This window comes from Struthio camelus, chromosome 1 (assembly GCF_040807025.1).
Source record: "Struthio camelus isolate bStrCam1 chromosome 1, bStrCam1.hap1, whole genome shotgun sequence".
NCBI classification, from domain to species: Eukaryota; Metazoa; Chordata; class Aves; order Struthioniformes; family Struthionidae; genus Struthio; species Struthio camelus.
The window spans coordinates 115,822,421-115,894,509 of NC_090942.1; the positions used below are offsets into that span (position 1 = coordinate 115,822,421).

A 72,089-nucleotide genomic window follows, 5' to 3' on the forward strand; every position below is an offset into this window, starting at 1 on the left:
CAGCAGGGATTTCTTCTTTCTAATTATATAACACCAAAGGGTAAACCTCCTGGTGGTTAATTTATGTGCAAAAACTGCTTTAGTTTAGGTGTTAAATGATGTTTTAGCACTTAAGGCTGAATTAGTACAAATTAATCGTGTTTGCATAACTGTTGACAATTGTTATGACCTCTGGCTTAGTCTTTAGCGATGAGTGTGTTTAGTCTTTAGCAGTACATTTTAGTTATCCATAATTAACATTGAGAATGAATTATAAGCCAGTGGGAAAATTAGCCAGTAGAGCAGAGATGACTGCACTTGTCTATCCCAGTGGGTGGAAGAATGAAGGATAAGGTTGACTTTAGGTGGTGAAGTGGTTCCATTTTCAAAAAAAAAAAAATTAGTTTTCAAAAAATGGAAGCAGACAAGTTGAATTCAAAACTGTTATCCAGAGTAATCAGTGAAATCCTTTGTGAACTGCGTAACAAAAGTGATGATCCATATAAGAGTAGTCTATGTTAGTTTATACTGAAATAGGGCTCAGTTTTGTTGGATCCAGTTGAGTGTGAGGGAATTACCTTTTTTATGTTGATGAGAGAGACCTAGCTCATAGTTATAGGAAAAAAGCCAATGAACAGGATGAAATTTGTTGTGACAGTGGTTAATCTTGGAATCCTTTTCTACACCTGTGAAGTTGATATGAAAATTCAGTAAATTTGAAGTAAATATTCCTTGGGGAAACTGAGTGTGACTATTTTCTTCTGAAAGATAGTGATTAGAGCTTACAAATTTTCTTTTTTTTGTCCTTAAGAAGATGATTTTGCTATTTGAGTAAAGCTCTTCTTTTCAGAAACAGTTTATTGTAGAAATAGTCCCCATACCTCACATTCAAATATGATTTAGACCTTAGGAATACATAATATACTATATATGAAATACAGAAGCATTGAGGGAAAGCATGATGACCATGACTCTAACATTCTTCCATCTACACCCCAAACCTAAGGCTTCGTCTCATGTGTAGGATAGGAAAACCTCAGCCTTGGCAGATGTAATCAGTCATCTCCTTTATTGAAAGGAAGAAAACTATGTGGACACTATCTCCTCTGATGACCCTAAAAAATAGTTTTCATTCTACATATAGTGGAACAATGATAAAACTTTGAATTTTTACTAGCAGCCTGACCAGGTTTCCGAGTCCATTCACATGTTTTCCTCTAGAAATCTATGTAATCATTTCTCTGTCTATTGTCCACTAATAGAAACATCAGTATATGGTGAGTACCAGTTATTAACAAAATTGGGCTCTTTCTCTTTTGTGATAAATATTGCAAATTGAAAGTCTTCCTAGGAGGGTTCTTATTCCTCTAGATTTTTGCCACTGCAATATTTAGAGATGCAAATAATAAATATCTAATCAATACTATCAAGTATCTGTAGATCATTAAATGTATGAAAAAATAATGACCTTAGCATCACAAGCCCCAAGCGTTTGGAATGAGAGTTTTTCTTAAAGCCTCCCTGCGATTTTTAACAATTTATTGTAAAGTCACTTGACTTTTTGTTGCTTCGGGGAAGGTGTTATGAATGGCAATTTATTAGTGTTAATAATACTTTCGTGATTACATGAAAGGTTCCTTGTTGCCACCAATTAATTAATCCATCAGAAAATGTCCTTCCTTTTGGAATAGATTAACATTTTTTCAGTAACATTTTCTGGCATCTCTAGTCTTCACGTGAAGCAAACTTTGTGATGTGTATGTCCTGGAAAACATGTTTTGCTTCATTTTCTTGTGAATGTGGCGTTCCAATTAATCTCAGCACAGTCAGGTTTTTGGCAAGTTATTTGCTTGACCTGTCTTCTGAGTATCTGCTCTAGCATGTATCTGCTGCTGATGACTTGCACTTTAAGCTATTTATTTGTTCTCTGCTTTTGCAGTGGAATCTTAGTCCATGCTTGGGTTTCCTCTGCCAGTTGGTATTATTGTACTTAGTTGTCAGATCAATTACTGGGTTAGGTTGTTGTCTGGCTGCATTTTGTGTTGTGCACCTTCAAAAATCAAAGATTTGCAAGCCTAAGTAGTGGGTTGATGGAGGTTTTTTTTTTTCCTACGTGCCTAGAAACATGTTGAAGAACATGTGCAGTGAGGGAAACAAAAGCTTTGGTGCTAATCTGGTCCTCTTCATATCTTGAAGATGTCAGATTAAAATGCTGTCTGCTCTGTGCATACATGGTTACTAGCATTCCTGATCTTTCTGGGTACTCCTTGGGATGACTTCCAGAACTTTGTGTGTTGCCAGTTAATCTTCACAATACACTTTTCATAGGCTGTTCTGCTTTCTTTTAATCTTCCTCCTGTTGTTCTCCCTGTGTCTTGTTTCTCTTCTCACCTACCTCATTGCTTGGTTGTCATGTACTGCTCCATAGCTTTTGTGTTAACTGTATTTGCTTTATGCTACAACTGTTCCACTATAGATGATTCCTATTCCTGTGGACAGGCTTTTCTGCTGACATCTGGAATTGGCCGGTTGCATCTCAGTCCCTATATGTTTTTTTCTTCTAAATCAATTAAAAAAGGATTGTATTTATCAAGAATAGGTGAAGCCTATTTAGAAATGGGCATTTTTAGAAGGTTACATCTGTTTTCTGTAGAATGAATAATAACAAGTTTATGTTTCTGCAGAAACATAGTCATGGCCATCATTAGGTATGCATGCAATTGCATATCATTGTTCTGTATTAGCTAGTATTGAGATACATATTTTGTTTGTTAAATTATCTAGTTAAAGGCTAATTACAGTAAGCATGAAGACCTGGTAAGGATCAGAGAAACAATGACAGGCTAAGATACACAAGTACTCTCATAGTGAAAACCAAAAGGAGCATGCTGAATTTGCTATTCCTGAAGACCATGAAAGATGAACAATTGGAACTTTGTGCCTGGTGTGAAACGCACCAAGATGAGTCAAGGGGGAAACTTCCTGAAATGCTATGGGAAAAAAAAAAAAGGGGTTATTGCTTGCAAGGATGTAGGACTTGCAAGGATGTGAAACTGACTATGAAATGTTTAAGAGAAGGATGAAAACACCAGACCTAAGCAGTGGGATGGATCAAGGTGGGCCAAGGAGAGCCAAGTATCAAAAATCAAAAATAGAGGGAAAGGGGAGTAAAAGGGGCTGGTTGTGTGTAAACAGGTTGCTGGTCAGTACGCTTGTCTGAGTGAGCCCTGTGCTTGATTACCCAGTCTATGCTCTTATTAAATCCTGTTTCTTACCTTCTTCCATGCGGGTGGTGCACTGGCTGTTTGGTGCATATGTGGATGCCTGCAAACTTCACATCAAACCAACTGTCAGGTAAGATGAGAGGTCTGAGTGCCAGCAACTCACATAGGCACAAACCTCTGGGACTCAAGGTGGGAGGAGGCTGGGGTCTAGGAGCCAGCTACTGAATAGATTGAGTGTCTAAACTGAGCTGCTGGAGAAAGAGACAATATATATGCGTGTGTGTATTCCCTAGCAGACTGAATCGTGATCAGTGAGAGAGGAGAAGGATCAGGCCTTTGTACTATTTGTGCTTCTGTGAGTGCCCTGTGCATGTTGATGCTGGTAAAGGCACTATTCTGTCTGTGTTGCTCTATGCGACTGGCCGTGTGCGTATGTGTGTGTATGTACAATATATACAGTATGTATGTGTGCTGGGAATACTCACACAGCTTTGCTTCTGGCTGTTCCTGGGGACATGAAACCGCTGCAGCCTCTTATCAATCCTGGCTCATGGGTCCTGAAGCCCACAGGATTCAGCAACCTCTAACATTGCGCATTTTCGAAAGAAAGCTAAGTAAAGTGAATACATTTTAAACATATTATTCTATGTTCATTACAACTGGTAACTCCATTTTAATTTTAAATGTCTGGTACAGTATATGCATGTACTAGTCATAGACTTTGTTAAACTGAAGTGTGACTTAGGGTAAACAGCAAAGTTTGATATAGAGCAACAAGTACTAATGATTTTTAACTTATCTTACTGTGTTAATGGGCTCTGATTACCTTCCTATGCTGATTGCTAAAAGACTTTCTGAATAGAAAAGTCATGTGGACTTAATTCAGGAAAACGCTAATGCAAAAATTGAGCTTTGCTCACTGGAAAGTATAAAATGAGGATTCCTAGAGAGATAACAAATTACCTGAGAATAATTTGGCTAATCAGTGAGCCATTGAAAATGGTGCTCTGTACTTTAGTATTCTTATAGCTTTCATGCATGTTTATATATTTTAATTGGAAAAAATACAGATTTTTGCTTCCTGGTGTTTTTACTTGCTGCTTAGCAGTGGGGTATGAATAGTTTGCAATATATGGTCTAATAATCTAAATAATAACGTAGCTATTAATCCGGTATTCTTGGGGAAATGAACGACACAACTTGAGTGTGTTGAGTGTGTTCCTGCCTTTCCTCCTCGCTGAGTTATTATCTACATATAAAAATTATGCTGAATTACTGCTTGCGAAGGAGGAATTGACCACATAGGGTATGATGCTATTATTTGATAATAGTGGGCTCTCTAATCTGCCAAGCAAAGACATAACAAGATCCAACAGCTGGAAGTTTGAGTCAGTAAAGCTGAAACTGGAAGGAAGGTGAAAACTGCTCACACTGAGGGCAAGCAAGCATTGGGACAGATTGGTAAGGGACATGGCAAATTTTTCATTTTCTTGTTTCGTGACTTTCTTCCTAAGGAATATAATCCGATTTGTCAGATACTCAAATTATATGAAGCAGTTTTACACAATCTGCGTAGGGCTTAAGGTCAGGCTAGCTTAACAGACGAAAATGCCAGTTGTGAGCGTTGTCTGTCTATTTTTGTCTAAAACGCCTAGATAACTGCAAAGATGCACAGAAAGGTATCTTAAAAAATTCAATTGGCTTGTGAGTTACAGTGTAATAGTATTTATCAAAATAACTTCTCATAGCCCATAGGGGGATGGAGAGAGGCATATTTTAGTGCCATAGTTTAAGTATGTCACTAGTATATTTGTCCCTAGCTACTGTCTCTTCCTGCTGGAGTCGTGACTTCCATGCTGTGGGCAAGCCGGTGAAAGGCCTGCTGCTGCTGTTGATCTATTTCTGGTCCTGCTTATTCTGGGGAAAAGATTACTCCCCTGCATCGGTCAAGGGATCATGGATGTTGCTCAGTCAAGCTGAGATAAGACAATATATTGATCTTTGTTGAACTGCAGCTGCAGTAATGTGTTGCAATCTACTTGCATCGCCGCATCTGGTCAGCTTCTGAGTGATAAGTGACAAAGGAAGAACTGGGTTCAATGTGTTTTGCTGCGAGTCTTTGCTCTAGATCAGTGGCCATGTGTAAAATCATGCATCCCTAACAGGTATAATTCCTTTCAGGAAATCAGAAAGTTTCTTTTATGTTTGCATCTTTAGGATATCTTGGCCAAATTAAAACTTCATTCAGTTTGAGTGTGATTTAGAGGGTGTCTAGATTTTGATAGAAAATATACAGGCCCTAATTGCTCTTCGAGTAGATTCTAACTGATATAGGTTGCTTGAGGAGGATGATGTGGTGGATTCTTTGCCAGCCTGACATCACAAGGAGCAACCTTTAATGTGGAAGAAGAGATTTTTTTTTTGTCATCTACACATCTGTTTCGTGATCACATTGCTATAAAAAGAAAACATATAGAATGTTTGTGATACAGAAGGAGCCTCTGAAACAAATAAGAGCCAGTCGGGGATGCTGTTTATATGGTGTACGCATAAAGCCAACCTTCATTGGTACGGTACCGTTTTAGCTTCTGATCAAGATATAAAAGCAAAGCAAAAAACTAGATCTTGAATAATAAGCTTGCAGACCTGAAATATTGACCCATAGGTACTTCGTCTAAGATTAGAAGTTTATATCATGTTTGGATCTGAGGAGTGCCAGCATACTAGTTTGTTATTTTTATAAATAGTAAGAATATAACTTAAGCAATAATTTGCTTGTTTCTAAAAATGAAAAAACAAAAACGGATCTTATGGTGATTAAGTTCTTCTTCTGCAGTTTTTGGCAATGTCTAATATAAAATGAGCACAGAGTAATTGTACTTTTTTTGTGATAAACTGAAGCGCAAAGAATAGGAAACAAAAGCAAATGTAGTGCTTGTCAGAAATGGATGACAGAGGAACAGTAATAGGAGGAGGGATTTCAGTTAAAGTGCATTTGAAAGCACATGGCTAATAGATGGGGAAAGATGCATCAGTTACATTAATGCCGATCAATAATTGGTCTTTACAAAGAGGGATAAGAGACAAGTGTGTACCATTAATGAGGAAGAGTTAAATATAGTCGAGAAGTCAAGAGCATGTATCATCAAATGTGAATAGTCAGACTGAGTGGTGAGACAAATCATTGAGTTCCAATCAACATGAAGTTTTTTGATGTTGCTAATGGTGACTTCTTAGCTTCCTCAGGAAAAAGGAATAACCCTACTGAAAAAAATGTGCCTCTATTTAAAGTAGAAAATGAATAGCTCTTTAAAATTCAAAACAAATTCTTGTCTCTGAACCGAAAAATTTATTTGTTATCGGGTGCTTAAAGGTGTAAAAGTGATGAATACAGAATATACTCGGAAAAGAATTCTGGACAGCTATATAACTAATGAAACAAAGTGCAACTGGTTTTAAAAAAAAGTGAGGGAAAGGGACAAACCTGCAGAGTTAACTGTTCAAAGGCTAATAGATGAGGTACTGAAGATGAGATGAGGTAGTCAGGTAATGAAAATGCTAACATCTTTATTTCACTAAGATTTTCCTGTTGTTGCACAAAAGGAGGAATGAAATAGTGCAGAACCAAAAAAAGTCATACCTGCATCCTCCGTGAATGATGAGGAAGTGAAAACGTGAGCTAGAACTCAACACCTAGAATAGTGAGGAGTTTTTAAGTTTGCATCTCTGTAAAGAACAAAAGAGAATGAACCAGAAGGAAAGCCAATTTTTGAATACATGAGCAAATTAAGCAAAAGAAAGTTAGTAACAAAAAAACAAAAGAAAAGAATGTTGTTACTCTGCAGTGAAGAGTAGAAGTCCATATCATTTCCATAAGTGGCAATCTAAAATATTTTACTCTAAAAAATTAGTTACGTATAAAATTTGACAACGGGCCTAATAGTGTGTGAATTGGAAGGTCAAGCTCTTGAGCAAAAAAGAGTCTAATTTCTGTGAAGTCTGTACTGGAACATGTCGGATGTAAACACCTGCTTCTGCTTCAGACAGACCTAGGCCTCTGACCTCTCTGTCCTGGTCCTCAGAGTATTAGCTCCTTGGTGAGGCAACGCTCTACTATGAAAAATATGGAAAGCCTTGCTTTCTACCTGCTTCCCTTCTGAAAAGAAAACTTCTTAGAGGTTTGAAAAAGTGCCTGATTTGCTGTCAGTGGACAACCCCCCTATCACCCAGGTCTCCTGCACGGCTCCGTTCTGTGATGGGGCGTGGGGGGAAAGGGGCATCACAGTTCCCTCCCGCTCCTGAGGATGGAAACGAAGTGGGCTACAGCTTCACCCACGTAAGGTTTTACACGGAGGGTAAGACATAGGACCAGTCAGTAACTGAACAAGGTAAGTTCACAGGACTACCTAGATAAATCAGCTAGTTAAATGCATCCAGAATGACGCATCAAGAGCCTTTTCCTCTCTCCTCATGCTTTTTGCAAAGGAAGTGCTTAGAGGGAGAGAGAAATCAGGATTTCATGCAAAGTTCACTGTAAATGATGAATCATCAACAAGCTTTAGATTCAACATTTAGATTGCTTTTTTTCCTTTTTTCGGTCTTTCGTTCTTCCAAATGTCTTTGCTCTGGTAGCTTATTTGAAATTTTATAAATTAGTCTTCCAGAGAATGTGCTTCTGGATATCTAGTGTTAGTGTTACCATTCCTGAATGCTGATGTGATTTTTGTTCCATCTGTGCAGCAATAACCATTTTACAGAGGAGAAGGGAGGTCAGCAGCCGCTGTTGCATCTTGAACCGTGGGTTGTTTTCTCTTTGAGTGCAGGTGAGTGCTTACTGATTTATACTGTATTTGACTTTCTGTCCTTCCCTTTTCTCCTTTTTTATTATTTGAAGTTTATTATGTGAAGAAATCACTAACTCTGTCATCTTTACATGTTTGCATTTGACTTGCAAAATGTTCAGTGTCAAGGAATGGCTGGTGCTGGAGGAGGACAAGGGGCTGGAACCCCTGCTTGCCCCTATCCACTGGGCACAAGCTCCTGTGTGTTCTTGCTTTTCCTTCTTCAGGACTAGAGTACTTTCCCTACCCACAAATATGAAAGTCAAAGTGCATTTTATTGTGCTATCTTTGTTCTGTAACCTCAAATCTTCAGAATATGTAGTAAGTATTTCAGTAGTCAAAGGTTGCTATGGATCATTTTTATTTTTAAGGTTAAATATTTATGAAAATTTCTAAATTCATAGCCTCTGGAACCTGAAATTCTTTTTCTCTCTTCCTCTCCCTCCTTGTTCCACTGATGCTACTAGGAGCCATCATTAAAATTTATCAGCTGAGTATATCACAAGCATCACTTGAGAGTAATTCCTACTGTGCCTCATCAATGGACATAATTCTGACTAGATCAATAATTGGTGTTAATTATAATAGTAGCTTTTATGATGTGGGCACCCTTCCGCTAGATGTTGGACTGAAAACAGGAACTTTTTTTGTGTAGCTCTCAGAACAAATGTGAGCTCATGATGATTTACGTTAACTTCTGAGCTGAGCTGGATTTGAGCCAGTAACCGGCAGATGATAGTCCAAATCCCATATCTTTCTTTTTTTTTCTTTTTTTCTTTTTTTTTTTTTGTTCTAGTGGGGAGATCTGTTTAAACAAGACTTTAATGAAATTCTTCACATGAGTCTACAGTCCCATGCTTGATCGCTATTTTATTTTTCAGAGACTGTATCTGAATAGATGATAGAGTAAAAAATGTAGAACATCAAGCAAAAAGCAGTACTCAGAGGGAAGAATTAAAAATAAATTTTCATTTACATTACAGACATAACTACATAAAATTCTTTTGTCGTTTTTAGGATGAACTTGAGATTAAAGTGCAAGAAATCTAATACACTTTTTAGAAGCGATATCGTCTTCGGTTGGGAGAGGTAAATGAGAGTGGGAGGAGGAAGGCATTGTTAACTACAAGTGATTCTGTGGCCTGACCAAAAGGTTGTTTTCCCTTCACTAATAACTGCGTTTCATTTTAGTGAAAAAGTCTGTTCTGCTCTTTGGATTCTATTGGAAAGTAACTGCTGATGAATAGCAGTAGAAACCTGTAGTTCTTCTGCAGTAAACCAAATGCTGTCTGTAGAATTTCAGCAAAACAAAGATTGTTTTATTGTGATACTATGCAAGAGGAATGCATAAACTCTTTTCTAAGATTGCAAGAAGTAAACAGTAGAAAATTGAGATGGTAGTATGTGATAGTGAGATGCAAATTTAAAATTTTAATAATACCAATCATAAAATTATACAGGTTCTTGAAAAAGAGGAAAAATCCTGAAACCTTTAGGTAGCTGCAGAATATATCAGGATATAATAATCACAGTCATATTTTGCTGGAATTCACATTTTATGGTGGGTTAACCAGGACTATTTTTATGGGTAAACACCAGATAAATGGACACATTTCATCTCTTTGAACTGCGTCTGAGTAAAGCCACGGTAATATTTTCTGTGATTATCAACATGAATATTATCAGGAAAAATTAGGAAGACAGAAATGAAAGACAAATAACCCTCTAACCTTCTATACTGATCTAATCCTAGAAATATGCCCCAATTTTGCACATCACCTGCAGGCAGCATGTAGCTAAACATGCTACCAAGTCACTGAAGGCAACAAAAGTACTGTTTAAAAAAATAAAAAAAGTATTTATGTGTATCAGATCAGAGAAATTTTGCACAGCTGGCTAGGTCCAGAAAGCTGACATTTGCCACGAAAGTAGCCTTGCATGAAGAGAAGCACTTCTGAATTATGAGCTTGGAAAAAAGCTTCTAATGAGAGCAGGAGGTCATGTTGCACATTTGCGTGCAGCTGGGATTTCTGTGCAATTACAAGGGTAAGGAAGATGAACAGCAGACGCGCTGTGCTGCTTTGGCGTTCCAGGACGTACATGGAGTGAAAGCCATCCTGATATTTCTGCACGTTATGTGTTTAAAATATTTTGACTGATGCTGAAGAATGCTGCTATGCTAGAGGAGCTCCCTGCTGTGGATATTACAGCAGGCCGAGTATTCCAGAAGGCGCTTTTCCTTACAGTATAGTAGAAGAAAAGAAAGCACATGGTAGTCGTGTGTGTGTGTGTGTGTGTATGTATGTATGTATGTATGTATCTATCTATCTATCTATCTATCTATATATATATATATTTTATTTAGAAGGCAACTTGTGGAAGAAACTGTTCCTGGGGCAGAGGAGATAGGAGTAAGGAAAGAAAAGGACGTCTGGAAGCTAGCATGAGGCTCAAACTATCCAATGTTCTTGATGAATTATATAATCACTACTCTGTTTTTCCTTTGGCTGTATCTGGTAATATGTTCATACCTACATACAGGTCAGTGTGTTTGGGCCAGACAGTGAACTATTAACATGGGCACTTAAAGGGATGACTATCACAAGGATTACTGTTTTTTCTTTTCCTAAATCGTACCTAAAATTCAGGGCTAATTTGAAGTTTTGACAGAGCAAGTGGTATCTCTTTTTTTTCTTTTTTCCCCCTTTTCTTTTTAAACCACTTTGCTCACACATGATTGTATTAGGCAAGATCAGACTTAAGAGTAGTCCTTAATGAGCATAGTACATGTTTTACTGTGTTACTGTAATGCTACAATCAGTAATTTAAGTGCTGTCTACCTAAGAGGAGAAATGTTCTGTTAAGCCTGTTTTATTTTTCCCAGGAACTTAATCTTGAGCAACACATCAGGTCAAACTTGAAAACCTAAGTTAAAGCAAAACATCCTTTGAGGGATCTTTTCAAATTACATTACCCTGGACTTTTAATTGTATCTTCAATTTTGTCAGATTGTAATTCTCAGTATGAGAAATACAGACTTTTTCATGAAACTATCATTTGCTTAAATGTATACTGCTGGATTTTATACTGAACCCATCGTGTTTTATTTTCGGTAATATTCATAGTAATGTCTACTTGTTTAGAAGAGCACTAAGGCGCTACTTATAGCTCTTTATATTGGGCTTGTTTTATAACTTCGAATCTCCTAGGACTCTGAAAGGCAAAGTCAGACTGAAGAAATCTGGGTAAGGATGAATAATTTTTGTTTTTACAGCTTGTTTATTTGCTGAAAAATTTAAATTTCAGCTGACCAAAACAATTTGCAATTTTATGCTGAATAAGCCATCTAGTTTTTGCACTGTTGACAGTACAACACTGGAGCATTTTCTCAAATTGTCTGTGGTTACTGCTTCCCCTGGGTGTGAAGGATTCATATTTTGTTCTTTTCCTCTACTTAACAGATTTTGAATTTGGAGGCAATACTGAATGGAAATCTCTGTTGCTCTATTGAGATCGCTCTATTTGATGTAAAACATTTAGTTAAGTATTCACTGTGTCTGAGAGAATGTGAGTGCGATAACGTACTGTTGGCCTGTAGAATATACTCTGACTGTATTTTCCCCTGCATTAAAAATTTATTTAGGAAAGCCCACTCATCAACCAACCATTTTTCAAAATGGATTAAAGTTATGTCCTGAGAATTTCCACTGGGATCTGTTGCCACTATGCAGTCAATGTCAGTATGCTTGTATCATTTTATTTCAGCAGTTACTGCACTGAAAAAGTGTTTTTTTTCAGATGAAATGAGATTCATTTCTTATAACACTGTGCATATTCCTAGGCAATGGAAAATTCTGATTATGAGTCCCTGGTCCAGTTACTGTTGTACGCAGTATTTAGGCAGAACAGGGTAACAACTAGAGCAGGATTTATACTAAAATTTCGTATAGCCTTATGGTTAGAGGATTCCCTGGGAAAGTGAAAAATGTGGAATCGTATTTTCTCCAACAGAGAAGGTAACTAAACCTGGGCTTCTAAATCCTAGGTAAACAGCAGAAACCCTGTGTTACTAGATAAAAAGGAACATAATTTACCTTCTTGTTTGGTACCAGACTATCACCTTCCTTGCTTTTTGTTTGTTACAGATTCTGCAAATTGAAATGTTTAGAATTTACTTTTTTAAGAAAAATGTGTGGAGCAAGCAAATCAAAGCTGATTGATCATTTTTTCTGTCTCCCAGTTTGATAGCTGAACTGGTGAAAGAAAAAGTCATTTACTTGCACAGTAGTAAAATTGAGACTTCACTTGAAGTTTCCTAAGGCCTCAATCCCCTTTCCTTCTAGAATAACCAAGGTTTGGTCATTTTCTTCCATCGAAATAATAGCAACAATTGGAAGGGCTGTGATGTTGTAGTAGCAGCAGCAATCATTCTTTCTCTTCTTTTCTTGGTTTTATCCCATGCTAAACATCCGTAGAAATACAGCAGACTTAAATCTTATTCAGTATTACTTTACAAAATAAATCTTGATCTGCATGAAGAAAATCAGAAATTTAGTTAAATTTCCCATACTGTTGAAAGCAGAGAATCATATGGTTAGAAACAACTCCAATGAAAGACGTTTCCTGTTTGACTGTATTGGCATTGATTAAAGTTCAGATCAGATTTTTTTCACTTTCAAATAGAGTGGTGCAAGATTTATAGCAGATTGCATGGGAAAAGGACATGAATGCTGGAAGTCTACTTTAATAGATCAATTATCCCTAGCTGCTTTATTTTAAACAGGTGAAGGATTGTGTTCTTCCTTTCAGGTCCTTGCTCTTAAATCGGTCTTAGTTAGCACACCTATCTGAAGGAAGCTAGCCATCTTTCCGGCCTTCCTGACCCTCTGCTAGTTTTTGCTGTTTTATCTCACTCCCATCACCTCGGCCTTCCCAGCTGAAAGTGAGGGTATCTCAGTCAACCACCCTCAGAAGCTTTTAAGGGTCCTGGGAGAGCGAGATCTTTCTCTGCTCAGGAGCGTCTCATTGCAGTATTTTTTCAGTGTTGCCAAGAAGATATTTCAGATGATGTCACTTAAAAAATCTGGTGCTGTAACTATTCCCTGACTTGGGTCAACTAGTGTTCTAACTATAAAGAGATGGGGAAGTACCTTTCTCCTTTGCCCATTTCTCAGTATATTCTTCTTGTCTGGAGTTATGCCTAAGCACGGACGTTGAAGAACGAGTACACCTGATGATAAATAACTATTAAGAATTCTGTCCAACAGAGGTCCTAGGCAATAATGGTGGTGTGAATTAAAGAGGAGTAACACGCTTATCGGTGGGAATTCAGCTGAGTAGCGAACTCTATTACCAGTATTAACTCTTTGAAAATGGAGGTTGCAAAGTGATCAAATCCTTTTTTAGGCACAGATTTCAAGTGAGGTGACAAATTCACTGAGCTATATTATTCATGCGAATAGAGCAATTTCTTCCATTATACCATGGCATGATGGATGAGCCAGTAAATTTACTTTTATGGCACACAAGTGCTTAACAATCTGCAAAAAGTATTCTGGGTTAATGCCAGGACTACCTTTCTTATGCCGAGTGAAACGAAGAATAAGTTAAACTGGAAGTATTTGTCTGATGTTCTGTCACTGTCTTTTCGTGACCTTCCTGAAGAGTGAAATAGAAATTGAGATAGGCCTAAATTTTAAGGTCAATATGAATTATAGAAAATTAATATCAAAAGCTGTTGTTAAAAAAGTCTATAATATATTTTTATCCTAAAACGCAGAGAAAACTAGCTTTCCTCTTCCAGAACATAATGAGTCAAAATGCTAGTATTAAGTGTAACTGGATCAAGAGCTGTTGGGAATAACTGTTTTAAGACATGGATGATTTTAGTCTGCCCTGTTCAAACTGCACGTGCATTCTTTTTGTGTAATACTACTTGAAGAACATATCAAAAAGTTGAATAGAAAAGTTCAGTGTCAGCAAGGACATCAGAAGCCATTTCGCCTATTTCAGTTAGCCAGCTGAATAAATTCTGATTTTAAACCCTCTTATTCTCTGTATTCTTTTTCTAGAGCAATCACCTTATTTATTCCATGCCATTGCACTGTGCCTTTCTGCAACAAAAAAAGAGAGAAATGTGCCACTTGAGAGTTACAGACTCAGCATTCTTCTAAAGGATGGAAAATGCTATTTGATACATGCTCTTTTTCTCTCTATCTTCTATGTATGTATAATAGTTTCTGTTGAAGAGGGTTTTGTTCAGTACTAGTGGCCATGTGAGTCTTCAGGAGAAACTTTACTTGACCCTTGGTCCTTTGACTCAAAATTTATTTTAGAAAACAATACTCCCAGGAAAACTCATAGGATTCAGAGGGTGATACGTGCACAAACAATTATGTGCATAAGAATCCAAAAACAGGGATTAAACTGCAATATAGCTGAAATTTGACAGCTCCCCCACCAAACGTTGGGGATACCAGAGTACTGTATAGAGCTAGGTAACGACTGAAAGTGCTGCCAGGTTTGTGTAGGTCACTTTTAGGGGCTAAAGGTGGCCTTTTCAGCTTCTCTGTGCTGTTTATTTTTGCGTCTTATTGCTAGATATTGGCAATTAATCTGAGCTATTCTGAGCACCTTCTGTAGCTTTCTTAGACACACATATCCAAATATACACATATATATGTACACAAATTGGTGAGTATGTACCTGTCTACATAACTGAATATTAAAGCTTGATAAATACTTGTTTAGAAAATAACTTAGGGATATTTACTCATTTTGGAAACTAGTGAATTTCTGTAAAATATTTAAAATTTACTGAAGTAAAAATGATAAATTCCCTTGAAATAAAGGATGGTATGTGCAAAAATATTTTTTGATACTCATTTGAAAGTTTTCCATTGCAAGCTTCAGTTTCCTTTTCTCCTCTTAAAAGGATTATTGATACAGTGAATTATCTTCAAATGAGAATGAGAGATGAATGATCAGTACTCAAGAAAACTCATCTATCTTGCAGGAGTTTTTTTTTTTTTTTTTTCATTACATTACAGCTGCTTAGAACTCTTCTGGAGGGAGGAACATTGGATCATTTACTCAGCCTCTCTTTGTTCATTCTGCTTTTTTAAAGTATATGATAGAAAGTCTGTAACATTTTTAGTATTCAGAATCTCAACATTCCTTTTATATTCTGGAAGACATAACTCTTCAGAGCATTTGTATTTGGTCCCTGTTTAATTAAAGTTCTAAAAGGAGCCAAACTCATTAACTTCTTTGTATGTAACAGAATTCTCATGGAATCTCTCAGGAGATACTGCACTTTTTTTTCAAGTGCACCTATGATAAAAATAGGGTTTGCACACAAGAAATAGAAATTTAATTTCTCCTTCAAAATGTGTGTACCTTCAGAACATTTCATCTCACCCTTCAGAAAGTACTGTCACCATAATAAAATTTGAGGGGAAAATGCTCATTTCAGACTAGGTTAGAGACTGTTGTCTTGCCATGTAAATATTTTTTAACAGATGATGAAGTGCTAGTTTGCAAAGAATTATGTTTGTGTCAGCCTAGATAACTGTCATAAGTGTCAAGGAAAGCAGAACTTACCTAGTCCTAGCAACAAAGTCAAATTTAAAAAAAAATACTATTCTGTTTATCGTTATCATTGAGTACTGAGCCACTGTTTTTCCTTACTTGTATGCAACGGTAGGATTTTATTATGTCTAATTTTTGAAACTAGTTGAACAATTGATTACCTGTAATTCCATAAAAGAGGAGAAATGATGATATAAACAAGTTATGTCTAAAAATAGGAGTACTTATCTATTTTATGTTCCATTAAAAATATGAAGTAATTAGGAGAATGTGTGGAAAGGGGAAGGGAGGAAGGAAGTTTGTTTCTGATATATCCTTAACGATTTTTTTCCATTCCTCTTTTAATACTTGCTAGAAGATGGAGAAGGGGGAGGGGGCATCATTTACCTACTTAAATGGCCTGCTAATTACAGTTAAGGGTTTGATCTGCCTTTCAGCCATAAAGCAGGCATCACTCAATAGTAATTTCACTGTTAACAGAGCCCCCAGCTATTCTGTGATTATAAATAAGAAGATCGTGTGGCTTTAAGACATTTTTCTTCTCTGATTTCCCCAAATCACTTATTAGGTTTTAGTTTTGTCTGGCATAGACCTTATAGTTGAAGATATGACTGTAAATGGAGATGAAAGCATGAGGCTTTACAGGGGTGGGGGGGGGGGGAGGAGATAGCTAAGGAAAGCATATCATGACTTTAATATTGAGGACAGCTGAAATTAGGACTAGCTGTAGAGAAAGGATGTAGCTCCCCCCTCTCCCTGGAGTTAAAACTTTAAGACTGATTAGGTTTATTTTTAGTTAAGGGAAGATTTTTTAAATATCAGTGACAACTCCAAAAGTTTCTGATTAAGTGAAAAAACATTTTGCTAGTTTTTGAATTTGCTAGTGACTTTTACTGAGTTACAATGAAAATAAATTTTATCCTATAACTTACTATTCACAAAATCAGGTTCAGATCTTGCAGACTTTAGGCTGAATAAGGCTGATGTATTCAATTCATGATGTACGCCCATACTTTCCGTTCTACCGTAGGTCTCCTGGCTAGTGTCTTACGTAAGATACTTTTTTAAAGAATTTAAAAACAGAATTGTATGAAATTACAAAATTAGTGAAATAGATATGTGTGTGAGTTATGTTCTGCCTTAACCAAGTGATTGGCTGAAGGGTAGCCAACAAAGTTACGAAAAAGCATCAACCGGAAATGTGCTCATTGGAGTCAATGTATCAATTGTGGTGCGTAATAATATGCCTGTCTTCCAAAATTGTAAGCACAAGCATACCAAGTGACAGTGTTGGATTTTGAGATTAAGATTAAAAGAAAAGAATCCTATTTCTGCTATTTCTTTATTCTAGATACCAGATGAGACTAAAAAAAAATGGTGAAATAATTTTATATAATTGTTACTCTACTTATTAACCTTTGTGTAATACGTAGTCCTTACGTTCAAGACTGTACTTTCAGTTTTGCAAACTAGATTGCCTGGTGCCCTATAACAGGACAGACTGGATTTAGGCTGTCGTTAGAGTATGTATGTGCATTTTATAAATTGAGATTCTCTTACAGTTTCTTCTTTGTGTTATTTCATTATATAAACAGCTATAACAGTTCTGTATTTGAGCGTCTTCCCTAAGTTTTTTAGTGCTTTGGTCTCTGAAGCACTGTATTTCAGGAAGATGCTGCTCTGCTCTTTTTCTGCTCATGTTAGACAAACATGGTTTTGAAGAAGATGTTTTTGTTCCTTGAACAACTCCATGTCTTGTTTCACTACTGAAGAATCACTTTCAGGGATCTGGAAAAGATAAAATTTCAAGCCTGCCTAGATGTTGGTCTTTTAAGAAAGCTATTGAAAAGACATGTGTGTTTCCTGGAAACACAACTGAGACCCCCCCCTCCCCCAACACACACACACTTGTAATTATTAGATTCCTTTTAAAATCTCTACAAATTGTGGGATTACTTTAGCTAAAAAGATTACTTCCCTTCTGCTGATAGGATGCTCTTCCTGAAAAAAGGCAATGCAATTATATTGTTGTTTTCTTTAAGTAGACAAGATGGCTTAGACTAGATGGCAGGTAAAGTGAATTTCAGTGTAAGGTGAAAAATGAAGTGTCAAATGACATTACCGATTAGGAGAAAATATGACATGCTTCCTTTCTGCTCTTGCGTAATTCAGATTTTTTTTTCTCTATGAGGGAAAATTGACTTTAACGGAGTGGTGTCGCCAGTAGTGACCAGTCTACCCATTAGTATAGCTTCAGATTAGCTTCCTTTACTCAAATTCAGAGCTCTATTTCATTTATTGCCTGCATTGATACATATGGAAATTCTTGGAGACAACTGAGAAACAGTTTAGGACAACAAGAGATGAAATACTGTTTATTGCCATTCAAATTTGCTAGCTAATCTTTAGACTCTATTTAGAGGAAGAGTTACCTTTATCATAGCCAAATTTTGTAATTCTAATGAATATGCCTCACCAAACAGGGTGAAATTCTGGCTCCCTTAAAAGCAGTGGCTGTTATTTTGCAAAGATTTCACTGTTCCCAGAATTTCACTTAGCATATTGCATGTAAGTTTTGAATGGAGATGATATATAACCTGCAGTTAACATCTGTGTCTTTGATTTGACATGACATACTATGATGAATTTTGACCAGAAAAGAATTTCACCATGAAAATGAGCTGTGAAGGAAAACAAGGAACCAGAATAGAGAAACAGGAAAAAAAAGAGTGTGTGGGTGAGGTGCAAACAGGGAAACTATATGTGACACTACTGTTAAGCCATCATTGTTCAGTATTTTTTTTATCTGTTTGGCTTGAGGCTATTGATGCTTTAGCACTCAGTCAGTTTGAATGACTTTGTTCCCATCTAAACTCCTGAATTTTTGGAGTTACCAAAATGACAAGCCATAAACACTTTGCTTCAGGCAGGCCTACCAGATGGGCTACCCTGGAGCTACACAGCCAGAAAGCTTCTGTACCCTAGGCTACCAAAGACCTGTTGAGGCATCCAGGAGTAATAAGCCCTTTACCAGGCTCTTGGCTATCTTTCAGCCTGGCAGACAAAATGGTGAGGAGCTGGGAGAAGCCTGGGGATCTTCAGCAGGTCACAACTGGTTTACTAGAAACAAATGGAGGGAGACTGAAATTTTCCTTGGGATTCATTGGAACTTGATTGAAATTGAGCTGTCTTAGAAGAAGCTCTTACCGTTGGTGAAGGAACAGATTATAGTGGGTAGAGCAAGATGAGCAGTATTTTTCCGGCTAGGACTTTCTGGAGGCACACAGAAACAGAAACATGCCCCCCATTGCTGGAATGCTCACTTAAAAAAAAAAAAATCATTTCACTGATGATGGAATGATTTAAGAATCACAGAATCATTTAGGTTGGAAGGGACCTCTGGAGATCATCTCGTCCAACCTCCCTGCTCAAGCAGGGTCACCTAGAGCATATTGCCCAGGATCACATCCAGACGGGCTTTGAATATCTCCAGCGAAGGAGACTCCACTACCTCTCTGGGCAACCTGTTCCAATGCTCTGTCACCCTCACAGTCAAGAAGTTTTTTCTCAGGTTCAGATGGAACTTCCTGTGGTTCAGTTTCTGCCCGTTGCCTCTTGTCCTGTTGCTGGGCACCACGGAGAAGAGGCTGGCCTCATCCTCTTGACACTCCCCCTTCAGATACTTGTACACGTTGATGAGATCGCCTCTCAATCGTCTCTTCTCCAGGCTGAACAGGCCCAGCTCTTGCAGTCTTTCTTCATAGGAGAGGTGCTCCAGCCCTCCAATCATCTTGGTAGCCCTCCGCTGGACTCTCTCCAGTGGTGCCATGTCTCTCTTGTCCTGGGGAGCCCAGAAGTGGACACAGTACTCCAGGGGAGGCCTCCCCAGGGCTGAGGAGAGGGGCAGGATCACCTCCCTCCACCTGCTGGCAACACTCTGCCTAATGCACCCCAGGAGACCATTGGCCTTCTTGGCCACAAGGGCACACTGCTGGCTCATGTTGAACTTGTTGTCCACCAGCACTCCCAGGTCCTTCTCTGCAGAGCTACTTTCCAGCAGGTCAACCCCCAGCCTGTCCTGGGGCATGGGATTGTTCCTGCCTAGGTGCAGGACCTTGCACTTGCCTTTGTTGAACTTCAGGAGGTTCCTCTCCGCCCACCTCTCCAGCCTGTCCAGGTCCCTGTGAATGGCAGCACAGTCTTCTGGTGTGTTAGCCTCTCCCCCCAGTTTAGTATCCTCAGCAAACTTGCTGAGGGTGCACTCTGTGCCTTCCTCCAGGTCACTGATGAATATTTTGAACAAGACTGGACCCAGGACTGACCCCTGGGGGACACCACTAGCCACAGGCCTCCAACTTGACTCTGCGCCATTCACCACAACCCTCTGAGCTCGGCCATCCAGCCAGTTCTCCATCCACCTCACCGTCCACTCATCCAACCCACACTTCCTGAGCTTACCTAGGAGGATGTGATGGGAGACAGTGTCCAAAGCCTTGCAGAAGTCCAGGTAGACAGCATCCACTGCTCTCCCCTCATCTACCCAGCCAGTCATTCCACCATAGAAGGCTACCAGATTGGTCAAGCATGATTTCCCTTTGGTGAATCCATGCTGACTACTCCTGATCACCTTCTTGTCCCCCACATGCTTAGTGAGGACCTCCAGGAGGAGCTGTTGCATCACCTTTCCAGGGCTGGAGGTGAGGCTGACAGGCCTGTAGTTTCCTGGCTCCTCCTTCTGGCCCTTTTTGAAGACTGGGGTGACATTGGCTTTCTTCCAGTCCTCGGGCACCTCTCCTGATCTCCAGAACCTTGCCAAGAGGATGGAGAGTGGCCTAGCCATAACATCCGCCAGCTCCCTCAGCACTCGTGGGTGCATCCCATTGGGGCCCATGGATTTATGGATGTCAAGTTTGCACAAAAGATCTCTAACCTGATCCTCCTCCACCAAGGGAGAGTCTTCCTTTCTCCAGCCTTCCTCTCTTGTCCCCAGGGTCTGGAATTCCTGAGGGCTGGCCTCAGCAGTGAAGACTGAAGCAAAAGTGACGTTCAGCAACTCTGCCTTCTCTGTATCCTTTGTCACCAGGGCACCCGCCCCATTCAGCAGCGGGCCCACGTTTTCCCGAGTCTTCCTTTTGCTACTGATGTGCTTGAAGAAGCCCTTCTTGTTGTCCTTGACATCCCTTGCCTGATTTAATTCCAAATGGGCCTTAGCCTTCCTTGTTGCATCCCTGCACACTCTGACAACGTCCCTGTATTCCTCCCAAGTGGCCTGTCCCCTTTTCCACATTCTGTGTACTTCCTTCTTCTGTTGGAGTTTTGCCAGGAGTTCCTTGCTCATCCATGCAGGTCTCCTGCCCGCTTTGCTCGACTTCTTCCTCAGAGGGATGCACTGATCTTGAGCCTGGAGGAAGTGATGCTTGAATATTAACCAGCTTTCTTGGACCCCTCTTCCTTCTAGGGCCTTACCCCATGAGATTCCCCTAAGTAGGTCCCTGAAGAGGCCAAAGTTGGCTACCCTGAAGTCCAGCGTTGCAATCCTACTCATTGCCCTGCTCCCTCCTCGTAGGATCCTGAACTCCACCATCTCACGGTCACTGCAGCCAAGGCTGCCCCCAACCTTCACCTCTCCAACTAGACCTTCTTTGTTCGTTAGTACAAGGTCTAGCAGCACACCTCTCCTCGTTGGCGTCTCCACCACCTGGGTCAAGAAATTATCACCAGTGCTCTGCAGGAACCTCTTTGACTGTTTGTGCCTAGCTGTGCTCTCTTCCCAGCAGATGTCAGGGTGGTTGAAGTCCCCCAGGAGAACCAGGGCCTGTGATCGTGAGGCTACTTCCAGCTGTCTGTAGAAGGCCTCATCGATGACTTCCTCCTGGTCAGGTGGCCTGTAATAAACCCCCACAACAGTGTCACCCATGTTAGCCTGCCCTTTAATCCTTACCCAAAGGCTCTGCACTTGCTCTCCATCCACCCCTAGGCAGAGATCCATACATTCTAGTTGCTCCCTCACATAAAGAGCAACTCCACCACCTCGCCTTCCTGGCCTGTCTTTCCTAAAAAGCACATAGCCATCCATGACAGCATTCCAGTCATGTGAACTATCCCACCATGTCTCTGCCACTGCAATGAGATCATGGTTTCCAGTTTGCCTTTTGTGTCATTAGCACCCACATGGAAGATCAGCAGAGGGTAGTAGTCCGATGCATGGACAAGCCTTGGCAGTCTTTCCATAACATCTCTTATTCAAGCCCCTGGCAGGCAGCAAACCTGTCTGGACAAGAGGTCAGGTCAGCAGATAGGTGCCTCTGTCCCCTGCAGCAGGGAGTCACCCACAACAATCACTCGCCGCTTCTTCCGGGGGTTTCTGCACGGCACAGGGTCTGCCAGGCCAGTTGCCTCCCTTGGAGCCACGCCCAGCTCCCCCTCAGCTTGGAGGGCGCTAAACTTGTTCTTCAAGGGTAAGTCTTGAGGAGGAGCAAGAGCCTTTCTCCTTCTACGAGAGGTCACCAGCTTCCAGCCCTCTTCAACAGTGTTATGATGCACCTTTACACACGGTGCTGAGCCCTCTGACAACTCCACTGCCGGGGGTGGGGGTGGGGAGTGCTGGAGCTGAACAGTCTCCAAGAACGCCCTGTCAATCTCCTGCTCATCCTCTCGGATGCTACGCAGCCTACTAACCTCCTCCCGTGGCTCCTTTATCTGGTGACGCAACTGGTCAACCACAGCACACCTCACATAGGAGAGCTGACTGTCAGCCCAGGCCTCATGGAGAGGCCCCAGGCACTCCCTGCAGCCTGACACCTGCAGAGCTGCATCTGCTGTCTGAGGGTCTGTCTGGGTTGAAGCCTCAGACACAGCTGATGCAGCACCTCCAACAGCCACTGGGGAACGTGCTCTGCGGCGTGTCATCACCATGCCCCGGGGAAGGGCACACCACTGTGCAAAATGGAGAGGTGCCTTCTTTGCCTTCTGGCACCCTGCTGCACAAACTGCTGTCTCTGTTGGCTGCACTCTGGGAGCTGTGCTCCAGGCCTGGCTCTTATATAGGCCTCTGCCTAGCAGTGACTCACAAGGGTGCTTGACCCACCCAATCAGGAGCCACCTGAAACAAAAGCCCCAACTCCCTCTGACCAGGGCAGCCCAGAGAGCTCGTTAGCAGCAGCCCCACCTAGCTAGAACTTCCCAGGAGAAGTTAAGTCAAGGTCCCCTGCAGGAGTCCTTGCCCAGCTCTTCCTTCCTGCTAGCAGCAAGCACCGTCTAGTTCCTCAGGGGTCCCCAGAAAGTCTCCACAACTTCCAACAAGGCCCACAAAAGGCCCAGGCAGAGCCCACCTACAATTAATCAGTGATCTATTTTTGCTTTTTGTGTGTCTTGAAATCTGTCAGCTCTTTTCGCACTCTTATTACTGTGAAAGTAAAGGGGATAGTAACTCCAAGTTAATAAAGGAAGGCTGTTACAGACTGATAGCATAAAAGCAATCATCCTGGATAAAGAGGGTCAGAGAGATGCTTATTTGAGCAAGAAGAAATTTCAAGGTTTTTTTATTTTACTAACAACAGTATAATAAGCAACTCCACCAAATCTTTCAGCATCAAGAAAACAAAAATTTTAAGTGTCCTTTAAATCACATAGTGCAGGCCCTCAGTTCCTTTCAGGGAAACGGCCATCATCTTTGCTCAAGCCATTGTTCTTCATCCTCAAGTGGAAATCTTTGTGCTGAGAATTGGGCTGAGTCCCAACTCTTGTACCCGTTTATCTCAGCAGGCAGGGTCAGCTGTTTTCCTAGGTTGTTAGAGTCCTCTATGCTCTGCTAAAGGCATGTCATACAGTACTTTCCCCCTTCATAATGGTATAATTCAAGGATGATCCTCCTTGATGATGGAAAGGCTGTATTACACTATGATGATGAATATCAAATGAATCTGCCACAGTCCATTCAGTGAGCAAGATGAATAAGATACTTGATTCATAACTTCAGCGATGGCCTTAGGTGAAATAAGCTATGCTTTAATTTGAGCAAGAGCTGCTATTCCGCTTCAGCCACGATTTACATTACGTGTTACTCATTAAAATGATCAAGTTATGTACTGAAGAACAAAATGAACATTAAAAATAAGCAACATTTACAAAATTACAAAAGCAACTTAAAGAAATGAAGGAAATTATGATATTTAGGTCCTGCGGTTGTTTTTCAATATTATGTATTTAAGGAAGGACATTGTAGAAATACAAGTGGAACTTTACGTAGGTGAACTGTTATTAGCAGTCTGTAATCTAATTCACATACAATATATTTATTTGCTTTACAAATGATTTTGTACGCTGCTTCTAATAATAGAATTCTCATCGGCCTGAGGAGAAAACAAAATCTTGCTTGTTGGCAGGCAAACTAACCGACAGATTTCTCTGTATTTCAGGATCTGGGGCAGATCAATCTCTCTTACTTGGTTAAAATGTTCATTGTCAGGTCATTGTTAAAATGTTGGGGCTAAATATTAGTGTGAGAAGTGATATCGCCATTTGATGTCAAATGATTTTGAACTTTGTGATCTGATCTGTAAACCAATATAAGACTATGCTAGTAAGTACTTTCCTGAAAGGTTAAAATTATTCAAGAGTTTAAATAATGTAGCTGTTTATACAGTCCTTTACAGTCTGCTGTAGTGGAGTGCAATATACATGCTATCTGTTTGTTGTGCATTCCAAATACTGAAAACGTTTTGCCCTGGTGGGAATTGATCATCTAAGTATTGTACTATAGATATGCATTCATAGCTGTTTATTTTTAGAAATTGTTTGATGTGAAATTATTCCATAGCAGTTTTGAAAATGAAGTATTTGTTGTGAGCATACTTTTTCTTTTAGTCTTGGAATTGCTGTAATGAGAGAGATCACTGTCCATCTAGCCTAATGACTTGTCTCTAGCAATATCCTAGTAGATGCTAAACAAATCATTCAAGAGCAGAGCAAATCAGAGAAGTTCTCTCCAAACAACGAGCAGGTTATGAGACAGAGGCTACATCAAGACACTATATTTAATGGTTGTGAATTGATATCTCTTCCATGAACTTATCTCATTCTTTTATGAATTCATTTATACTTCTGACCTGCAGTGAGTTCCGCTGTTTAATCACATTTTTTGAGGAAAACGTAATTCTTGCTGATGATTTTGAATTGCTGACTAGTAGTATCACAAGTTACTTCTTGCTATGAAAAATAAGGAATAATTGTTCACTTCTTAACTTTCTCCATATTAGTCATAATTTTCTGAGAAACTGACTGACATCCTTCAGAAAGTTAGGCAGGGATATGAAGCAGGAGATTAGATAACAGCCATTTGTACCACAGGCATTAATTATTATGTACACCAGCACGGGTTGGAGAGCAGTGTTCTACGTCCTTTGGTCACTGGAGACCATTGGGATTTTGACACTAGCATGCTTTCATGTAACTAATGGAGTGAGATCATTACTACTGTAATGGGGCAAAATACTGATTTTTCTCCACAGAATGTTTTATTTGAATTGCATGACTGATACTGAGGTTCAGTTCCAAGATAAAAATAGACTTATCTTTTCAATAGAGAAGGAACAAAGATGAGAAGGAAGATGGAGACGAGAACAATGATGTTGCTTCTCATTTTTCTCTGTTAGTACACCTAATGGGTGTTGTATGGCTGCTACCTTTTCCTCAAAGTCAGCAGTCCAAAGGACTTTGAATCTTTAAAAATGGTTGTTAGATTTCATCAAAAAACAAAAGGGAACAAGGTAACTTTTGAAATCTGTTGGATGTAAAGGGTTAAAATAAATGTATTAATAAGAAAATGCCCTCCTGCCCATTACATACACTGGATATTTTACCTATATGCTCTCAAACCAACAACTTTCTGCAGTTATCACAGTTGCAAACAAATTCCACACAGTTCTCTAAAACTCTGCCCTTTTTCATTGTGAACCAGGGCTTTTCTGCATGTCAGCAGACATTCTGAGGCACCTCCTGGTCTCCATGTATGCAGCAAGCTCTTCGCTCACTGTCCTGGTCATCTTCCTGCCTGCCTTGTCCTTTATTGCAGGAACTTTTGTCATCTGAGCCTGCTCAGAGACATCCTCCTGACTGAGGTATAAAGCCTTTCCCTGGTAGCAAACCTAACAACAGTCTAGGAAACAGTGCACACAGTACACACTGGGTGCACAGTGAGTTACTTGTTCTCATAATTGATCGGTTTGTGTAAATACCCAAGTAGCAATTTTGAACTTCTTATGACTGCAATGTGCGTACATACGTATGCTCTGTGTTTACAGACATCCAGAAAACAAGGAGATCAGGGAAATAGTCTGTTACCTCCAGAATGATAGTTATTGTAAAATAAGAAAAATTACCCTGTTCTTATTTCATTTTTCATTTTAGCTTACTACCCCCTATTCAGGGTTCACAGTGAGAAATGCAAAGAAGTTATAAACATACGGAGAAGCACAGTTTTTTTTCAATGTACTTTTTGTCTCATCTTTGCGTGTCAAGCTTGTCTTCTAGAGCTGTACCTTTTTATGGCATGGACTTTGCTCATTATATTGTGCTGTGTATAGTTCTGGTCATATTCTGGGACAGGAAAAACAGTGATTTCAGAACAACCCCACTTGGTGTTATTGTAAAAGAGCAGATGTACTTCCATTTCACTTTTAAGTTCCATGAATGAAAGAGATGTTTTTTTTTAATTGTTCCCCATTGAGTTATACTAGAGAGAAGATCTTAAGAATTGTTCCTTTGTGCTAAAGCCAAAAAGGGGTGTGTGGGGGTGTTACCAGCATGTTCTTGAGGGAGTCTTGAGAGAAGGGAGAAGGAGGATGCTTCATTGATTTCTGCCTAAACCCTAGGACATGTGGAATCCTGGCTCAGTTTTATGTTTAGTTTAGTTCAGTTTAGTTTAGTTAGTCTGAAGTGTGTCAAATCATGAAAGATAAGAGACCTTAAATACTATACACGGTGAAAAAGTTTCTCATAAATCTAGTGTGGAGAGAACTGTGTAAACCTTGAAAGTGAGCTTCCACAGTTTCTTACGGTCTTTTTTCCTCACTTGACAGCTCTTAATATTCAGTATCCAAAGCAAATTCCATTATATTTGAGGTTTTCCTACTTCTGCTTTTACAGTCATCTGCCACCCCTGCCTCTTTCCTGAAATCCTTTGAATTTTTTCACTTAAGAATGCATTGGATTATCATCTAAGTAAGTTGTTTATTTACTGCTAGCAAAACTTTGAAGAGAATGAGAGAACTTTGGAAAATCAACTTAGCAGCAGAGCTTCCTGAGCAGTCCTCCTGAGAAAAAAACTCTACTGTCCTAAAACTGTGTTGCTGAGTGGTTTTTGTGGGAGGGAAGGGGGGAGATATCTAAAAGCTCCTAAATGAATATTGAGGCAAAGACTAATTTGATTCATATTACTTTGGGGTCAGAGGGCATGAAAATCACTTCTATATTGCTTCCTAAGAAAACTAAGACTTAAATTTGTTCTTTTAAAGATGAATAATTGCCCATTTTCCCATTAGTCAATGATCAGCAGTAAATGATCATACTCCAGAAACAAGGAGTAAACAGGAAAGTTACTCTTGGGGTCCAACTGTTTTGATAGCCTAATGAAGGTCTTTAGAGAGCTAGTTTGTTGAACCAAGATGTGTAATTCAAAGCACCTAAGGCTTGGACAAACCTTTGTGGAGATGAACGGTAGGTTTCGATACAGTTCTGTCTACATTTCTGCTACAGTTAATCTGAAGCCAGGAATAATGACTTGTTGTCAAGGACCTAGTGGCCTTATTTGTTCCGGGGACACTGTAAACACCGTTCACCTTCTGGTAAATTATTTGCAATAACTATGTTTGTACAGACCTTGTCCCATAGGACTTGGATCCATGATTTGGACCTCCAAAGTTTAAAAGTTTAAAAATAATACCCTTTACAAAGTCTTCCTATGTTTCACCTCAACATTTAATTAGACAATCATAGGATATCTTTTCCGGATGAGGATCAAAATTATCCTCAATGAAAGTCTTCTATTTATAGTTACCTAATGTTTCAGATCTTGCCAGCATTAGAAAATGAAAAATACCATTTTGATACCCCTGAATGGAACATTGTCCAAAAGAGAGGAGGGACAGTTTTGTGATCAAGGATTGAACCTTAGATAAGTATGAGGGAGGTGGATTCAGGAAGATGGCTAACTTGGTTAAAGTCTTGAAAGGTTTAGCATGAATCGGTGCCTATTGGAAACATCTGCCCAAACTTGTCCAAAGAACATGATGTACGAACCTTTATAAATATGCATAATTCAGGCACTGGAGGAGGAGAAGCAAACAAGAAAACTTCATTTCTGTTTAATGACTTGCAGGGAAAAAATTTGGACATATGCTAGTCTCGTAAGCTAGCATTAGAAGTTCTAAGTTGCAATATGTTTGAACAGAAATGAAGTGGTTTTGAATGGCTAAATAATCACTTTACATTGTCAAATCTGAAGTGCTATTATACAAAGCATCATGAACTTAACCTAATAATTTAGTAATAATCATTATATAAGTATAAATATATATATATATATATATATAAATATATGTACAGTCAGCAGAGTGTAGCAGTATTAGAGATAATTATTTTACTACCTCAGTAGAGCACCACAAAGCATCATCATCAAATGATAAGGATGTGACTGGACGTGAATTGAAACATTACATTGAGTTATTTGAATTCTTTCTTTTTTTTTTTCTTTAACAAAAAGCTAGTAGAAAGACTTGATATCTGATAAATTTGTTTATCTCTGCAACTACAGCTGTTTAATGTTTTAATTCTTCATTTTAAAGGAAAGCGTCTATGATAAATTACTAAAGTCTTTATATACAAGTATAATGACCATTTTTTCCTGTTCCTTTCTGCAGCATAGCTTCACTTTCATCTCTTCTGGAAAACATCTTACAATTTAATTATTATGGAAAGTCAAGAGGATTAGCTAATGGAAGAAATAAATCAGCCATGTTATTAGAGCATGAAATCAAGTATATTGAATGTAAAACAGAACCCCTATATTATGTTTAACTTACATGACTAGGCTTATTCATATCAATGGAAAGATGTGCATAAAAATACTTTACAGAATTAAGTCCTTGAATAACCATTCCTAGTATCTGGACATAGTGGTCATGCAGAAAATTCAGTTGTATGATAGTGATGTTCACAGCTCCCTCATTTTGTTAATGTTGGACTTGGGTTTTTCTGAGCTGATTAAATCTTCCTGTACAATCTTATTCAGGAAATTACCTCAGCCTTCACTTAAGTATGTCTTTAGTGATAGCTTTGAGAACAGCTAGATTTGCCTGCGCTTTTTGGATGTGTTTTTATTTATGCATTCTAGTAAGGATTGTGGATTAAAGAGAAAAAAACAGTAGTAAAAGTCAGATATATTTTAAACAGAGTAATGTGTTTAAGAAGAAAGACTAAAGTCATGCACATTGTATAGATGTGTCTGGATTAATGGGAAAATACTTAACTAATTCTGTGTGTTTTTCTCTCCAAGACAAAAAATATGCACAAAGAGGAAAGTGTTAATTTGTTAAAATTTTACAAGTTAGTTATATAGGAAGTAATACAAAAATAGGAAAAGGTGATCTAATCAATTCCATGTCCTGAGCAGCTACTAATTTATTTAATAAAACCCACAGGTTCTGGGTCTCTTAAACTACTAGCTAGTACTTATTGTACAAATAGTCCTTCCTACGTTGATATGCAAATTTCAGAAGTACTATGCTGTTTACCAGGGGAAACAATTCTAGCAATAGATACCAGAATAGATTAATGTTTTTTTTTTCCCTCATTTTGTGTTGAATCCTTTGCTGCAAAATCCCATTTCCTGCATGCAGTATGTAATTGTAAGATATGTCAGCATAACTTGGAGCGTAACAACATACTATGAGCGAGAATGAAATCTTAAGATTTAAGTTGCTTTATTGACTTCCCATTTACTGGGATTAGATCTCTGTATCTTCACTGAGAGGATCTGACATGAGATACTTCTATGTAAACTATGTTTCTTGATTAATAAGGAATAAGCAAATGGAGGAAAGGTCCTTTTTGTCGTAATTTTCTCATATTTATACTGTATCTCTTTGATACATCTTTATCTCTGTTTAGCGTATTGTTCAGTTCTCATAATCTTCAGTTTATTGTTTATAGTTATTGGTTTAGTATATTTAGTATATTTCAATAAATCTTTGCTTTAGAACATCAGTATATAGAATTTGTTATACAGAGAGTTGAAATTAATGTTTAAGATCAGGTGTAACAATAAATTAGCAGATTTTTATAATTTCTCAGAATTTTAACAGTATTTTTTCCATTGCTGTGTTAAGGTAGAAATGTACATAAATTCTGCGTTATTAAGGAACAGAGAAACAAGGCTTTGTAGATAATACGTTGGATTAATAATTTCTGTGTAAGCCCAATGACTCTCCTGAATGTTACAAAATCTGTTGCTAATTCTTTGTAGCCTACCTTCAATTAATGTATAGCATTGTCAACCTCAAAGCTTGCAAGGTAACTAGTTCTAATTTCCAGACTGTATCATGGACAACTTTTAGCATGATACAATATTCAGTTGCTTAAAATTTTATCTTTTTCTTGAAGACCTATAAATGATGAATTGCTGATGCTCACCTAAGGAGTAGCTTTTTATTACTGGAAAAAAAATCTTTTTGGAAGTTAGAAAATGCACTATCATGCAATATGCGGCATTCTTCAATATTTGCATGTATTTAGGAACTGCAAAATCAAATTCTTTGGCAGTCAAAGAAAAATATCTTTTATTACTAAACTTAAAGACTTTTTCTTCTGTAGCATGTTTGCTGTGTTCTAGGGTATGTGAGTTGGGCAGGTAGCTGGAAGGGAACCTAAAACTCATTCTTGCTTTCTGTAACTTGTTGTAATTGTATCTAAAAGCCAATGTTAATGTTATCCTCTATAAATAATAAGCTGTCAAAGTTCACACCATTTGATTGTAGTAGAGTATTTGTATTTTCAGAGGTTTTTAATGCTATATTATTACTTCCTTTTTCATTGTGTAATAATGGGAAGTTCTCAAAAACCTTTCCATGTCTTTTGTTAAGAGTGGTGATAAGATTTGTTTCTCCTGATGTTAAATGTCTACAATGAAAAGACTATACTGTGCAAGTCATCATAGGTTATTTTTATAGTCAGTGGAGAAAAACAGGGCATGATTCATCTGACCTGCTTCAGCCACTTACTCTGAGTTAGACAAATTGTGCCCCAGAAGTTATTTTTCGCTTTTCTTTATAAAGTTAACTTATGTGACTAGTTCAAATGGAGATGTCTGTACTGTAAATATTTGAAACTTAGTGAAGTGAATCCTGCCCAGGGTGTCTTCATGCTGAATTATGTAACGTAAGTAAGAATTACCTTGTGGTTACAGACTAGCACTGTGCACTGCAAAGTTTTGACCGAGTCATTAATTCAGCTTTCCCTTTTGCTTGGGTAGTTATTCATCAATTTTTTCTTACATAAGCGAGGAGACAAATCAAATAAGTAAGGGATGGCCATCTTAAGCAAATGCATTGTTGGCCCTCCTATGGATGGAAGGATTTAGCTCAGGTAGATCAAATTCAGTTGTCTCCCTAGACTTTCCCCTTTATTTGGGAAGAGAGGTGCAGGATAGTTTTACTGTTGCCAAGATTCCAGTCCTCTAGAGAACAATTTCTGATGTGTTTTCCTGTATTAAATTTTCAGATAGGTAGCTGCAGTTACTGTGTTGCAAAGCTTTATTTTTGGACTTGCGTATGGCAGCTAGAAGGATAAAAGATGTGATTTGGGGAGCACAGAGGAAGGAGAGAATCAGTCTATATCAGCATCTACTTGTCTCTGCCGCCTTTGTCCTTATCTTGTAAGTAGTTACTCTACCTCTACCCATGATCCTCCAAGATCAGTTTAGGTGCAGTCCGGTTAAGAGCATGGACACAAACCAGAATGATCAAGATGCAGGATCTGAGAGAGAAATCTCAAGAATGCTAGTGCAACAGTATAGATCCATTCTCTGGGGAGCAGGTAAGCTGACAGAGGGTGTTCTTTTAAACTGCTAGATATATTTACATTTGCACTATTTTACCCTGCTTGGCAAAAAGCTATGAGTCAGTTTTTTTAAGAAAATTGCATTAAACTATCTGAAGGTTTGTCTGTCATTTCTGGGTGTAATATGGGGAAAAAGTTGCAAAATTTAAACTAGTGTGTTGCAGCAAAAGGTGGGGGGTGGGAGAGAGAAGGAAGATCAGAAATATGTACATATTGGGGAAAGAGTTTGTTGAAATGCCCTTCCAAGTCTTTATTGCATAAACGCTAATGAAAAGAATTCATCAGAAAAAAAAAACAATCAATCAAACAAACCTATAGAGTATGTGCTGAGAACAAGGCATTTATCTAATTTCACTAATATAATTTATTTCTGAGGTTGGCAAATAACACCTGAACATAGTTAATTGAAAGAGACTCTTTGCATTACAGATTCCAAAGTAATTTCCAGAGGTGTGTAGAAAGAAAAGGCTGTAGTCGACTGCAAATTCTCTTGTAATGGCAACTGAGAATCAGTATTTTAAATGCTTTTACTAATACTGCTCACTTTCCCCTAAAATATTCCAAGCATTTACAAAGAATGAAATATTGTCAGCTATGATGTTCTCAAGTCTATAAGACAGGAACAAAAGTATTAGTATAAAACCTGAGCTTGGCTCTTAAATTGGTGTTTCAGAAAACCAGGTATGGCAAATAGGAAGTCAGATCACCTCAGCTGTGATACAGTGGTGGTATGGTTTACAGCTTGGCACAAGCCATGCACGTTTAGTTGGAAAAGGGTCAAAGCTGCATACACGTTTAAACAACTGCGTTTATGTCATGGAATGCATAAGGAGTAACCAAAGTAGGCAGGTGGATTTAGATTAGTCAGTTAAACTTGGCTCTGAGCTGTGCGATATCATCTGTGGCAAAAGTGTCATGAAATGAAGATGTGCAGATCAGGAAACATCCACCTGTGGAGTGTAACGTTGGCTGGCTCTCTAGTATAGGGAGTGAATGCATGACGTTAGGAACATTTCGATCCAGCATGAAGGCAATTAAAAAACGCTGTGGTGGAAGGTGATATACAAAAAGAGACTTGACAACGTATAACAAATAAATAGATACTCATTAAATGCTCTGCTTTTCAGATCTGAGCTGCCAGAGATTTTTTGGCAGCAGATCGCCACTGTACTTCTGATGACAGTAACCTTCTACTCTTACAGTTGTGTCTTAATAAGGAAATTTGATTGTTGGACTCTGCAAAGGGAAGGAAAGATGAGAGACTAAACACTGTGAATCATTAAACTAACACTGTGCAGAAAAGTGCATCTTAATATTTGATTCACTCCATTGAGTTCCTATAAAGTGGGGAATAATCTCAATTTTGATATGTTTTGTCAGTGTACCAAATTCAGCTGAGCAGCATCCTGTACTTTAATAGTAGAAAATCTTGTCCTCATACATGCGTGCAATTGCCATTCCCTTCTGTGCAGGCCAGCAAGTCTATAGATTGCAATGTTTCCATTGCTGTGGTAGAACACTGACATTTCATACTCAAGCGGAGCACATACTCCAAAACGTTTAACACAAAGTTCGTATGAATGTGGGATGTTTTTTCAACCTGCTTTAACACTAGCTTTGATAGGGCCAATAATAAAATTTTTCTTGACTTTTAAGACAAAGATTTTTTTTTTTTAAATCTTGACATAGTTGAACTTTCTTGGACAATGAAAAATTGATGACAGGTCATACTACCACTCATAATCTGTATTCCCTTGATATGATCAGCTTCATTAAGTGTATCCTTCTACCACACATTGCAAGTAAAACTGTATGACATGATTGAAAAATAACTATAGGAATTAAATGAATTTAGACTGAAAGCATCAAGTTGTTCTGTTAGGAAAACATAATTTAATAGTTTCATTTCAAAATTTATCATTCTATTTAAAAATAGGCCAACATAAAAATGAAAATATTTATTACCTACAATATGCATTCTCTTACCTTTCTTTTTTCAGCCAGAAATTCCATCATAAATCTTCTTTTCTTTAGTTACTGACCTCTACTGGTAGATTTCAGTTTGTCTAAAATCACTGAAGAAAAATTACATAGTAGCAAAATACTTGTTAAGCATTTGTGGATGTTGCTTCTAGTATAATGTACAGCAACCTCTCTCGAGACTTGTTCTTCACAAGAGGAACCAAAGATGACATACCTTGGTCTCAGGACTTGGGAATCCTAAATGTTTTCTGAAGTCACAGTTGTGTACCTGTTCTTCCCATCCTTAGTTCCCACTCATCTGGGAATGGGCTTCAGAATACAAGTCATATGTAAGTGCTGAAACAAATTACCAGCTGAAGAGGTGCACTAAATTGCTGCTTCAAAAAACTAGATGGTATTTTTAGCAGTCTTGATTAAGATATGTTTAATGTTAGTTATACTGAAACAAGGGAAGAAGGATCTAGTGATGTGAAGCAGTGATGTGAGGTAAAGTTAGTCCTCAAAGATCTGAGGGGAAAATGGGAACAGAACGGAATGAAAAAACAAGCGCTCTTCTGAGGTTTTCTACAGGTTAATGCAGTTGTTTACGAGATGTTAAATTACAGAGTGGTTCTTCCCCCACCCCCTCGGTGTTGTATTTGTCTGAAATGAGTGCTGAGGCACAGCTGCTCCAGGAGCCCTTCGTGCATGCAGCCATGTGCAGCATGTTGGAACCTACTTCCTGAGTCCGCTGTCATCCCTGCTTTCTTTGGATGAGCTCTTCTCTCCAGCTTTGTGCTGGGCTCTGGAGCAGAAAAACTCTGAAGATATCAATTGCTCTGTCTGCCACTGTTCTTTTCTTAGGAGGAATAGATTATCAAACCAAAAAGCCAAGGATTCTGTGTTGTGGTATTTCAGGGAACTAACCACACAGCCATACAGCAGGTGTAAATGAACACCAGCTCACATTTGCGTTCAATCTCAAATAAATAAAGAATTAGAGAACTGGAATACTACCTGCTAAGACGCAAGTGTTTTGTCTGAGCACTGACATCACCAGTTTTTATAAAAGAGACTTCCCAATGGATGTAGGCCAGTGAACGATCCTTATGTGAAGAGAAGACAATCTGTGAGATTTCTGTGGAATCTGGTGGTCAGTGGGAGGTGAGAACTTGTGTGGAGAAACCCTACACTGGTTGTTCTTTCAGCAGCCTCTTAGATTGGAGTGTTAAGTTATGCTATCCTTCTCCCTTCTCCATCTTCAGGTTGCCTGCAACCATTGCAGAAGCACTGAAAAACTTTTCCATTGATTTTAAGGTATTATCTGAATGAATTCTCATACTGAATATTTGCATTACATTTTTGAACGGCTTTTTATTTCTACAGTCAGTCATTGATACTCTTACTTAATGATGAAATTAATATCTTTATATTTGCACTTTAGCTTTAGTATTTTATGCTAGGAGATGTGGCTGATGTGTCAAATGAAAAACCACAGCCTTGGTCCCTTTGAGCAAGAGTTTATGAGACAGAGCCTTGAAGCTTAGAATTGCCTTATCTTGCTTGTTCTTGGTGAACGTTTCTGGGAAAAGTAGCAAACCAATGAGGAAGACCCAGAAGCCACAGAACCTGGAACGGCTTACTGAGGCAGGTTAAACAAAAAGTTCAAAAGCATATCCCAGTTCTTAGCATAGTAGGTCTCATCTTCTTGTCTGCTTTCTGGTTCAGTAAATATCAGTATGTTCCTGGAGCACATGACCCCACATGGTCCCTAGACACCTCTGTCTTTCCCTCACTTCCAAGGTGTGGCATTCAGATTGGCTTTTGTTCCAAAAAAGCTCTTTGTTCTTCCTACAAACCTCCTCCCTCCCCCCCCACCCCCAGCCTGCACTGCCTCCCAGACTCCTGGCTTGCAGTTCCTCCCATTGCCCCACGCAATGGTACTCGCATGGTGCATCCCACACTCCAGAAGCAACCCCAGCTGAACCTCCTAGATCTCCGAAGGACTCATCTTCACCTCATTCAGGAAGCAGCATGCAGGATGCACCAAGGAGGCAATCTCTCCTTTTTATTGCGCATGTTACATCCTTTTAAAAACAACATTCTCTACTGTATACTACTTCTAAAGTTTTAACGTATTTCATAAGGGCCCAATGTGATTTGCAGATTGCAGCTTCGGAAGATTGCTGTAGCTCAAATATTGCATCCCCTGAGGTCAACAGTAGCAATCCATCAACATCGAAATGGGTAGTGCATATTTTAGATTAAGCGAATTCCTGACAGTCTTTTTATTTTTATTTATTTATTTTAAGTTCAGTTGTAACAGTGAAGAAGGGAATGAATGGCTCATTTATGATGTGAGGAATATTCTTAAAGAACAATACTGGAAAGTAAATTCTTGCTATTTAAGAGTTTGAGACTCAGAATTTCCAAGCACTTGCTGATCAGTAATGCAAAAAGTATCAATGTTTACTGCGTACTGCAGTTGTCAAAGGGTTCAACTAAACTCAGTAGGCTGAAGCATCAATATCATAAGAATAATTCATGAATCAACATAATCTCAGTGCAAAAACTGATTGTTTATTTGATTTGGGGTTCTGGAGCAAAGTTACCCTACTTTTAGAAGAGCAATAGTATGTGTGCTCTGAAAATATGAGTAAATTAGCAATTATGGATGTCAGATGTATTCTATATGAAGCCTATAGTTTTCTATAGGCTGATGATACTAAACTGGGGGGAGAGGCTAACACACCAGAAGACTGTGCTGCCATTCAGGGGGACCTGGACATGCTGGAGAGCTGGGCGGAGAGGAACCTCCTGAAGTTCAACAAAGGCAAGTGCAAGGTCCTGCACCTAGGCAGGAATAATCCCCTGCCCCAGGACAGGCTGGGGGTTGACCTGCTGGAAAGCAGCTCTGCAGAGAAGGACCTGGGAGTGCTGGTGGACAACAAGTTAAACATGAGCCAGCAGTGCGCCCTTGTGGCCAAGAAGGCCAATGGTCTCCTGGGGTGCATTAGGCAGAGTGTTGCCAGCAGGTGGAGGGAGGTGATCCTGCCCCTCTCCTCAGCCCTGGGGAGGCCTCACCTGGAGTACTGTGTCCACTTCTGGGCTCCCCAGGACAAGAGAGACATGGCACTCCTGGAGAGAGTCCAGCGGAGGGCTACCAAGATGATTAGAGGGCTGGAGCACCTCTCCTATGAAGAAAGACTGCAAGAGCTGGGCCTGTTCAGCCTGGAGAAGAGAAGATTGAGAGGGGATCTCATCAATGTGTACAAGTATCTGCAGGGGGAGTGTCAAGAGGATGAGGCCAGCCTCTTCTCCGTGGTGCCCAGCAACAGGACAAGAGGCAATGGGCAGAAACTGAACCACAGGAAGTTCCATCTGAACCTGAGAAAAAACTTCTTGACTGTGAGGGTGACAGAGCATTGGAACAGGTTGCCCAGAGAGGTAGTGGAGTCTCCTTCGCTGGAGATATTCAAAAGCCGTCTGGATGTGATCCTGGGCAATATGCTCTAGGTGACCCTGCTTGAGCAGGGAGGTTGGACTAGATGATCTCCAGAGGTCCCATCCAACCTAAAAGATTCTGTGATTCTGTGATTCTGTGATTCTATATGAATTGCTAGTTTAGCAATAAATATGTTAATTTATGATCTACAGGTACATGTTTTCCTTTTGAGTCTCCTACTAAAAGAAAAAGATGCAGTAACCAGACGTTTTTTTCCTTTCTATGGAACTATATTTAGAAGCCAGTAACAGATCAAACCTCCTGCTATTTAGATTGTTATTACTTAAGCTAAGTCCTCTGAGGAGGGCAATATTTTCTTCTTCTCTCTCTTCTCTTAGAGTGAATGTTAGTTTGAAAATGCTGCAGGCAGCAAAATGAATATTCAATGAGAAGTTTGCCTGTGACACCTGCATCTCCTGTAGAGCTTTAAGGCTAACTTTAAAGGCTGACAGAGGGATGGTATTATGTGCCTGTAAAAGCAATGAGTTTTGTTTAAGGAGATATATGTTAAAGCTGCTGTGGATGGCCTGATTAATGTAGCACCACAGTGAATTTATCATTTCCCTCAAAGCAGCACCAAGCAATATTTTATGCCAAAAACATGTATCAGGATTGAGCCTCCTGTTAAAACTTCAGTTTTGTGGCTAATCTTCTGAATCTGATCAGCAGGATGGATGTTATTTCTTAGCCTTTTTTTTTTTTAATACATAGGTAAGTTTGAAGTCAGGATGTATTTGTATTTACTACATAATTGCACTGTAACCAAGAGAAATACTTGGTGACTTTTTTTTCAGGAATTGGTGAAGTTTAGATGTGCTACTGCGAAGATAAAAGCAGATTCTTCAGAGTCAGGTATGTCTGATATCTATCACATATGAAAGTATTTCCAGTTAAATGCATTGCTGTACCAAAGGAAAGCAGGGCAGCCTAAGAAAGCAATATATTATATGCCAGTCAGTAAATGCTTGATTAAGGAAACAGAGCCAGGGACTCCTTGTGCAGCAGCCAGAGCTTCTTGCAAAATGTCCAGAATATATATATTCTTTTCCTCTCCCTAGATAAAAGATCAGATGCATGATGTCCGCACAGAGACTAACAGCTTGCTAAGTGAGGAAAAGATTAGTGAGGCAAATCGTCTCGTCTGCTCAGGAGAGTTAGCTAAATTGCTTTAAACAAAGAGTTGTCACGAGCAGAAATGAATCTGAGAACTGCTGATAGCTGAAGTATTTCCTTTCCTGAATCCAAGGTATAAGATCTAATAGATGAGGGACTTGCAGGCTCATGCAACAGCACCCTAAATAGAAAAGGAATCGGTGTTTGATGAAACACGGTTATTTACAACGTTAACTGAGTTATTAAAGATGAGCATTCCCGTGTCTTCAGTGAAAGTCAGTTGGTTACTAAATGCATGCTGAGCTGTGCTAACACTTGTTGAGTCTTATTAGGTGAAAGACTTAGAACTACGACGAATGATCTTTTTCTCTCAGATCCTCATTCACTGGGTGGTCTGCTAAGCCAAGTGTCTACATTGTGCTGTCGACTGTAATGTGGGTGCAGAAATATTAAGTCTAGCACAGGAATCAGCGGCAGTTTAGTTGTGGCAGGATGGAGCAGGCTAATTCCTACCCAGGAGGGCTGGTTAGCTGTCTGTGCTGTGGTCCTTGCCAGCATCCTTCCCTTCTATCCTGGACCCGATCACTGCCCTCTGCTACTGTGAGCAGGGAAGGGGGTAGGATGAAAATGAGGATGGTTTCTCCAACCCTTTCTCTCAAGTATGATGCTTAAGAAAGGGAGGGGGATACTTTTCTGATTTGCCTAGAAGCTTCAAATCTAAAAGGGTGATGAATGATTTTTCTATGCTAAAACATCAGCAGATGACTTATTAGAATGGAAATGCTTGTATAACCTTAGCTGTTACCTATAAATAGTTGCATGTGTATGCCCTGAATAGCAATTCTGCAAAATTAAAATTATTTGTTCATTGTACCTTTGAGAGAATGATGAAGTGTTGGTATGCCACGCAGCAAAAAGGCTTTCTGTTTTCTGTCATCACCTTCCAAACTGATGTCCATGTGTAGCTGGAGGTTAGCTACTGCCAAAAACCTGATGTTTCAGACTGGAAAATGAAGAGGCTGAAATGTCATTTAATGTGTAAATGTGTTGGTCATGAGGGAAGGTGGGGGGGGGGGAGGTTGGCTTTTCCTTTTTTGTTTTTTTAAATGCATTTGTGGCATAAATTGACAAATAGTAGCTATGAATACAGTTCTGCTCATTTTTACTACCTTAAATCAAATACTGTATGCCATTTTTAATATACCTTATATGTAGAATAGCGATCCCTTTTGACTTACAGAGAAATATTTGTAAAAAGGAATCTTTACGTATCTCCTCTGTTATCCTTTTTTTTTCTTCCAGGAGTGAGATTAAATTGACCAGATGAACAAAGACTACTACTACTGCTATGGTATCAAACATAGGGACAGTTACCTAGCTCAAGATGGGAGAGATTCTTTAGGGTATTTCATAGATACTCTTTAGAAAGATCAAGGTATCTAAAGCTTCCCAGCAATAACAAATGAAACGGACAAAATTAAAGGAAATGTGCTCGCATGGAGCATTTTTAACTCAAAAGAATATTCCTATTCCTGTGTTTATAGGAAGAATTGAGAATAATTGAGAAATACTTTACAAACAAAGTGGCTTGTGGGTTTTTTAGTGTGTTTTTTTTTTGTTTGTTTTTTTAACAACTTAAACTCTTTACTCTTTCTGTATTTGCTTGTTCCTTATGCAAGAAAATCCAGAAGAGATAACTCAGGAGGCTTCCTAATTCTCTGCTCTCCAAATCCATCTTTCCTCTTGCATAATGGAATTACACAGGTTACTGTGCCTTGGAATTACTTTTTAAAGTATGGAGTGCAGAAAATTGAGTACTAATGTTTTTGAAAATCCTGCTACAGTGTACCAAATCTAACTGAATTCTTGTCGTTGTCTGAAAGATACTATATTTGCTTCAGGATATAAGAAGGAACATATTGTAGTCATGAGAACAAAAACTAAATTCCATTGAGATCATGATGCAAACATCCTGGTTAAACTGTCTTTTTATGGGAAATATAGAGCTAATCAGATTTCTTCAGAATAGAGGTTAACTAAATGATTGATATATCTGCTTGGCTTGTATATGTACAGAGTCCAAGAATAATGTTAATGTGTTTTATACCAATAGATCTATCTGATAACTATTATATAAAGCTGTATTAGCTCTTTTTTTTCTCCTTTTCTACATTTTTCTATGTATTGTCTTTACAGGGATCTATTACAGCTCTTCATTTTGTCATTTATGTATACAAGCACTTCTGAGAAAAGTAATTCAGGAACGACACAATTTTAAGAACTGCATCTAATCATTGTGCTGAAATTGGAATGAATGATGATCTTTTCTTGAGAGCGTGGGAGGAATGAAATCAAATGTTGCTAATTAATGCTGAATCAGATTAACACCAGCAGGTAAATTGATACCTATAAAAATGCAGGTAAAGTCCCATTATACATCCCCACTACCTACCTCCTGCCCTTCTTGAGGTCACATATGACTTGATGTCTTGGTGCCACAAGTAGCTGTAGTCAAGAGCTGTTCTTGCTTTCACATTGTAGCTGCGGCCAACGAGGAGGATTGGAGAACAAGAAGAACGAGCAGTCCAAGACACTCCCCTAAAAATCTCAAAAGCATTTCAGTGATGTGTAACACGCCTGGCAAAATATGTGGTGCAGGAGATCAAACAGGCTGTTTTCCAGCCAGCAACCAGTTGCCATCTCAGCAGTCTTTTCGACTGCTGCTTCGCACTCCTGTGACCTGTGGTTTGAAGTGCAGACTGCTGTCTGCACGCATTTGCTACGTTGTTGTGTGCAAGCAAGTCATGGCTAGGCATATTCCAACCCTAATTTAACCTTGAATTTAGAGGTAGAGAAGTAAAAATAAGAAAGAGCCTGTATTATTGCTCTTTGTTGCAGTGTGTGAAAGCATAGAAAGCAAATAGATTCACAGAGACTGGCTGAGAACAATGAAACTCACTCTGCCTGGTAAGTTATATGAAGATTAGTCATTCTTAGCACGTGAGTTAATGGTGCTATTAACAGAAGAGATTATTATTTAGATTAATGTACTGCTTCCTTTTCTTTCCTGTTTTAATAAACATTGTACACCATCTTTGAACATACAGAAGAAAGACTAATCTAATGTGGCATCTCTGTCATATTATAGTCAGATGATATCATAGTCTCTTCTCATCACAATCATCTCTTGGTACTTTGGTTTGCTTTGTGCATAATTAATTACCTTTGCATTGAAATGAGAAGTGTTAACAGCATTAGATGCTGTATGAACAGCAAAGACATGTCTATGGTTAGTTAAGGGAGGGGGAGATTATTTTTAATCTTTCTGTTAATTTTTATAATGACTGGAAGAACAGATTTTGATAAATGTGTGCGGATCTAAAAGAGAAATTAAGATCAGCCTTGAGCATAGAAGCTTCAGGCTTACATATGTGTGAGAGGCGTCTTGGCTCTCAGGTTTTCAGTATGCATGGAGACTAAATTTAAATAGCTTAGAGATGAAGACACCCATCCACTTGCAGATGTCTGCACCGACATATGACAAACTGAAGATATTATCTCCAGGAGGCCTACAAAGACTTGCTGCTTACAAGGAGAGATGGATAAGCAAAGTGAATCTTTTCGGTGGCTCAAAAAAAATCTCTTTCATGATCTTTTCTGTGTGACTTTGTTCTGATGTGGCTGCCAGTGATCTCTGTAATGTGACTCTGACTCTGAGAGAAATACCTTATTTATGTTTGTAGTTTATTCATTTGTGTTTATTAACACTGAAATGGTAGCAAAGGTGAAAAGATGTCAGTTTTCTCTAAGTTGTAGCTACTTCACTGGAAAATGCTGAATGGAGACGAAGAAATAAAATCTCAGAAGTAATAAAGAACAGCTTTTTATTTGATAGTCCTTTATTTTGGAAAGATTCTAAGAATTGTTTTCGGTTTTGCAATATTTTTCCTGAACCCAGGTTGTGTGTGTTATTAAATAGCGTGCAGCAACCACAAGACTTGTTGCAAAAACCTGTTTTCTCTATAGACCTGAAGAAAAGCCGCTATTTAAACATTGTGAAAGAAGGATCAATTTGTGAGGAGAACATGCGAGGAGCAGTCTTCAGGTATATTCTAAACTTCAACCTTCGTGGTAGCATTTTAAATTGGGACACAATTTCTGTTGGAATTATAACAGAGACTACTTCAAAGTTTGAAAAACACTTTTAAATCTGTGAAAATAAGATGAGGAAAACCTCATCCATCTGCAATTGATCCCCAACTCTCCCTTGACTTCAGTGGGAGGGAGGGAGCTGAATCCTTGTGAAAGGAAACAGAGTGAGCAATCTTGGAAAATGGACTTATTTATGCTCACACGTAACAGTGCCGCTGAAGGTTATGCCGTACTACCTCTCACAGCAGAGGAATGGCAGTGGGTGCTTGTCACTGCCAATATGCTTGGTGCTGTTGCTCATTAGACCTGGAGCTGAAAAGCAGCTGTCCCAGACCTGGTGTTTTGGAAGTTGCTTGAAAATAACATGCAATGGGAAGGAGCAGGGGTGTGTGTGTGGTAGGAATTGTTTTTAACAGAATAATAAGGCGGGATTTTAAGTGTTTTTATTCTCAAGAGTCCTGAGAACCTGAAATTTCACACAAACTAATCTTCTCTTTAAATAGATGTGAACAGAATTTATGTAATTACAATTACACACAAAGTTAGATTTGTGAGACTGTTTTAATAATAGCTTTGTTATCTGTTATTGCCAATTAATGAATTAAACTATACTTCACTGTAATTTTACCTCCAAAGACCTAGTCCAATGGATTTTATTTACTTGTCAATCAGAAGGCAATGCAGATATCCTTTCCTTTCGAAAGCTACTGTTATACAAGTTACCTTACAACGCAGATTACGCATTATTTTTACTTATTGATTCTGATGTTATAAAATCTATGCAAGGGATGTTATTATGTGAATGTCTGCAGTAATTATGGGCAACTTATCTTACTGCTACCTGTTGATGCTTTTTTTTTTTTTTTTTGCAGATTAGCATTTTTTTCTCTATTGGACCATGTCTCACAAATAGGAACTTACATTTCCCTAGCATATAAGAAAGAAGAGGGAGGAATGGCGTTGTCAGTCTGGAAACTTTGTGTGCAGGGGGGGTTTCTTTGGTTTGGTTTGGTTTGGTTTTTTTCCCTGCAATACCCCAGTAAATGATGCTACTGTATCCAGATAGCTGAAAGTATGTGTTTTTCTCACATCTCATATCCTTAGTAAGAAAAATTGACCACATATTACCTGCAGAGAGCGTTTCTACTGAGGTGAAAAGAAACAAACAAACAGAAGTAGGAACATTGTTTTTAGTGTATGATGTATAAAAATGATGAATGGAGAAAGTTTGACTTCATGGAGAGTTTTGCTAAGAAAGTGATAAAATTAGGAAACTTGAACTATTTCAAGCAAAAGTTCTTTTGCAGTAACAGAGAATGAGCGAAGGTAAGGAGGAAATGAGTAGGAGAAGGGAGCATGCCAAATTGGGAATGTTTTCATCCCACTTTTCCTAATTTTTTCACACCAAACATTAGTGCTGTCTCTCTCAGACGCTTGGCCTGCACTCCAGAGCAGGCAATAACATTCACTGATGAAATCTTATCGATTCCAGCAGCAGTTTGCTTACACATCGAACATCTAAGGATCTTTTGAAGCTGCGTTCTGATATTTTGGATATGAACATCATTTCACAAACAGCCTCTTGCTTCCTTATCTCCACATAGATATACTTGATTTTAATGATGCCTAGGTTCAGATTCAAAGAAAAGAAAAACAATTTAGCAGTAGATCATGCAAAATTAAATTTAAAGAATTAGCCTAAGTTTGAAGAAGCTTGTCAACCTAAATAGCTCTAAATTCTGCCCTGAAGGATCTGTCCGTGAGAGCAAACAAGTGCTTCATCAGAACTTGGGTAGCCTCAAAGACTTTATCTATCTAAAATGTCAGGAAAAGTTAAACCAAAACTGAGAATAAAGGTCTCTCTGAGAAAAGTCATGTGACTTAGGCTGTGTCTCCTAAAAAGGAAGAGATATGTTATTTATGCTGGGCAAATGCATTTGAGTTTATTTGGGGAGTTTGCTCAGATGTGAGAAGCTGATCTGAAGGGTGATTTGAAAGCTCTGTGGCCATTGGGCTTCCACTCTTCCACATGTAGAACACCTGGGCATTTACTGCATTTTGGAGTCCTTTGTTTTCATAGTTTTACTGCTTAAGAGGGGCTCTCAGCTGATAAAAGAGAATGGTGTGTTCTCTGAGAAAAAGTGGGGGTCGTCTTTGGAAGTCAGAAGCAGTGACCTGAAAAATACGAGACTTTCTAAGAGACTTGAGAATTACCATAGCTTAAGACCTTTTATTACAGTTAAATATAAATACCTCTGAATCTTTCAACAAATAGTATTGCAGGCTACCAGAAGTGTTTAGTGGGTTGGACAAGATGTGGTGAGATGATGTGTGTATTTTTAATTCAGGAATGAAAATAGCACTGTTTTGACTGAGGAAAAAGCCCGTTTTCTTCTGCTGCCTCAGATGGGAGACAGTGATGAAAGTTTACGTGCCTGCTTTTACCCTGTATATGGCAGGTTACTCAGGTTACAGCTAATTCAGAATGCTTACTCCATGAAAAAGAACTGTAATAGTTCATATCTAGCTGATGTGAAGGACTTTGGCTTTTAATTTTGAGCTGTGCTTTGAAGTGCTTCAGAAGTAGTAGTTAGAGATGCTTGCAATTAATTTTACAATGTGTGGCTTTCTTCCAAGGGTTCTTCCATGCCACTTGAAGTGTTTATGGAAAGTGAGTTTAGCATGCATTTGCTAGCTCTTTTGTCTGGAAATACCCAGGTAGGCCAATGAAAGGTGAACTTAATTACTGATTGTGTGTTTTTGCACAGTTTTGGGGGGGAAAAAGAGGTGGTTGTATGACTAAGAGATAGCATGGTGTTCTGTGTGAATGGAAGATTTTAAATTAAGCATTTATAATTCAGGAAAATAGTTATTCATTTTTGACTTTGAGATTAAATTTTTGTGAGAGATTCGGAATATACTTTTATGCTCAAAGTGCTCAACTATGGGATAAGCAAATCCTACTAGTATAGTTATTCAGTGTTAAGGACTTTGAAATATCTGAAGTATCTTTCTTTTTGCAGGTGGCATATGCTTTTCAATTACTTCATTCTGTTTTAGGTTTTGTTTTAGTTCTTTCTTTGAAACCTAATGGAACTTGCCCTTGATGGAAGGATCAAGGAGGTGACCAAGTTGCAGTCAGCAACTATACCAATTTTATAACAACTAGGTTAATGGTACTGTAGGAGATTCTGATTGTGAATGGTGATCCTTGCTCGTTACATACGTACGTATGTCCCATTACGTATGGAGCCTTTTGTGTTTCTTTTTGTTTGTTTACTGCTTCAAATATTCTTAAGACATGAAAAGAGGAAGACCTAAATTAATTGTCTAAAATATATGCTTTTCTCTTTCTTCTCTCCCCCCCCTCCCCACTTTTTTTGTCAAGCTGGTGAAATTTTATGTGGAATTCATTAATTTGGCATCTCTTTACCAAGTTCCTTTTCAAGAAACAAGGAATTCTGTAGCAGATATCTCTGAAGGGGAGCTTCTTTATTAGCTCTAGTTTTTGTTGTGATTTTGAAATCTCTAACGTGGGAAATCTAAACTAATGAAAAAGTGATTCCACTACAATGGAATATTTGGAATATTAAAATGGAATATTTGGCATAAATGGCATACAATACTGATCACAGTACATCTCTGATTACAAGTTATTAAAAATGTGCCTGATGTATAATTCCCTCATTATTTTATTGAATACAGTGGTTTTGTAATTTCTCTCATATTTGAGTGATCATAAAACACATTTTCTAAGATGTGTGAAAGAATACATATCTAAAGAGATTTCCTATCTCTTAGACTTTATCATCTATTAAATAATAAGGCGCCTAAGTAAGGAAAGTGTATTATGCCCAACCTCTAGCTTTTTTAAAAGTACATGATCTTCTCTTGACAAGTCTAATTTTCTAAAACGTTGTGAATTGGAACAGTGTCATTCCCCCTGTCTCCCCTCTTACCCCCACTTTCCAGAGCAATGAGGTATTAAAAAAAATGTTCTCTTAAGGTATTTTTTTGTCTGGATGTACTTGAGTGACCTGAAAAAGTTCACAGTGATTTTAATAGTTTTCTGGCATCTCTAAAAAATTTTAATAAATCACAAAAGGACTTAATATAATATACATAGCCCAGAATTGGAATCTCTAATGTCTAACTAAAAACATACCTTTTCCACAGCTATAAATAAATTGAGGTATAAACAGCATTTTAATGTTTGTGTGTGAAGAACCGGGAATAAGATAAAACTAATACTCTGATACAGTTCTTAACGCAATGGAATTTTTAGTCATTTTTACTTGTCTTTTTGGCAGTGAATTCAACAATCTGCAATTAGTTTACTGAACATACAGAGGCCTCTACCAACCTTTTCCTCCCTGTTAGCTGAAGTTTTTCTTCTTTCACTGGAACAGTTTTGTAATTGTGAGAAAGAGGACAAAAGAGGCTGTGGAGGGAAAGGTAGTTAGGGTTAATTTCATGGAGATTTTTGAGCAGCAAGATGAAGAGATCATGACTCTGATATAGGGAGTCTGTGAGATTAGGTATAAATGAGTTGCTGACTTCAGGGGAGGAAGGGGGTTAGACTTTGCACTGTCTTCCGTCTGTGATGTGAATTTTAGAAAGCAGTCCTGGGGGCTTTGAATGCATGCATCAGCATGCCACCTTTATGGGCAGGATTAAACTTAATCTCTGGCCATCTCACAGCAGCAGTTGGACTCCTTTGAGGCAGTGGTAATTTTGTTTCTAGTACACGGAAAAATTTCAGGACTGCAAAAAAGCAATCATCTGGACTCTGATGACCATGATAGAGCTTGAGAGCTAAAGAGGTTTCTCTTCCCATTTTCTATCATCTCAGTGTTTTAGTAGAAATCAGTAAGTTTTGAAAAAGCTACTAATGCCATTCTTATTTGAGAGGAAGTACATATGTATGTAGGTTCAAATTTGCTGTTTTTAAACTGAGGATTTTGGTCCAGGAGGTGTGACTGCCCTCTCAGAAAGGTATAATATCAATGCCTCGTGAGTGGCTTAAAAGCCTATGTTAGCAGCTCCGTTGCCTTAGAGGCTCTTCCAGGGGAGTCACAACGTTGGTCTATATGGAGACCAGGCTATTCGCTTGTGGCTCCACCGTCGGCTGCATTGTCCATTGCCGTTACAAGGGGCGATGCCTCCATCCTCACCTTGCTCCAGGTATATTCACGGTGGGTTCTGTAAGAGATGGTCATGCCAGTTTCCTCCTACTTCATAATACTTTTCCTTCATGTGCCTCTTCCTAATGTATAGATTATGACCTGTATATCATATAAAACTGGTATGAATATAATGGCTGTATCAAACAAATACTGGTTCTCAGTGATACCTGGCTTCCATTTGTGTTCTTATCCTTGCTTTGGCTTAGTGTTAGTACAGACAGTTTCTGAAATCTTAATGTAAGAAGATTTCAGAGATGTAAGAAGAAACAACCCTAAAGCAGTTGTTTTCAAAACAATTATTATTTTATTTTTTTCCTCAAACTTTATCCTGCGTATCAGCTTTTTCCTAAAAAAGCCTTTCATGTCATATGAATGGTTGTATTTTTCCCATATGAGATTAGAATGTTTGAGAACTCCTGAGTTTCTACAGCCTTTTGATAAATGTGACAATTTGTGAGATGAATACATCAAAGAAATATGCATTTTTTTGGCATCAGTACCAAGATTTCAAGATTTTTCCTACTGTATTGTATACTTTATATATAAATTTGTGTATATCTGTATATGAAGGGAAAGAAGGCAAAGAAATTTGATTTTTTTTTTTTTTAATTCAGAAGATTGAATGAAGAAGTTGAGTTGTATACAACTGATGTTAAATAATTAGAGAAAAAATCCTGAAGTAAAAGAAAATGTAAAATCAGGAAGCTAATAATGGCAAGGAGATGCTGGGATTAAATAGGAAATAAATATCTAAATTTCCTTTTCGTAACATCCCAGGCAGATCTGCATGCCCTAAAAGAGGGGATGTAAAAATTAGGATCAGAAAGAGAGTGTAAGAGAGTGGGCTGCTCAAACTCCGCTGTGCAGGACCAAGAATCACAGCTGGAATATATTTGTTGGCAAGTACCTGTTTCAGTTTATCTACTTTCTTAGGGCTGAAGCTTGTTTTCTTGAAGCGCCATAAAACCTTTAGTTACACTAGAAATCTTCTTGATCCTGCCCAAAGAAACTGGGGAGAAAAGGGTAACGTTGAACAACTTGCACCTGATCTGTGTTGTTTGTGAACTAAAAATAAACTTTTGCTTCTTTGCCATCTTGTTTGTGCAGAGACAGACTCTGATTTATCTAGTCAGTTCCAAGTGAGTATTCAAATTGATCTACTAAAATAGTAGGCAATAAGATCCATGTTGGCAGGTGTCATTCAGCACACAATGCTTTGAAATTGCCTTAAAATTCAGATTTGTGGATGGAAGAAATCGGACTGATTTTTGGTTTTCCTCTAGGAATCAATATACATTTTGTGCTACTAAGAGAAGATATCGTGAGCCTTCATCAACAGAAGGTGACCTTTCATTGCACTTTTTACTGATTTGCTGCCAAATTCATTATTGCTGCCCAGTAGCATAGGATGATTGTTCCTACTTTGGACAGCTGCTTTAGTAAACCGTGGAATAGCTGTGTTATGGAAAGTCCCACTGATATCTAATACAGAGGTGATGACTGTTTACCTATTGAATGTTCTGAAACTAATGTACAGTCTGCTCAAAACTGTCTGGCTTTTTGTACCACACTGTTTTTGATGTAGCATTAAATGCCATCCATGTCTACTCTTTCTGTTTGTAGGAATCTTGCTGTTAACCATTCAGGGCCAATATTTCTCTATTATCTTTTTCTTTTGTTTTGTAGTATTTTAAAAAATATATGCTTACTTCTTGTTTGTTATTTGCAAAGATGAATAAAGCTATAAGAATGAATTTACATGTTGTCTACTCAAAAATATTAACTCAAGAGCAAGATATAGTTTAAAAAAAATCTGGCTAAAGGAAATCTTTTCTTTTACAGACGGCTCCTTACATTGTACGTATTGTGTTTCATCTTGCATACTAGTGAGGACTAGTAACTCGGTCTGAGAAGTTATCCAGAACTTGAGAATATTAAGAAAGACAAACAAGAATAGTTAAGGCCTTGGAAAACGCTACAAAATGAAGTACAATTGAAAATGTTTGCCTATCTTGGGCACATATAAAAGTATCAGAAACCCAGTTAATGCATGTGTAGCCCTCTAACTTTGCCAACAAGGTTCATATTTTGCTGGTCTTTAATGATCATCTCTTCAGGCCCTAACCAGAATACTGGGAAAGTGAAAGACAACTGCTTTGATCGCTCAGTTTTTTTTCCTGCTTGCAAACGCTCACTCAAATGGCTTAACAAGGCAAGGAGAGGAGAACAAGGAAGTGGGAAGATGAATAGGATGAGATGTAACACACACTTCTGACACTCTTTGCTTTGGATTCTCCTCTCCCCTTTGGGGAACAAGCTGACTTTTCACAGTGCTGTTGCTCTCCCTCACAGTTCACATTCACCATGTCCCGAAGCTCCCTGCCTGTCTGACTGGGCAGTCAAGGCCTCAGCCCAGCTGCCTCTGATCCTGCAACGTGACCTGCCAGCCTGCCACTGCACCTAGCTGCTTCCACAGCTCTGGTAGCTCTTCTAGCTGCTTTAATTCTTCAGTGACTTTTGCTATAGCAGAATACATTAGTGTACAGGCTTGCAGACGAAACTTCATGCCCAAGAAAGGTTTTTAAATACACTCTCATGGTATTTGAGCACAGGAGGTTTATACCCAAACTCTAGCAGCTGTTGCACAATGGTAGGGTGGCTGCATCTGCCAGGCATAGCTCAACCTAGCTGTTCTGCCTAGACTTTGTTATATTATTGCAATTATATAATTTCCTATACTTTGGTCAAGAGTGTGTCTAACACAGCATAAAAGCAAACTAAGTAACTTTCAGGCTTGCTCATTGATCCCCTTCTTTCAACTTTATTTTTGTCCACTGGTTAGCAACAGAATATATATTATTTCCCATTTCTGTGGCTGTTACAACCCTTTTTTCAGGCCTCAGTTATGGTCCAATTGTGAATATTAATTAAAATATCTGGTATTCAAAGTGAAACATAAAAGAAGGACCTTGAACTTCAGATCCGTACATTTCTTAAAGAAAAGGGGCCCGTGCTGGAACTGAAAAGTAGCATATGCAAATAGATGGAAAGAGATATGTATAACTGAGGTGCAGTTGAGTCCAAGAACTTAGTAAGATTTTTAAAAAGCATTGATATGAATAACACACATAGCTGGTGTTACTAAACGTAATTTTGGAAGAGCTGTTAAGTACTATGCTTCACATACTTAACTAGCTTCTATTATAGACAGCCAGCATGATGCAGATTATTCCAGGACTGCTTACTACTAAATTCCTATTTCTTCTTCTCCTCGAGTGTGTCATACTGGCTGTTACTGGTGAGAAAATAACTGGATTTGATGGTCTTTGCAGTAGTTTCTTGTGTGAACGGTAGTTTCCTAGATTTTCTGTGTGCTTTGGCAGTACCCAAGGAACCTTGATTTTCAGGATAAATCAACCATTAACTTATTTTCACACGCTATTGCAAGGATGCACCCAAATATTAAATTTAAGGCTTGTTTCTTTCCAAGAAGTTAGTACTCTTAAGTTGTTCTCACTCTTACTGCATCTATCCTCAGGCAGGGAGGGTAACAAATTAATTGAAATCATCCCAGATACCACACTAGCTGAGTTTCATAGAGGGGTCCAAATGTTATCATGTGTATCTTTTTAACATTTTCATACATCTGTTATGTTTTTACCTCCTGTTGTTCTGTGGATACTTGAAGCTAATAAGGAGTAGAAACAGGAAACATCTCTTTCGTTTGATGTTTTCAGATGGGGTGCGTCAAGCAGCACCCTGGGGGGATTTCTTCTCTCTTGCTGTTCACCGAAAATGAACTAACAAAGAAAATCACAACTATTAAAGCAGAGATTTATTTTACTAACATTGCAGCTACTATAGTTGTGGTAACTTAATTGGGGTATCTTGAAAAAGAAACAGTTTACAGTTAAAAATCTCAGGGGCAGATTGTCAGTGCAGGTTTGGCAGGTTAGTTCTTTCCACTCTTCTCCTGAACCCAACAAGTTCTATTTCAATAAAGTACCTCTGTGTTCAGCCACGCATTTAAGTGTGTGCTTAAGAGGTTTGCTAAACAGAGTACTGAAGAAGTCTATGTACTTCTTATTCATTTTGGCTGATAATAGGAACCATTGACTTGTGAAAGGTCTCCTTACCTTGGACGCTGAATGGTATCAGCATGTCCTGCAGATCAGGGACAATGATTGTTTATCCCGATGGCTGAAAGAAAGAAACAATTTGCAGCATCCTTTCTGGAAAAGATTAGAGCTGGAAAAGTGGAAAATTCCCAAATTACACAACAAAGAAAAGAGAAAGTGATATTAGATATTGAAAGGCAGAAGCTCAGATGGGTCAGACAGACACAGAAAAGCTACTTACACAGGAGTAGCTCTCCCATTATTTGTAACACTGTTGTAACTGGTATAGGCCTCATTTAAATTGTAGCATTGCAGTATGTCTCTTGAATAAGATAATTTCATGATTCAGGAGATATGGGGGTATGGAAGGGTCTTTCTGCACCAGTAAACATTACTTAAATCCATTTCTAGGTGTTTTTTTTTTTTTTTTGTGTCTAGACCTGTCTGCTATCTCTGTCTAAGAACAATTGTTCAAGAGCACTCTGAGTATACACGTGGTACAGCTAATATGGTTCTTTTGAGAGTTAATCTGTGGAGTTAAAGCGTGGTGAGAGAGCATGAGGAACTGCTGCTTCTCCCATACGGTGAACTCCTGAGTTATAGGGCTTCAGCTTGCAGAAAGGGAGATGATGGCAAAAGCAGTGCCTAGATTACCTTCAGACTCTGAAGGCTGAGCTTGGAGTGATGGAGTGGTTAAATCAATGTGGTGTATGTGCCGGGTGGCTGAACACGTGTTAAGTGCTTTCTTCAAACAAGTCCTTGACAAAGGTTGTTATTTTCTGCACCAGGCCAGGAGACGCCTCCCTCTCTTGCTTAACTTTTTTTCAGTGATCTTGGCTCCTCATGTCACATTAACCATTCTTGTGACTGAAGACAGTAAGAGAAAGAGATAGAAAGATCTCCTTGGAGTGTCTCTGAGCCATTTATTAATCAACTGGAGTGGTTACTTTGAGTGACATGAAACAACTCTCTATACTTTCAGCTGGGGGATGAATGTGTTGCCCTGAAGTGTTCTCATCATCTCTGGCCTGTGCATGTAAGACATTAAACTCATGATTGAGCTTGGGTTTTTTTTGACGTGAAAATACAGAGCATTTCCATCAAGTTTCCTGAGTAGTATTCGCTCACGCTGTTTTTCCTAAGCCTCAGCAAAGTCTGGGCTCTAAATCTGACTTGGGAAAACAAAGCAAAAAACTATGATACCTCTTCTGACTTTGCACGGAAATGGGAGAAAGAGATGGGCTATTTGTCATTATTACAACCTTCCCTACCTGTTATCTCCCCACTACATCTCTTAAAGGGATTTCAAAGTAAAATGCTTGTAAATACAATGATCCACTGTGGTACTATGGTACTACTTTTTTCCTAACTAAAGGGAAATTTAATTCATCAGGCTGCAATGAAAATTCTTTGAAAGCAAAGACCATTTCAAAAGGATATTGGAGTCCACAAACGCTTCAGTTATTATGGAGTTATTTATGAGCTATTCAAAGATCTAAGGAAAATGGTGCTATATATTGTGCATAATATGTGCCTTGCCAACTGAGCATAATTTTATTCGAGTAACTGCTTTGAGGATTACAAAGAAAATACTTAGAAAAAATTTCTATTTATCTATAGAGCAAAAGGAACTGTCCTCTGTTTTGAAACGGGTGAAAAATCTAAGTAGCAGCTAGGCAAAAATCTAGTCCAAGCAGCAGCAGAACAGTCAGACTCAGAGCAAATAGGTCTTATACTAGAATACTTTTACATGCTCTGCTCCTCAGGTTCCTCTGTTTCAGAATGGTTTTGTAGGGGACAGCCTTTTTCTATCATATACTTTCCATGTAATTTGACGTACAGTTTTCCGTGAAATACCAGGAATGAATGTAACGGTGTACTTGAACAGTTATCCTGAGAGAACAGTTATGCTGTACTGAGCTAACCTGGACATGCTACAAACTGTTTGTTTTTAAAATACATCCCTTAGTACTGTAGTGTCTTTTTGAACTATGATGTGCTATGCTGAATTTGCAGTAGATTGTTCATTCAAAAGCATTTGAGGAATAAAGGAGTATAAAGGCCTTTCCTAGTTATTTTCCTGACCGTATACTTGTCCCTCTATGGACCATTGTCAGCTATGTGAGTCCTATGAACGTTAAAACCAAATGAACAAAAGCAGGGGAAAAAAAAAACAAAACTCTTTTCCCAAAAGGAAATTGCTACAGATAGATTATCTTTAGTTTATTATTACTTACCTTTTGGTGGTGTTTTTCTCACTCTCCTTTCCATAAAGGAATCACATAGATCACATATCCTGAGGGAGGCGTGTCAGGATATCCTATAGTAGTCAGCGTTCATGTCCCTTTAGGCAGCAGGGGGATATAAACTCTTCCAGATCTTAGATGAAATGACCTGCTAAACCATACTGCATTTGCCGAGAAACAGATGTAGATGCCGTGGGGATTTTATTGGTAGAATGCTTGTAGTATTAGGTCTCAGGTGCTTCCAGCTGAGCAAGGATATGAGGATCTAAATTTTTAAGTTAGACAGTTGCTGTCACTTAGTGTGTCTGTATTCTTATGAACCATAACACTGTATATGGCTTCCAGAAGTGTCTGATGTCTCTCTACAATCCTTTTAAAGGTATGTATCATACAGTTCAGTATGGGATCAGATGATTGTATAGATTGGAAAGGACCTCTAGAGGTCTCTAGTCTAGCCCCTGATCAGAGCAGGTCCCATTAAATCCAATTAATCGGAGTCTTGTCCAATTGAGTTTTGACTATCTCCAAGAATGGAGATTTCGGTCTCCTGGGCAACCTGTGCCATGTTTTGACCATCCTCATGGTGAAAAATATTTACCCCATATCAAGTCAGAATTTTCTGTGTGCCAGCTTGTGTCCATTGCCTCCCATCTTTCCACTGTGCATCTCTGAGAGGAGTCTCGCTCAATCTTGATGTTCACAACACCCTCTCATTAGGTAGCTGTAGAGAGCAATAAGCTCTTCCCTGAGCCTATTTTTCTTCTTAAGGCTGAACAAACCAAGCTCTTAACCTCTCCTTGTGTGTCATGTGCTCCAGGCATCTGGCCTACTTGGTGACTATCTAGTGACCTTATTCCAGTATGTCAGTGTCTGTTGCATCCTGGGTTATCTCAAGCTAACTACAGTACTGCAGATGTGGTCCCATGAGTGCCAAGTGGAAGAATGGGACCTGCTTGCTACAGTCTTGCTAATGCAGCCCAGGATGCGATTGGCTGCCTTTGCTGCAAGGGGACACCGTTAACTCCTCCTGTTCAGCTTGTTGTCCACCAGGACCCCCAAGTGTTTTTTCTGAAAAGCTGCTTTCTAACCAGGTAGCTAGAAATATTTTAAAGAACTTTTGAAAATTAACCTTATTTCTGTAAACTAATGCACAGTGTTACTTCCATCTGCTTAGAAAAATAACCTTCTGCCCAGATTACGAATTATGTCATTTTGGGAAGATAAATTATTGTTCATACTTAATGTAGGAAATAAATTCTGCCCCTTATGTGCAAAAATTATTTATCCATAACTGTGGATTTGACTGGCAATGTCCATAATTAGGGCATTAAAAAAAATGTTTCACTAGTGTATATGTATACAACAACAGTTGATATGATCGGAAAGGTAACAAAGCGTTATGACACACCAATCCCCTTTAAGGAGACAGAGCTGAATCTCCTCCATAAATCTAATCATATCCATGGCTCTGCAGTGTTGCAAGCAGTGGAACATGCAAACTATTAATACAAAATGTTAAGAGAGGAAAAGAAGAAAATAGTTATTCTAAGTTAGCATAGATTGTTGTCTTTGAAACAACTTCTGTTTATGAAAAAGAAATAATTTGAGAGCATAACAGCCCAGCATGGTAGGAGCTAATTTAACTGACGACTGCAGCTCAGTTCCTGACATGCTGGTTTTCAGGGTATAAGAACTGCAGTTAACTCTGATTTTGCAGATGATATACAGCAAGCGAGCAGGAGAGTTTTCTCTAATGTTGTGCAAAATAAAAATGATGGAAGAAAGAACGGCAGCTCTTTGCTAATCCTGTGCTCAAAGCTGACACAGTTCTTGGCATTTTTGTCTCGTAAGAGTGCAATCATAAGCTGTTGTTGCATATTATTAGTGGCAGTGACCACTAAATATATACAGAAGAGTAGAAAACACAAATATGGCATTTGAAAATATTTCTGCACATTGAAAGTTCACAGCTAGGAAAAAGAGTGTGATAGAACTGGCAATGAAATGAAGGACTGAGTTCTATCCAACTGAACGGTACAGGGCTGAGGACAGAGAGGTAATTTGATAATCGTAGATGATAAGGCTGGAAGTGACCTCAAGATGACATTGAGCCCTACTCCAAGGCGGGTCAAATCCACACAAACCTTCTCTCATCTATTTTGTTCTTAAAAATTACCAGTAGTGGAGATTCAGCAACTCCCAAGTTGACTTGTACTTTTAGATTTTTTTTTTAGCTAACGTCAAACATGAAAATTCCTCAATTTAGTTTAGCTGGATTACTTCTTGTCCCATCTTGAGTGAGCGTGGAGAACATACCGTATCTCTTTTCATGGAAACTTTTAACACATTTGGAGAGAGTTATCATGGGACCTTGGTCTTCAGATAAATCCCCTTTTATAACCCGCACCTCTTATTCTGTAGACCTACTATTTGGTGGCTAAGTGCTTGTATTTGCACAGTTGATTTTTCTTACCTAATAATAATTTTCTCTTCCCCTAATGGAATTGCATCCTACATAATTCAGGACATTGCTTCAATTAGTCAAGAGCTTTTGTTGTTGTTGTTTTTTTTGTTGTTTTAGATCACATCCTGCCTGGCAGCACTGAAAGCACTTTGCACATCTTTCTACTACCTCCTACATTCACATTGCCTTTACGTTCAAGGAAGGTCTTTGGTTATCTAACTTATTAATGAAAACATTGAAAAGTACTGAATCTAGGAAAGACACTTGGGTGATTTCAGTAGGTATGTTTGTTTGTTTGTTTTTTAAACTGTGAACTGGTGCTAACTGCTCTGCAGTGGATTTTCTACGGGGATGTAGCCATTTTAAAATTGCATAATCTACAACATACTAGCCTGGCATGTTTCTCAGAGTGCCACAAGACTTTCAGAAGCCTTGCTACAGTGAAGATGCACAGTGTCCAGATACTTTTAATTTATGAGGCCTGTTACAATGCTATGGAAAGATTTAGTCTTCACTGTTATTCATGTGTCATTTTCTAATTGCTAGCAAATAGTTGTTCCGAATACATGTCCCAGGATTTTTCTGGATGCTGAAGAACAAGAAAAAAATAAAAATTTGTTACTGCTCTTACTTTTCCTTTCACTGTGCCTGAGTCTTTGCTGTGGTCAGCTCAGAATGCGTTAGTAGTTTGTTTTTCATTTCAGTTATTTTTTATAATACTTAGAGATCTGTACACATTTCTGTATTTTTAAGTACTAAGTTATTACTTTATTAAGCCTTCTTCTTTCATGGTGTGGCTAAGTGGTATTGTGAAAGTGTTTTTGCCTTTCTGTCTTTCCAATGCCTTTTTCTAGAATCCCTTCCAGGTGAAAAGTCTGAAATAGCACATCATAGCGCAGGACAGAACTTCAAAAGTGGCTCATCATGGACAGTACAATTTTACTGTAGACTTTTGGTTCTGTTTTATAAGATAAACTTTGACTATAATTGCTTTTTGCAAAGTAAAGGCAATGAAAATGAGGACGGAGGAATGAACTTCAGATTTTTGTAGGTTTTTAATATACTACCTACATACTGTTATATTATTTAGGTGCCATAATTAAATGCTTAAGAACTTGCAGAAACAGGTGCCTGTATTTTTTAAACAACAGTAAAAGTCTAAACAAATATATTCCCACTTCATTTGCTTTTGGGAGGAAATTTGCATAATGTACAATGAAGTGGGAAAGGTATTTATGATATTTCTAATTGAACTTTGGGTTTATGGACGGTTGAACTATGGGCATTGTGGTTGGAGATATGTCTGGACACCATGAGCTCAGGAAACGAAAAACATGATTTATTCACCAAGGAAGAAGGACAGAACAATACAGAGCTCTTGTTAGGAAGCTGTTCATTATATATTATTTAAGAAGCATTCAGGCTGCACTAAATTTTTCATTGGACTAAGCTTTAACAATTGAAACAAAACTGTGGACGTAACAGAACATATGTTCTTTATATATTGTGTCTATTTAATCACTTCTCAGTCAAAAAGGTCTAGTTTTCAAATATACTTTTGTCTCTCCTTAGAACAGGACCTTTTCCCACAAATATCAGTTCTTTAATCAGTTGTTTCATTTTCTATTGCGTTTTAAGAAAGCTACCCGAAGTAACTATTTCATCTAATCAAGGATTTAATGAATCCTTGATAAGAAGAAAGCAAATATGATTTAAATTGAGTCATAAGCACAAATTAAGACTATTATTACTCTTGTTCTAAAAAAAAAAAACCCTAAACAATCTAAAAATAATCACTTTTAAAATAATTAAATAATTTCTCTTCCTTATTTATTTTATCAGCTTTTTTACTCAGTGGTGTACCTGCTTCTCACTGCTAGAGGACTGACTGTGAAGCTGTTGGAAATATATTTACTCTATATTTCTTTTAGAGGCAGTACAAATTTAGTAGAATAGTCCGAGTTTAACTACATAAGGCTTAATCTTCACAATCTCTTTTTTTCTTCCGAGAAGTTTTCTTCTCTCTTGAGTCCAAATTAAAATACTTCCTTGGAAAATAGTTTGCAAGTGTATGCTTGTACATATTTTGAGTTAAAACTTTTTCTGTATTTACATTGCATGGTAGTGGTGAATTAAAATAGCGTGGCTTGTTGTTCAGTCAAACTATAAGAAGGCAACTAGTGTGTTATATTCAGAAGATTTATGTGAATTGCTCTAATGCCTGTGCAAACATTTTTGTAATTTACAGGTTTTCAAATGCAAATCTAACCAGTGGATTGTCTGTACTGTCATTGTCAATAAGTTTTATTTTCTTAGCCACACTCCTCTTCTGGTGTCTACATTTCTTCCCTGTTCTGTTGCAGATTTCTACTTACCAGCTCATGTGCCTGAAGAGAAGTAAGATTTGCTGTTTCTCATGTTGCCCAGACCTTGTACGATATTTACCTTTTAAATTTTCCTGCTCATTTTTTATGACAGTTTCACTCTTACTGACTTAGATTTTTCTTATGGAACGGGGGAAATGTGAGTCTTAATTTTTATTTATTTATTTATTTATTTATCAGCATAGACATAAAGATTCTACAGAAAATCAGGGACAATGTGATTCCTCCTCCTTTTTATTCATTTTTTTCTGTTTTTTCCTTATCTTTTTCACTCGTTGTTACTTGTCTATTTCTCCTGCTTTTTCCTTTCTCTCTGTGTGGTAAGCTTTTTGCAAGTAGAGACAAGGTTGCTATTAAAATTCCTTTCCCCACTTTTGCTCTCTTTGTCCATCCCTTTAGCCTTCAGTCTGCACAACTCCTGCAGCCCATGGTGTTAATCCATCTGATTGAGTCTCACGCAATAAGTAGGAAAACGAGAAGGAGACTGATGACGTTTCTGAACTCAATGAATGCCTGATATCCCTCTAGGATAATTTGTCTTCTCACTGGACCTTGTTCTAGCCTGTGCTTATTCTTTAAAATGTGTTAGTCCTCTGGGTTATGTTGTTGCATGACTGTTTTAAATATTTTGAAAGAAAAATATAAGGAGATACACAGATGGTGGATAAGGCAATGATGTGGAGGCAAGTCCTCGCCAGCTGTTAAAGGGCTATGCCTTTAAGATTATAAATAGGTAACTACTAGAATTACTCCTATAAATTATTTTACCAAGTAACTTTGAATTGATATGAATTTCTGGAAGAGTGGAAGAACTGTATCTCCACCTACTTGTAAAAAGTAAGTGTTTATTAGTGCAACTTTAGTTTACTAATATACAATGTACAAGACTACACATTCGTTCTGTTTTTTTTGTAATGATATGGTGTTCGTTCAGATAAGGATACTGAATGCTCAAATTCTAAAGCAAGAGAGAACTGTTCAGTATTACACATGCAATAAACTTCCACAGTACATTTTTACATTATTTAGTGGCTCACTGGTAGAAGTCAGTGACTGACAAATGATAAACTGTTTGAATTAATTTTATACACGTAACAACATCTGTTCTACTTAGAAGTCTGTGTCATTGTTGAATATGGTTGCTACCTTTTAATCTAGTCTGCCAAAGACAAAACATTGTTGTTAGTCCTCTTCATAAAGTCAGTGACCACCATGCAGTTCTCTGGCTGGATAGAAAGGATTACTGCGCTTGCCTAAAACAGTGCCTATGCAAACATTAGGATTTTTTTCCTTTTTTTTCCCCCTCTAGTATTAGTTATTTATTACTAATGGCCCCATCTGGAACCACCATAGCTAAAATTAGATTTTTTGCTTGTTTTGCTTAGTAAAGGTACAGAAAAAATAATCTAGTGGACAACTTCTCCTTCTCCCTTACTCTTCGTTTACTTTCGAGGTGATTACCAGGGAAGTTCAAAGATTAAGCTACCAGTTGTCTGACTGGTATGCAAGCAACACTAGTTTCAGAATCTGAAATATATTTAGTGTTAGATATCCTACTATATAATAGGGAAGAGGGCAGAAATTAACTTCAAAGCCATGTTTATTTGTCTGCAGCAAATAGTAAACAATCTGTTAGAAAAGGATAAAGCACTACAATCAAGATGGAGAGAACTACTACTTGCACTGCTGTTCTTCATCAGCACCCAGCCTTTGGATGCTGTAATGCTTTTTGCCAGTTTTTGTCTGTATAGTTCTTTCTCGGCTTTGCATCAACCCTTGCTGGTTCTGCAGGATTTACTTCAAATTACTTTCCATTTGGGATGGAGTGATGCAACTAGCAACATGGAGTCTGTTCTGCAGACCTCTCCTTAACTTTTCTCCTTTCAATTCTTGCTTTATGTATGAAATTACTTTTAAAAATGTTCTCATTTTAATCAGTTGTTTTTAACTGCAGTAACCATATCATGGGCATTGAGCGTGGCAGACTGCATGCTGTCACTGAGAAACAGAAGCAATGTCAAAGCAGGCATCTGAAGAGTTCTCTTTGCTTGACTGCAACTTTCAAAGAACACTCTTGAAATGCCAGTGGTTATGAACCTGATATATTATGCAAGGTACAGATCAAGTGCGTTACTTTATTTAGTCTGGAACAACTTCAAGACAAAAGGAAACAAAATGTTGATATGGAAAGTCAGTAGGGGAGCAAAAATGACAGAGAATGCAGATATACATTAACAAAGCCACGAGGAATGGAAAAACACAAATATGTTACAGTCATTTGAAATTAATTTGATGACTTGTACCAGAGTAATATGGATTCACCACAGTGATATATTCTTTGTATTAACTAGGTAAGCAACTATTGGGCTAAGGTTATACAAAGTGTGAAATAGGATGGTTTATATTGAAAAGGATTGGGAATAAGAATTAATGAGCTTTCTTTGTGTGCTTTTTTTCCCCTAATGGGGCAGGGCGACAGTAGCAACGAGAACACATAACAGCAAAGATACTCATTGATTAATTTTCTCTCTGTGGAAACTTTTTTAGGAATATGATACTGTTGCAATGATTCATGATATGATATTTGGGATGAAATTGAAATACTGATTCATAAGATGAAATTCTGATTTGTTAATCTTTAAAGTTACTTCAGTATCAATAAGGCAAAGTAAATGGCATGTTGTACTTCAGCATGCCGTCAGAAGTTTTTCTCAATTTGCACTAAAATGTCTAGATTGTGTAGCTGATAATATCTACTGTTCTATAAGGATGAAGCATTAACAAGTATGTTTTAGAGAGTACATTTAAATTTGAATCTGTCCACAGGCAAGAGCAGCTTCCATTTAACTTCCTGTAGGTTTGTGTGCTTTAATATAGATTTAAATAAAATAAAGATGCTGACAAAATCAAGGACATTCTTAGCACAGGCTAAGATGCAGGGTAACACTCGGAATTAACCTATGATGCTATATAGAAGAAAAAGCAAATAAATCCTCCCTTCAAAACAAAAATGAACTTGCTATGGGACAGGTAAATTAATTACTAGCTAAAGGCTCTGCCTGGATTCTGTGCTTTTTCTGGGTTCAGCAAGGTGTATCAGCCTCCCTTTGCTTAAATGAGCTCTTTCCTTAAAAAAAAAGTCAGTGATAGGGAGTTCATTGTCATGATTTTATATCTTATGTCTTTTAACAAAGTTTTGCTTTGTTATCCTTTGTATGGCTTTGGCATATAACTCATATGTTAGATATGCTTAAGTCTATCCATTAACAATGTTCCAGTTATAGTGTGATGGGAACAAGAAAAAATGCTCTTTGCATTATGTATAATAATATTTTGAAGACATAGTAATGGGAATGTTAAAAACAGAATCACAGATAGTCTGCCGTAGGTAAGGTCATTGTTTAGAAAGACTCCTGGAGGTCTTCAGGAGAAAAATGATCTCCACAGAAGAGCAATGATTTAGAAGTGAAATAGAGGAGGCCTAAGAAATGTTTGTAGGCAAACTAACTGTGCAATTTTTTATTGGATCATGCTTATGAGTCATAAGTCAGAGAGCAACCTGAGATATTTTAGAAAGCTATGACTAGACTTTTGGATGTGTGAATGGCAAAGTGTCTTGAGAAGAACCCATTAAAATTTTGGTTCCTTATGTACAATAAAATGTTCAACTACATCGCTCTTTGTAAGAGGCAAAATGTCTTGAAACTAGAGTAGTAAGTGTTCACTCATATTAAAATATGATCCAAAAATTAGTGCAATAATGTTTACCTTGGTATAGCCTGTATTCCCACACTTTAAAATACATAAGCAAAAAATGGATACTGCTTTTGCTGGCATATGCTTTATGATCTTTAAAACCTTTCATGGTGAAATAGCAATCTTTATAGAGAGAACAAAACTCTGTCTCCTTTAGGAGGTTATGCCTGTCATGAGGCATAGACAAGGTTTCTTTGTCTCATACCTGCTCCTCTCTCCTGATGAGGCCACCTTTGTCATCCCCGAATGCAGATTACACAAGAGGTTATTAACACAGGGCAGAACTTTCCCTCTAAATGAATTGGAGTATTATAGCATGGCCACTTCAGAATTCAGGTTCTCCTTAAGGATCTTTGAAGAATAGCTTGCTTGGGTGAAAACTGGGAACTGTATAAAAGCAACCCTGTGCTTTTTCTGATCGTATGGGAAAAGTTCAGCATCATAATTTCAAACTTTAGCATCATAATTTCATTCTTAGCTGAGTCACTACAAAGCCTGCTGCCTAGAAAGCTCGTGAGCTGTTAGAACCTAGTGCTAGTAAAGCTGTAAAACTGAGCAAGCGGAGGAGAGTGGAGATTAGGAGCTTGTGTCCTAACCCCTACTGAGCAGCCAGATATACTAACCCTTTTTGGAGAGGGTGGTGGTAGTGGTGACGATTCAATTGATGGTCAATAAACAAGTAACCAAAAATCTGTTGCTTTCATCCTGGTCTTCCTCCTTCCCATTCCTCCTCAAATTGAAATGTAAAAGGAGATCCATGTAGAAGTTAAAAAAAAGTGCATGCATCCGGGGCAGAGAGGCAGGTGGGAGGAGGAGCAGAGAGGGAAGGTTTAGCATTTTCTGCACCAAATATAATAGACCGGTTTACCTGCTGTGAAGGCGAATGGCACCTGGGATACCTGGTGATGGCTTTGTATTTTTTTGCACTGAGGATACCCCTATGGCAGATTAAAAGTTAAGCTGATAATCAGAAGCAGGCCATGGTAATGGGTAGATCTAACTACTAGATGTTTATACATGTACCCTCAGCTCCTACTGAGGATTGCATGGTGGCTTCCTCTTGGGTGCAAAGGTAGTTGACACAATCCTTGCATCAGTGATTTGAGAGGTAGTAGGAGAGAGATTCTAGAGATATAATTTAAGCTCTTAGGATGTAAAAAACTCCTGGGTACAGTCAGAGCTTGAGTATGCGCCTGAATGGTGCAGGTAAAGAGATTTTCATTTTATAAGACGCTACATAAACTCAGTTTTTAATGGAGACTATATAAAAAGGAGGGTCTTTGTCTAAACAGAGTGATGCAGCTGGCAATAGAATGTAAGAGTTATAAAAGTTGAAAGACAGTACACAGGGACAGGTGAACACACAGTTCAAAATGCCTTTTGCTCTAAAAAAACAAGTTAGAAGATAAAAACAAGTTAAAAGTCCTCTTCAGCCTATCCATAAATTATTTGGAACAGTGATGAATGGTTAGGTAACGGAGTTCTCAGATGATACAAAATGATACAGCATAGTCAAAACCCAGCTTTGAGGAACTGCTGAATGATTTCACTATCTTGATACCTTAATGACCGAGTAAAAAATGGCAGATGAAATTCAGGATAGAAACAGGCAAAGGCAACCTTAGTTACTACGTCACTGAGAAACTCTGCATTAGCCTTCACTGTTTACAAAAGAGGTCTTAGTGCCATTAGCCCAGTCCATATTAAAAGCTCCAGATCAGTGTTCAGAGGCTGTCAAAAAGCACGTAGGAATTTTCTGGGATGGATGAAAGGAAACTGAAAAACAAGAAATACTCCATTGAATCAGCTATCTATATTTGTGATGCTCTCAAATCTTGTATGTTACATTATGTTCTGATCCTCTCATCTCAAAGGTAATATAATAATTTGGAAAAGGTATGAAGAAAGGATATGAAGATTACTGGTGGTGCAGAACGGCTGTAAGAGAACGTAGAGTGTGATTAGAAGAAATACTTTGAAGCAGTACGATTGAGCTTGGATAAATATCTGATGGGACATGTTTAAATAAAGATAAATAAAATCATGAAAGAGATTATGGGGAGTGATTATTCATGATTTATTATAAAATAAGTAGTAGAAGGTATCAAATGAAATAAAAAGAGGTTTTAAAAGGAACAAAAGGAAGTGCTTCTTCAAACCATGCTTAATTAAGCTGTGCAACTCTGTGCCGGAGGATGCAGTGGATGCCAAAGTATAAATTGGTTTAAAAGCAATTAGGGAAATTCATGGAAAACAAGACCTTCAATACTTACTAAATACAGATGAGGATAAAACCACTGACTAAGGAAGTACCTAAACCACAGGATTAGATTTAACTACATTAGGAACATACCTGAACTTAAATGGATTTTGGCCTCTCTGAGCAACACCTCTTCTAAGAATAAAGTCTGGCCTGTGGTCTCGTGAAATGAAGTAATGCTACCCCTTCATGGCACCACCATCATCTGCAGACTCATCTAGATGTTGAGAATGCAACGAACGTATGATGGCCCTGCTCCTCATGGAGGTCTTGAACCTGCTAGGCGGACAGTACAGCAAGCCATCCAGGAGGTTTCTAGAGTCCATTGATAACAGCTTCCTACTGCAGGTGATTGAAGATTGTATGAGGGGGAGCCACTCTGAGACCTGATTCTTAGAAACAAGGAAAAACATGTCAGGGGTGAAGGCTGGGGGCAATTTGGGCTGCAGTGCCCAAAAGGTGATGGAGTTCAGGGGCCTGAGAGGAGGGAATAAGGCAAAAAGCTGGATAACAGCCCTAGACTTCAGGAGAGCAAACTTTGGCCTGTGTTTGGAAGGATCCCCTGGGATACAGTCCTGGCGAGAAGAGGGGTTGAAGAGAGCTGGTTGATTTTCCTGGATCGCTTTCTCCAAGCCCAAGGACAGTTCATCCTCATGTGGAAGACATGAAGCAAAGGTGGTAGGAGGACTGCATGGATGCACAAGGAGTTCCTGACAAAACTCAGTTAAATAAATAGCGGTTGCATTTTGAATTGATTTAGGAATCGTTATTTTTTCATTTTTAAGCACTGTTGCTGGGAGTTGGGCATACTTTCTAGTTGCTGAGGAATCCGTATTCTTAGAGGGTTCCTAGGATATTTTCTCATATTGAGTAGATTATACTCTGCCCAAAGAGTTTGACCTATAATCCTAGCTTGATTTTATAGTATGATTTCACTTTACTCCCCTGGTTCTAGCCCTCCTCAGAGCCAGGAAACCTATTCGTGGCTTCCTGTGCCATTAAAAAGGGATAGACTGAGGCTAGTTTATTTGTGCCTTTCTTATCTGCACTCCCTTCATCTACTAAGATACCTTATCATAGAAAGGAGTAAGATTGGTCAGGCACAAATTTGAACCTTTTTTTTCCCAAGAGACCGTATTCTCAGTGGACTCAGTGATTGTACTCCTACAGCCTCCTCTATGTTACTACTAGAGATCCCCTTCTGTAGATTCCTTGCAGTAGAAAGGAGTTACACTGGCAAGCCACTACTCCCCTGGCATGACGGTAATTTACAGTAGTAGGTTGCACAGCTTGACCAGGCATTTTCTAACTTTGGGTGCAAGTTCCTTGGGTAAATGTCATTTGGTCCTGGTGGCTTATGAACATGTAACTTATGTGATTGGTCTAATATTTCTTATATAATGACAAATATAAACTGATCTAGTTTCTCTAATCTGTCTGGTGCAAAGAATGTTCCGGGTATGTCAATCTTGACAACATTTTCAGCTATTAAGATGAGCATGGCTTTTCTGTGTGTCCTTATCATCCTTGACTACTTTTTAAACCTTTGCCCACAAGCTGACTCCACGAATTCCTTACCTGTGGTCCTGCTTCTGATGTATTTAAAAAACTCAAGAACTCTTTCCTATCAGTTTGAACATACTTTGTAAAGTACTCTTCAAAATCTTTTTTCAACCACTTGATTTCCTGTTTACTTTTGACCTGCCATGTTTTACGGGCTTTCCTGTTCCCCACATTTGGGAAAGTTTTCTTTCTTTTAATGTCAACTTTTTCCCAACTATATTCTCCTTAACCTCTCCAGATCTCTGAGATACATATTATGTCAGGTTTGGTATCTGATGGCAAGTATTTTTATTCCCCATCCTGTTTTAGACTTCTGTCATTGACCTCAAAACACTTGCCAGTTTTGCCCCTGCCACATTTCTTACTATTTCACATGACAGTCAGCTGGCATGTTGTCTGATTTGCCTTTTATAGTTACTGTGCTTTTGAAGTTTATTTCCCTCATGGCCTTTTCAGTGGTACAGTAAATGTTAGCCGCATGCACTTACCTAGTAGGTCACATCAGTCTGTACTGCATGCTATTCCAGGCCTGTCAGCTTTCTCTAGTTTTCTAATTTAAATATTGCTCTCTGAGTTTTACAGTTTTCATTGCAAGCGGCGTGGCTTCAGTAGGGTTCAAATATAGTCTATCCTTCCCATACAGTTTCCTGTCAGACCTTGTGTAAAGAGTGCGTAAGAACATTGATACAGGTTCTGCTTGTAAGGACCAAGTTAATTTGCAGCTATAGCTTGGGAAGTAAACAAGGTCTCCCTTTCTGTCTGCTAAATCACACGTGCAATGGACGCCTTGACCGTGCCACAGAGGAGTTGTTGTTCTGCCACTCTAGCTGCTTCCTTATTTTCCTTACATACTCATACTGTAGCATAATGCTGCTATTTGGAAATGTTCCTTCACTCAGTATTCCAGTGCAGATTTATTTTGTTTCCCAGAAGAGGTTAGAAAGTTGTTTTTACATGATTACATTCTTCTGTAAAACAGTCTAAATCAGAACTCCTAACATGAACCAAATTCAGCAGGGAGAAAAGTACAAAAAAGAGAAAAACATAATAAAAAGCATACAGCCTGGACAAAGTGAACTCAGGTGCTTATAGTTAAAAAAATAAAAAAAGAACTTAGGTGTCTACAGAACTCTCTCTAAAAATATTTCTTTCTTTCTGTACCCTCTGAAATGCCATGAAAGGCCTCTGAAAGGCCTCTAGGTGTGAGTATTTGATTTTATATCTGCTGACTCTCATTCCCCTTGAAGTCAGGGTGGGTGACTTAATAATTTTCCCTATCCTCCATATTTGCCTTGATTTGCCTTGAAACATTTACACGTCATGAATGGAGGAGTATGCTTTATGTACTATTTTCACACAGCTCTCTATTTGCACATTTGCAAGGCGTTCTAATTATTGCATTAAAATTGATTTTTCTTCTATCAAATAATCCTCCTCTGGGATTGTACTGATGCTTGAATCCTGGAGGATATCTGATACTCATTAAAATTATTACTCTTTTTACCCCAGTACCTTCTTAATTGTTAATTCGGTTTCATATGCCATGGCCTAAAGAGTAACTTTGAGCAGATCTTTTTTACTTCGTTCTTTAACTTTAAAGACACTGTGCCTATGTTCCATTTTCTGCTTTACACTAGATCAATATTAATCTGTCTTTCCTTCCTCACTTGGTCACCTCCACTTGATGGGCTGTGGATAACTTCTGCTGTTGTGACGAATTCTCTTTTATCCCTCCTGGGAAGAAAGTTGCTGGGCCTGGCACTGAAATCTGGAGAGGGGCCCAATCTCATTTGCTTGATTTAAAGTGTAAATCTCTGTGAGTGAAAGGACATGTTTTACCCAGCAATAGGTGGAAGATTAATTTTCAGAGTCTTTCACTGGAACATGCTTTTCAGAGACATGGGCTTGACAAACAAACAAGAAGTAAATCTCAGGGAGGAGCTGAAATGATGTTTGGAGAGTCAAACATAATGCAGTCACGCATCGTCTGTGGTTGCCGAGGTAACCTAGCTTTGGGATGCTGTCAACGGGTTTCTTCCAAATCATCAAAGGAGGCACCACCGGTGTCTGCCAGTTAAGCCACCTACCAATGTAAAGATCAATTTATTGCTGCTGTTCTCAAGAGTAGCCAATATATTAGATTTCTATGAGAAAAAGAGTATCATCAGAAAATCATCACCTCTGTGAGGTGGCCGCAATGCCATCTGTCCCAGCCAGAAGCACCTACGCTCCCGTGAGAGCAAGAGCTGATGAACAGATACGTTATTTGTTCTGCAAAGCTTTCAGTTTTGAGAGCATTCCGGCTGAATGCCTGACAGCATAAAACTTCATGGATATATGATGTTATAAAACATCACCGATACGGCCTCCAGCTGGTCATTGCTGAATTCCCCTGATCCCACTAGTCTTTTCCTTATAACTGTATATACGAGCTTCTGTATTTAAAATTCCATATACCTAAAGTTTTTTATTTTATTTTATTTTATTTTATTTTATTTTATTTTATTTTATTTTATTTTTGTTAACTATGTCCAGGTTACTGTTGACTGTATTTGAACTAAGTTTGTCTGCCCACTCGCTACAATCTAGTGACCTAATCCACTGTTATATTCATTTCTGTCACTGATTCTGCTTCCCACAACCCTGTTTCACTAACCTACTCATCAAGCATTGCTCTTAATATATCAGTTTTCTTTTTCACATTTCCCCCTTTCTGTCTTTTCTCTCAGTTCACCCCTTTTCTTTTCCCTGTAATCTTCTGGTTTGTTTCTTCCTTTCCTTTCCCTTCCTTTCTTTTCTTTTAACGTATTTAATACCTGTCTTGATTGAGATTACAGGTGAGAATGAAGAATGGAATGAATGGAAGAAGAAAAGAAGGAAAAAAGGGCTGTATAATTTTTTCAGGCTGGTAAGTGGCTTGAAAAAACATTAAGTAGGGGTATGGATTGGCTGAATTTGAAATCTTTTGCAGTCCTAGGTTGGGAAAAAGCTAAATGGAAATACAGATTGCACTTTGAATCAGGGCAGTGTGCTATAAAACAGCATGTCTATTTTTGGTATGAGGCTTTGGGTAAAATTGCTGACATTGATCAGGCAAAGAATAACTCCGAATTGAATGTCTTTTCTCTTAGGAGAGTGACCTAACTAGGCTATAGGGAACTTAGAGGTATGTGTTTAGTTCTAATGGAGCTATTAAATTTTTAAAAATCACTTACATAACCTGAAGATATCCTAGGATGACTTTCTAACCTGCTGATCAGGACATAAGTACACTGCTGTGGGAAGATGTCCCTCCTGATGTGATTATTTCAATTATCTTTACTAAGTGAAGCAGTGACAATGAGCAATTGAGACATCCAGCCATCCCCTCTTTTTTTCCTCCTTTCTCGTGTGATAGTGCTTAAAATGTTCTCCTGAAAGAAGTGGCATCAGCACTCTTCTAGCAGAGAAGAGAGTAGGCTTGCTTTCCACTTCTATATGCGTGTTCAAACTTCTGAACTATTAGATAAAGAAACCTGCCTCTGCTGTTCTGCAATTATATGAAGCTAGTCTTCAAAAACTTTTCAGGATAACCTGACAAATTCTGATCTGAAGTTGCAAACTGAATGTGAAAGACTTGCTCTGAAGTTCCTTGATTTCTGAAATCACTTTTTGGAGATGTGGGGGACAAATTTACAATCAAAAAAAAAAAAAAAGATTGGGGTTTGGGGGGGGAAGCATGCAAACATTAATTATGCCTGACTTACCTGGCTCACCCAGTACAACTCTCATTCTTTCATCACTCCCATCTATTTGTACTGTCTGTTCCTGGGAATAAAGGAATGGGAACTGATGTTTATCTCCACTTAGTAGACACCTTTTCAGCACTTTTATCTTAGAGCAGTGCTTGGAGCAAGGGCAGTTTACTAGGAGAAGGCTGAAGCTCTTCTAAGTTATACAGGCTTACCCAGAGTATTTTTCCTTTGTTCTGTCTCTTGATCTGCTCCTGCAGGGAGAAGTTGGGAGAAGATGGATGAATGGATGCTCTGCAGAGGACTTCACTGGTTAGGATTCCAGAGGGCACCCTCAATGCCCTTTTACATCAGCTTTCACCTTCCAGGTGGCATTGCCTGAACTGTTTGTATATTGTTCTGGAGGGGAGCATATTTTCTTAAGGAGAAAGAAATTACTTAAAGCAGAAAGGCTGAATTTTATTGAACTGTTTAGAGTACCTAGTATGTCTCCTGGATGAGTTCCATAATAGATTGAGCCTTTACCATAGCTTAAATTTTTTTTCCCCAAAAAGTAGTGCACTCTAGATTGATGTGATCATTATGACACAGAGTTTACGCGTTTGCAGAATAAGGGAGATGTCTGTTGGCAGAGCATGGTTAAGCATAACAAGCAATGAAAAGGATGTTTATCTTTTTAGAAAACTTATGCAGCAGAACCTTTTATATTTCCTAGGCAGGACCTTAGAGGAGTTACATATCTGTCAAATTACTAGAGCTGAACAAGAATTTTCTGTCGATGTGTTCTTTTGATAGAAATTGTAGTTTCTGCAAAAGTAAAATTTTCCTTGGGGAAATAAAAAAATATGATTGTAGGATGCATTAGAATACCATTGGAAGGAAACCCCCATGGGCGCTTATTTGAGATAGCATATACAGTTTTTTCAAGAAAGCACACATAGGAATGATGACTTTAAGCTGGAATAAGCACAACAAAGAAAGATCAGAAGGAAACTGGAAAAGCTATTTTACAAGACAAGACTAAAAACATGTCTTGTTTATCATAACTAAAGCAAGACTGATAGGGAGATACAATTGCTTTCTATAAATTGGGAAGAGAAAATAATAGTTTCAGCTAAGGACAATATCTACTTTGGATAGATTTAAACTGGAAATCAGATCACTGAGAATTTAGGATGGACCTCTCACAGAAATATTGCAGGTAGCAAAAGAGGCGACTACTGTAAGGCAGATTTGGAAGTTAGCTATTAAAAAAAACCTATACGACCAAATGTAGTCTTTCAAGTTTGTCTAGTATGCTTTATTTAAAATAGATTGAAGCCTCCTAGGAGTCAATATAGTTGAAATAAAAAAATAAGGAAGTGTAACAGAATATTTTGTACTCAGAAACAATCCAAAAAAATGTTTGCTCTAAAAAGGACACATAAATCTTTCACCATTTCTGAATCTAATGTGTCTTGAATTTTATTATTATTCAAAATTATAAATATATTACAAATTATATAAAATGCATCATTACATTTATATTAAATTATATATATTTTTTCCAATAGCTGATGGAAACCTATATGAAATACCAGTGTTTCCTATGAAACAGAAAATCCAAGAATTAATCCAGTCTAATTCTTACCAAGAATGCTGCTAATCTGTAAGTTTTAAAGTTTCTTTGTGAAAAGCTGGAAGGTGGGAAGGAAACACTTTTTAATTTTTTTTATTTTTGAAAAATCTGTAACTTTTTATGAATATTCATGTAAGTAGATTGCATTTCATTTTATCAGTTGTGATATGAGATTTAGAATCTTTCAATCAGCAGACAGAAGAGGAAAGAAAGCGATGACCCATTGCCTAAAGGTGTGAATTCGTGACGCGCCACTAGAGGGGCGTCCGGGATTCTTTCATATT

General features: G+C 38.3%; 2 long non-coding RNA genes across 6 annotated transcripts in view; one reads left to right on the forward strand and one right to left on the reverse strand.

Annotated features, from left to right (window-relative positions):
* The window catches only part of LOC104139632 (uncharacterized), a 12,951-nt gene extending 9,176 nt beyond the window's left edge, over positions 1-3,775 (reverse strand). The window contains exon 1 of the long non-coding RNA XR_693142.2: positions 3,689-3,775. This is a non-coding gene — a long non-coding RNA (uncharacterized lncRNA). The remainder of the gene's footprint in view (positions 1-3,688) is intronic.
* A 3,925-nt stretch (positions 3,776-7,700) lies between these two features.
* LOC104139631 (uncharacterized) lies at positions 7,701-42,322 on the forward strand. 5 transcript variants are annotated; one of them, XR_011135128.1, is made up of 7 exons: positions 7,701-8,026; positions 9,062-9,133; positions 10,410-10,585; positions 38,009-38,066; positions 39,630-39,762; positions 40,524-40,721; positions 40,869-42,322. It is a non-coding gene; the product is annotated as an uncharacterized lncRNA (long non-coding RNA). The 5 variants fall into 5 exon arrangements; XR_693138.2 differs by lacking the exons at positions 9,062-9,133; positions 10,410-10,585 and adding an exon at positions 34,975-35,026; XR_011135127.1 differs by lacking the exons at positions 9,062-9,133; positions 10,410-10,585 and having other exon boundaries at positions 7,701-7,831; positions 7,944-8,026.
* Positions 42,323-72,089: the final 29,767 nt, after the last annotated feature.